Source organism: Schistocerca americana, chromosome X (assembly GCF_021461395.2).
Source record: "Schistocerca americana isolate TAMUIC-IGC-003095 chromosome X, iqSchAmer2.1, whole genome shotgun sequence".
In the NCBI taxonomy this organism is placed as follows: Eukaryota; Metazoa; Arthropoda; class Insecta; order Orthoptera; family Acrididae; genus Schistocerca; species Schistocerca americana.
In genome coordinates this window covers 941,799,216-941,871,304 of record NC_060130.1, presented here as the reverse complement: position 1 = coordinate 941,871,304, position 72,089 = coordinate 941,799,216, and the positions used below count along the sequence as shown (strand labels likewise).

General features: G+C 33.5%; 1 protein-coding gene across 1 annotated transcript; it reads right to left on the bottom strand.

Annotated features, from left to right (window-relative positions):
* Positions 1-52,189: 52,189 nt before the first annotated feature.
* LOC124556416 lies at positions 52,190-56,474 on the bottom strand. The gene is made up of 6 exons (XM_047130375.1): positions 56,469-56,474; positions 56,359-56,376; positions 55,959-56,211; positions 55,789-55,873; positions 54,222-55,534; positions 52,190-52,203 (listed from the first exon to the last, which is right to left on the bottom strand). Exons 1-6 carry the CDS (start codon positions 56,472-56,474, stop codon positions 52,190-52,192), a joined length of 1,689 nt encoding a protein of 562 aa, XP_046986331.1.
* Between the last annotated feature and the right edge of the window lie 15,615 nt (positions 56,475-72,089).

Below are 72,089 nucleotides of genomic sequence, written 5' to 3'. Positions count from 1 at the left end.
GCACAGGTAGTCCCAGTCTTCAAGAAGGGTCATCGAGCAGATGCGCAAAACTATAGACCTATATCTCTGACGTCGATGTGTTGTAGAATTTTAGAACATGTTTTTTGCTCGAGTATCATGTCGTTTTTGGAAACCCAGAATCTACTATGTAGGAATCAACATGGATTCCGGAAACAGCGATCGTGTGAGACCCAACTCGCTTTATTTGTTCATGAGACCCAGAAAATATTAGATACAGGCTCCCAGGTAGATGCTACTTTTCTTGACTTCCGGAAGGCGTTCGATACAGTTCCGCACTGTCGCCTGATAAACAAAGTAAGAGCCTACGGAATATCAGACCAGCTGTGTGGCTGGATTGAAGAGTTTTTAGCAAACAGAACACAGCATTTTGTTATCAATGGAGAGACGTCTACAGACATTAAAGTAACCTCTGGCGTTCCACAGGGGAGTGTTATGGGACCATTGCTTTTCACAATATGTATAAATGACGTAGTAGATAGTGTCGGAAGTTCCATGCGGCTTTTCGCGGATGATGCTGTAGTATACAGAGAAGTTGCAGCATTAGAAAATTGTAGCGAAATGCAGGAAGATCTGGAGCGGATAGGCACTTGGTGCAGGGAGTGGCAACTGTCCCTTAACATAGACAAATGTAATGTATTGCGAATACATAGAAAGAAGGATCCTTTATTGTATGATTATATGATAGCGGAACAAACACTGGTAGCAGTTACTTCTGTAAAATATCTGCGAGTATGTGTGCGGAACGATTTGATGTGGAATGATCATATAAAATTAATTGTTGGTAAGGCGGGTACCAGGTTGAGATTCATTGGGAGAGTGCTTAGAAAATGTAGTCCATCAACAAAGGAGGTGGCTTACAAAACACTCGTTCGACCTATACTTGAGTATTGCTCATCAGTGTGGGATCTGTACCAGATTGGTTTGATGGAGGAGATAGAGAAGATCCAAAGAAGAGCGGGGCGTTTCGTCACAGGGTTATTTGGTAACTGTGATAGCATTACGGAGATGTTTAATAAACTCAAGTGGCAGACTCTGCAAGAGAGGCGCTCTGCATCGCGGTGTAGATTGCTCACCAGGTTTCGAGAGGGTGCGTTTCTGGATGAGGTATCGAATATATTGGTTACCCCTACTTATACCTCCCGAGGAGATCACGAATGTAAAAAAGAGAGATTAGATCACGCACGGAGGCTTTCAGACAGTCGTTCTTCCCGCGAACCATACGCGACTGGAACAGGAAAGGGAGGTAATGACAGTGGCACGTAAAATGCCCTCCGCCACACACCGTTGGGTGGCTTGCGGAGTATAAATGTAAATGTAAATGTAAATGTACCAATATTCTTCAAAACTTCGACTGACTCTGCGGTGGGTTTGCTCTGTTGTGGCTCATTACCTGTCTGCATGTCAAGAGTCAGCACTGTCTCTTCGTTGGAAGGACAACACTACTTCTTCAAGACTGCATTTAAAATCCACTACTTCTGTGTGCATTTTCTTCTACTGCTCAGACTTTGAGAAAAACACTGCTATTTTACTCTGATGAATGATCAGGACTGTCTTTATGAACTGTGAGAAAATTTTAGCTTTTGACCAACATTGTATCTATAAGTGTGTGCATTTGATATCTTTGTTATTGTGATTATGAAAAATTTTATCAAATCATTATTGGCCACTGCCCAAAACAATTTGAAAATTTTTTTGTGGGGAGCATGGGGGCTATGTTTAGGTTTTCTTATTGGTAGCGCCACGTAGCGCTCTGTATGAAAAATCACTGGCTGTGCTTTGTGCAGTCTGTGGCTAGGTTGCATTGTTGTCTGCCATTGTAGTGTTGGGCAGCTGGATGTGAACAGCGCATAGCATTGCGCAGTGGGAGGTGAGCCGCCAGCAGTGGTGGATGTGGGGAGAGAGATGGCGGAGTTGTGAAATCTGTAAGACTGGATGTCATGAACTGCTATATACATTATAACTTTTGAACACTATTGAGGTAAATACATTGTTTGTTCTCTATCAAAATCTTTCATTTGCTAACTATGCCTCTCAGTAGTTAGTGCCTTCCGTAGTTTGAATGTTTTATTTAGCTGGCAGTAGTGGCGCTTGCTGTATTGCAGTAGTTCGAGTAACCAAGATTATTGTGAGGTAAGTGATTTGTGAAACGTATAGGTTAATGTAAGTCAGGGCCATTCTATTGTAGGAATTATTGAAAGTCATATTGCGTTGCACTCTAAAATATTGTGTGTCAGTTTAAGCACAGTCATGTATAATTTTTCAAAAGGGGACATTTCAACCGGACCACCCGGGTCACGAGAGACACTGCCAGGGAAGTCCACATGTGAAGGAATGGCAACTTTTCACCGCATGCAATTAGAGAGGAAAATCGAATTACTCAGACTAAGATAGAAATATGAGTGGGGGCTTCTGCCACCTCTCAGGACAACAATAAGAATATAAAAAATGAACAACATAACAAAGAAATTTGTATTGTTAATGTAAGTTAAATGTATAAGTTAACAAAAGTAAATTTTAGTAAAATATTATTGGACAACAATATGAACAAAATTTAATTAGTTAACAAAGGCAAATTATATTTTTCATGTAAATAAAATGTATTAGTTATAAAAGTAAATCTCATTAAAATATAAATGGACAACAAAAAGGACAATTAAGAAAATACAAATAAAATAGTTAACAAACATAAATTGTATTGTTCATGTAAGTAAAATGTATTAGTGAACAAAAGCTAATTTTTAATATAACTAAAATGAACAAATTTGAAAAAGCAATTTTTAAACAAATATAAACAGACAACAAAAAATGGACAAAACAATAAGAAAATAAAAAAGAATTAGTCAACAAAGGTAAATTGAATTGTTAATGTAAGTAAAATATATTTCTTAACAGAAGTAAATTTTAGTAAAATATGATTGGACAACAATAAGAAACAAAAATTAATTAGTTAACAAAGTTAAATTGTTTTGTTAATGTAAGTAATATGTATTTCTTATCAAAAGTCAAATTTAGTGAAATATAATTGGACAAAGAAAAGGACAACAATAAGAACATAAAAATTCTATTGTTAATGTAAGTAATATGTGTTAGTTAACAAAAGTGACTCTTAGTAAATTATAAATGGACAACAAAAAGGACAACAATATGAAAATAAAAAATGAATTAGTTGGCAAAGATAAATTGTAATGTTCATGTAAGTAAAATGTATTAGTGAACAAAAGGTAATTTTAGTAAAATTAAATGGGCAACAAAAAAGGAAAACAAAAAATGAATTAGTAAACAATGGTAAATTGTATTGTTCAAGTAAGTAAAATGTATAAGTTAGTAAAAGCAAATTTCAGGAGAATATAAATGGACAACAAAACATGGACAACAATAAGGAAAAAATTATTAGTTAACAAAGGTAAATAATATTGTTAATGTCAGAAAAATGTGTTAGTTAACAAAAGAAAATATTTGTGATATTTAAAAGGACAACAAAAAAAAACAAGAATAAGAAAATAAAAAATTAATTAGTTTACAAAGGTAAATCGTATTGTTAATATAAGTAAAAAGTATTAGTCAATGATATTAAATTTAAGTAAAATGCAAAATCCAAGAACAATAAGAAAACAACAACTAATTAGTTAAAAGGGTAAATTGTGTTGTTAAGGTAAGTAAAGTGTATTCATTAAAAAATGTAAATTAAAAAAATTTTTAAGGACAACAAAAAAATGGACCACAATAAGAAAAAATGAATTAGTTAACAAAAGTAAATTGAATTGTTAATGTAACTAAAATAATTTAGTTAGTAAGAGTAAATTTCGGTAAAATATAAATGGACAACGAAAAATGGACAACAATAGGAAAGTAAAAAATTAAATATTTTACAAAGGTAAATTGTATTGTTAATGTAAGTAAAATGTATTAGTTAGTCAAAGTAAGTCTTATTAAAATATAAATGGTCTACAAAAAGGACAACAATAAAAAATTAATTAGTTAACAAAGGTATTGATGTATTGATAATGTAAGAAAAATGTACTAGTTAACAAAAGTGAATTTTAGTAAAATATTAATGGATAGCAAAAAATGGACAACATTAAGAAAATAAAAAATGATTTAGTTAACAAAGGTAAATTGTATTGTTAATGTAACAAATATGTATTAGTTAATAAATTTAATAATTAGTGTAATATTAATGGACAACAAAAACGACAACAATAACAAAATAAGAAATTAATTAGTTAACAAAGGTAATTTGTAATGTTAATGTAAGGAAAATATAATCGTTAACAAGAGTAATTTTGGAAAAATATAAATGGTCAACGGTAAGAAAATATAAAATGAATCATTTAACAAAGGTCAATTGAATTTTTAACATAAGTAAAATGTCTTAGTTAACAAAAGTATATTTTAGTGATGTATAGATGGACAAAAAAAGGACACCAATACGAAAATAAAAAATGAAATAGTTAAGTAAGTTAAATTGTATTGTTCATGTATGTAAAATGTATTAGTGAACAAAAGTTAAGTTTGGTAAAACAGAAATGGACAACAATAAGAAAAAAAATGAAATTGTTAACAAAGGTAAATTCTATTGTTAATATAAGTAAAATGTGTTAGTTAACAAATGTAAATTTTGTTGTTGTAGTTGTCTTCACTCCTGAGACAGGTTTGATGCAGCTCTCCATGCTATTCTAACCTGTGCAAGCTTCTTCATCTCCCAGTACTTATTGCAACCTACATCCTTCTGAATCTGCTTAGTGTATTCATCTCTTGGTCTCCCTCTACGATTTTTACCCACCTCTCTGCCCTCCAATGCTAAATTTGTGATCCCTTGATGCCTCAGAACATGTCCTACCAACCGGTCCCTTCTTCTAGTCAAGTTGTGCCACAAACTCCTCTTCTCCCCGATTCTATTCAATACCTCCTCATTAGTTATGTGATCTACCCATCTAATCTTCAGCATTCTTCTGTAGCACCACATTTCAAAAGCTTCTCTTCTCTTCTTGTCTAAACTATTTATCGTCCATCTTTCAATTCCATACATGGCTACACTCCATACAAATACTTTCAGAAATGACTTCCTGACACTTAAATCTACACTCAATGTTAACAAATTTCTCTTCTTCAGAAACGCTTTCCTTGCCATTGCCAGTCTACATTTTATATCCTCTCTACTTCGACCATCATCAGTTATTTTGCTCCCCAAATACCAAAACTCCTTTACTACTTTAAGTGTCTCATTTCCTAATCTAATTCCTTCAGCATCACCCGATTTAATTTGCCTACATTCCATTATTCTCGTTTTGCTTTTGTTGATGTTCATCTTATATCCTCCTTTCAACACACTGTCCATTCCGTTCAACTGCTCTTCCAAGTCCTTTGCTGTCTCTGACAGAATTACGATGTCATCAGCGAACCTCAACATTTTTGTTTCTTCTCCATGGACTTTAATACCTACTCCGAATTTTTCTTTTGTTTCCTTTACTGCTTGCTCTATATATGGATTGAATAACATTGGGGAGTACCTACAACCCTGTCTCACTCCCTTCCCAACCACTGCTTCCCTTTCATGCCCCTCGACTCTTATAACTGCCATCTGGTTTCTGTACAAATTGTAAACAGCCTTTCTCTCCCCATACTTTACCCCTGCCACTTTTAGAATTAGAAAGAGAGTATTTCAGTGAACATTGTTAAAAACTTTCTCAAAGTCTACAAATGCTAGAAACGAAGGTTTGCCTTTCCTTAATCTATTTTCTAAGATAAGTCGTAGGGTCAGTATTGTCTCCCGTGTTCCAACATTTCTGCGGAATCCAAACTGATCTTCCCTGAGGTCGGCTTCTACCAGTTATGCCAATCGTCTGTAAAGAATTCACGTTAGTATTTTGCAGCAATGACTTATTAAACTGATAGTTCGGTATTTTTCACGTCTGTCAACACCTGCTTTCTTTGGGATTGGAATTATTATATTCTTCTTGAAGTCTGGGGGTATTTCACCTGTCTCATACATCTTGGTCACCAGATGGTAGAGTTTTGTCAGGACTGGCTCTCCCAAGGCCTTCAGTAGTTCCAATGGAATGTTGTCTACTGCCGGGGCCTTGTTTCGACTCAGGTCTATCAGTGCTCCATCAAACATTTCACACAGTATCGTATCTCCCATTTCATCTTCATACACATCCTCTTCAATTTCCATAATATTGTCCTCAAGTACATCGCCCTTGTGTAGACCTTCTATATACTCCTTCAACCTTTCTGCTTTCCCTTCTTTGATTAGAACTGGATTTCCATCTGAGCACTTGATATTCATACATGTGATTCTCTTTTCTCCAAAGGTCCCTTTAATTTTCCTGTAGGCAGTATCAATCTTACCCCTAGTGAGATAAGCCTCTACAGTGTAATATAAATGAATAACCAAAAAGGACAACAATAAGAGAGTAAAAAAGGCACCAACAGAAAAATATAAAATGAAATAGTTAACAGAGATAAATTGTATTGGTCATGTAAGTAAAATGTGCTAGTGAGCGAAAGTTAATTTTAGTGAAACATAAATGGACAACAACAGATGGGCAACAATATGAAAATAGAAAATGAATTATTTAACATAAGTAAATTGTATTGTAAACGTAACTATAATGTTTGGTCAATAAAAAAGAACAAAAATTAGACAGTAAAAAAGTAATTAGTTAACAAAGGTAAATTGTATTGTTATTGTAAGTAAAATGTATTAGTTAATGAAAGTATATCTCGGTAAAATATAAATGGACAACAAAATATGGACACCAATAAGAAAATAAGAAAATAAAAAATGAGATAGTTTACAAAGGTAAATTTTATTGTTAATTTTAGTAAAATGTATTAGTTAAAAAGGTAAATTTTAGTAAAATATGAATGGACAACAAAATATGGACAACAATAATTAATTAAAAATGAATCAGTTAACAAAGGTAAATTGTATTCTTAATGTAACTGAAATGTAAAAGTCAACAGAAGTAAATTAAAAAAAATATAAATGGACCACACAAAATGGAGAACAAGAAGGAAATAAAAAATGAATTAGTTAACAAAGGTAATTTCTATTGTTAATAGAAGAAAATGTGATTGTTAAGAAAAGAAAATTTTAGTAAAATATAAATGGACAACAATACAAATATAGAAAATGAATTATTTTACGAAGATCAATTGTATTGTTAATGTAAGAAAAAAGTATTAGTTAACAAAAGAAAATTTTACTGAAATATAAATGGAGAAAAAATGATACCAATAAGAAAATAAAAAATTAAATAGTTAACAAGGAAAAATTCTATTGTTCATTTAATTAAATTGTATTAGTGAACAAAAGTTAATTTTAGAAAATAAAAATGGACAACAAAGAAGGACAACAATAATAAAATAAAAAATGAACTATGTAACAAAGATAATTTGTATTGTTAATGTAAGTTAAATGTATTAGTTAACAAAGTAAATTTTAGTAAAATATAATTGGACAAACAATAAGAAAAAAATTTAATTAGTTAACAAAGGTAAATTATTTGCTCGTGTAAGAAAAATGTATTAGTGAACAAAAGTTAATTTTAGTAAAACATAAACGGACAGCAAAAAATGGACAAAAATCAAAATATAAGAAATGAATTACTTAACAAAGGTAACTTGTGTTGTTAATATAAGTAAAATGCATAAGTTAAAGTAGGTAAATTTCAGTATTACGTAAATGCACTACAAAACATAGAAAACTTTGTATTATTAATGTACATAAAATACATTTCTTAACAAAAGTAAATTTTAGTAAATAATCATAAATGGGCTACTAAAAGGGCACCAATAAGGTAATAAAAATGACATAGTTAAAAAACATAAGTTGTAATGTTCATGTAAGTAAAATGTATTAGTGCACCACCGTTAATTTTAGTAAAATATAAGTGGAGAACAAAAATTGGACAACAAAAAGAAAAAAAATTGAATTAGTTAACAAAGGTAAATTCCACTGTTAATGTAACTAAAATGTATTAGTTAATAAAAGTAAATTTCACTAAAATATAAATGGATAACGAAAAATGCACAAAATAAGAAAATAAAAAATGAAATGGTTTACAAAGGTAAATCGAATTGTTAAAGTAGGTAAAGTGTATTTCTTACCAAAAGAAAACTTTAGTAAAAGTTATTTTACAACAATAAGAAAATTAGCTAACAAATGTAAATTGGATTGTTAATGAAAGTAAAATGTACTAGTCAACAAAAGTAACTTTTAGTAAAATATAAATGGACAACAAAAACTGGACAACAATAATAAAAAATGAATTAGTTAACAATGATAAACTGTCTTGTTAAAGTAAGTAAAATGTATTAGTTGACAAAAGTCAATTTTAGTGAAATAGAAATGGACAACAAAGAATTGACAACAATAAGACCAAGAAATGAATTATTTAACATAGATAAACTGTATCATTAATGAAAGTAAAATGTATTAGTGAACAAAAGTTAATTTTAGTAAAATATAAATCGACAACAAAAATTGGAAAACAAAATATAATTAAAAATGAATTAGTTAACAAATATAAATTATATTGTTAAAGTAACTAAAATAAATTAATTAACACATCAAAATTTTTGTGTAATTTATATGGACAACAAAAAAGGACAATTGTAAGAAAATAAGAAATGACTTAGATACCAAAGGTAAATTGTATTGTTATTGCAAGTAAAATATATTTCTTCACAAAAGTAAATTTTAGTAAATAATCATTGGACAACAATAAGAACACTAAACATGAATTAGCTAACAAAGGTGAAGTGTTTTTGTTAACGTAGGTAATATGTATTTCTTATCAAAAGTCGATTTCAATAAAATATAATTGGAAAACAAAAAGAAAATAAAAAATGAATTAGTTAACAAAGGAAAATTGTTTTGTTAATGTAACTAAAATGTTTTAGTTAACAAATGTGAATTTTATTATAATATAGAAAGACAACAATAAGAAAGTAAAAAATTAATTATTTAACTAATGTGTTAGTTAACAAAATAAAATTTTAGTAAACTATTAATGGACAACATCAAGAAAATAAAAAATGAATTACTTAAAAAAGGAAAATTGTATTCTTCATGTTTTTAAAATTCAATAATTAACATAAGAAAATTTATGTAAAATGTATTAATATAAATGACCAACAAAAAAGGGCAAGTACAAGACATTCAAAAATTATCAAGGTAAATTATATTCTTAATATAAGAAAATGTATTAGTTTAGAAAATTAAATTGTAGTAAAATATGAACATACATAAAAATATAAACAACAATAAGAATATAAAAATGAATTTGTTAACAAACGTAAATTGTATTGTTAATGTAAGTAAAATGTGTTAGTTAACAAAAGAAAATTTTAGTAAAATATATATGGACAACAAAAAATGAACAACTATGAGAATTTAATACGAGTTAGTTAACAAACATAAATTGTATTGTTATTGTAAGTAAAATGTATTACTTAACAAAAGTAAATCTTAGTAAAATTTGAAAAGGACAACAATAGAGGTCAACAATAAGAAAATAAAAAATGACTTAGTTAAGAAAGGAAAATGTAATGCTCCTGTAACTAAAATGTATTAGTTATAAAAAGTGATTTTTTAGTTGAGTATAAATGGACATCAAAAATAGTGTATGGTATACTTAACAAAGGTAAGAAGTATTGTTAATGTATGTAAAATGCGTTAACGAAAGTAACCGAAAGTAAACCCAGAAATAATAATCGGTCTACTATAAAGTACAACAATAAGAAAATGAATAGTGAATTTGTTAGCAAAGGTAAAGCTATTGTTAATGAAAGTAAAATATATAATTTAACAAAGGACACTTTAGTAAAATATAATTGGACAACCAAAAATAGATAACATCAAGAAAATAAAAAATTTATTTAACAAAGGTAATTTGAGTTGTTAATTTAAGTAAAATGCATCGGTTAGCAAAACTAAGTATTAGAAAAACATAAATGGACAACAAAAAATGGAAAACAATAAGAAAGTAAAAAATGAAATAGATAACAAAGGCAAATTGTATTTTTAATGTGAGTAAAATGTATTACTTAGCAAAAGTAAATTTTAGTGAATTATGAATGGGCAATAAAAAATGATCAAAGATAGGAAAATAAAAAGTGACTAATTTAACAAAGGGAAATTGTATTGACAATGTAAGTAAAATGTATTATTTAACAAAAGTACATTTTAGTAAAATATAATTGTTCAAGGAAAAATTAATAACAAAAGAAAATAAAAAACGAATTAGTTACCAATGGTAAAATGTATTGTAAATATAAGTATTATTTATTAGTTAATGAAAGTAAATTTTAGTAAAATATAAATGTACAAAAAGTTGGCAAATATAAGAACATAAAAATTAAGTAGTCAAGAAAGGTAAATTCTATTGTTAATGTAATTATACTGTATTAGTTAACATTAGAAAATTTTAGTAAAATTAAATGGACAACAAAGAAGGACAACAAATAGAAAATAAAAAATGAGTTAGTTATCAATGGTTAATTGTTTTTTTAATGCAAGTAAAACATGTTAGCTATCAATAGTAAATTTAAGATAAAATCTAAAGGGAAAGCAAAAAATCTACAGCAATAAGAAAATATAAATTGAATTAAATAAAAAAGTAAATTATATTGTTAAAGTAAGTAAAATGTATTAGTAACAGAAGTAAATTTTAGCAAAATATTTATGGACAACAAAATATGACAACAATTAGCTTAGTTACTAAGCTAGATTCTATTGTTAATGTAAGTAAAACGTGCTAGATAACAAAAGCAAAGGTGAGTAAACCAGAAATGGAAAACATAAAGAAAATAAAAAGTGAACTAGTTGACAAAGGTGATTTGTGTTGTTAATGTAACTAAAATGTATTACTTAACAAGAGTAAATTAAAAAAATATAAAACGGACAACAAAAATGGACAAGAATAAGAAAGTAAAAAATGAATTAGTTAACCAATACTTTAATATCACAAACACTTATCATGTTAACTATTATTTTAATATTGACGACATGTGGATGCAAATTAATGAACACCTAGATATTTGTAAAATATGTATAGTACAGAAACACGAGAAGTTCAGCATTCTTTTTTGCTGCTTTCTAATGAAAAACGCTCTCAGTATACATTTCAAAGATGCAGTCATGTCTTTCATGAAAAATTTTTAAATGAAACCAACATCATCTTTACTCAGAATGAAAAAGTCCTGTTAGGAAAAGGACTAAAATACAATGTCAGGCCTAACCTGTCAGACAGAAATGTGAGAGAAAATAATTTGTTGATTTAAAACTCAGTCTCGATTATAACAAGAAAGACAATGCTTCTAAGGCATTGCATATGATGTAACCCGCATGCTAGAGAAAAATACAGCTACTTTGCCTAATGCTATGCATAAAAACAGGTTTTTAGTAAGTTCCATTAATAACAAACTTAAAATAGCAAATTCTTTAATAACTAAATCTGATAAAGTTTGTTGTCTAGACATTGCTTATATTTCTGAGTATATTTCTAAAAGTGGAAATTTCTTCAATGAACAACATATCGGAGCTGCATGATGATCCTACAGAAAGAATTGAGGTCAGCCATTAACAATGCAAAATTTCTTATAAAACCTTCCCAAAAGAAACTACTCATCAATATGAACCTTCAGCCACCTAAACTTGGGCCCCAATTCAAAATTCATAAACCCTGTCATCTGATACGTCCAATCTCCAATAGCATGAATAGAGCATATCACGATTTGGTCCAATTTCTTCACGAAACTTTGAAAAACTCTTTCGTTTTCGAAAATAATTATTCAATTCCTAACAGCACTGTTTTGGTCCAAAGTATTAAAAACCTAGTATGCAGTTCAGACACCAAGTTCTTCTCCATAAACATTAACAATCTTTATACCAATGTCCCAGTACATGAGAAGCTCGTCATTGTGGGAGAAAATTTACATCAATTTAAAAAAGATCTATCAGATGAACAGATTCCCGATTTTATGAATCTCATTAATGTTGTTGTCAAGTACAACTACTTTGAATTCAACAGACAACTGTACCAGCAGTCTTATGGGCTCGCTATGGGCAAGCCTTTAGCTGGCATTCTTGCTGACAAATTTATCAAATATATAGAAGAAAACCTGTTAAATCGTGTCTCAGCCACTTCACTAGGTATCCTTTCTTACACAAGATACGTTGATGATTTTCTAGTCATCTATAACGGACCCGCCAATACAATTGATCATATATTTAAACTTCTTAATGACCTCCATGAAAAAATTTCTTACACTATTGAACTCGAAAACGAATACCGTCAATTACAATATTTAGACTTGACGATTACAATAGAAAAAAATAACATCACTTCCGAGGTGCTGGGGCTAACAGTGTATTTAACACTAAATTCTAGAATCTACATATGTAAATAATGCTCTAAGCCCCCCCCCCCTAATCTAACTCCGACTTTTGCTGTTAGACAAGGATTAAAAAATATACGTGAACTGACTGAATCAACCCTGCAAGTGTTTGGCACCTGCAATAATTTAATTTGATAAATAAGATAAATAAACGAAGGTTTCATTAACGTAGTGAGAAATGGTGGGTTGCTCTACCGATTAACAGAATGAAAGTTCTGTCCAAAATAACAATATGATTTATTAAGACTAAACACAGAATAATAAACAAAAACACATGAAACATTCATAATACATCAAATTGGCTCAAATTGGATACTCAAACAAACGCTGTGAAGGTGAAGTTGTCCCTAAACTAGATTGCGAGGTTTATGACGAAGTGGTATGTGGAGCCAATTCCTTGCCACTCAAATCTTAAGAGAGACACACAGCTAACCCAACATTAATTGCTGCTACTCAAGACAGAACAAAGTTAGAAAAAGACGAACAGGCGCGCTCTGCTGAGCTCTGATTATCACCTAGGAAAATCCCTATCTGCCGGTGCTGCGGACATACATTACCAAACTGTCTTCTTAACTGCCAGAACACGATCTGGCGTACCGGAGGCGATGGCTGGTTGCTTCGACGTCCTCGACCGAAAAGGCGAGAGCTGACTACCTAGAGCACCCGTACAGGCCGTACACACAACATTCCCGCCCCCACGACAGTGGCCGTGGTTAAACGTTCCAATCAGCAAATCGAAAACCGGCGGAAAATTCCACTCCATTGCTGGAGCACTACCATTCCACCAATGGAGATTCTTGGCGCCAATTTCTGCGCTGATTTTGCTACGTCACGGAGCTATCCCCTGAGCAAGCCAATCACAGTTACTATTTTGCAGAAAGCGCGGGAATTTTCCCGCCACAACTGCCTGGGTACACAAGTCATTCCCACGCCTCGCTGGTAGCCCGCCAGAAAGCGTTTTCGCTAAGATTCTGCGAAGTAACGGAGCCTCTAGCCCAGCCGCTACTTCAGACCCCTCAGGGCGTGTCTTTTGACAATGTTGGCGTCTGCAAAGCATTCACTCGACTTCCTCACACCCGTCGGCTTAAACCTTTCCAGATCAGCAGAGCTCGCCTGTCACCAGACCACCCAGGTGACGAGAGACGCTGCGTGGGAAGTCCGCGTGTGAAGGAATAGCGACTTTTCACTGCATGCAATTAGAGAGGAAAATCGTAAGATAGAAATATGAGGGGGGGCTCATGCCACCTCTCATAGCCCCTACGCCATTTTAGATTGTAATTGGTGAGCGGTTGGCTCACTTAGGAGCAAGGTAGTGAGTCAATCGCCCAAGAACAATCTCGCAAACTGGCTGCACATGCTGCACTCTATAAAGAAAATCACTGCAACTGAAAAATGCAGCTCATAGAGGGAGGATTATTTATGATGTAGCCAACTTCACCTTCTTAATATGGAGCACTAACACTCACATCACACATCCAGGGAGCCCCTTCCAAACACCGATTCACACAGACATTCACTCTCTAAATATGGCCCGGGCATGTGAGCCAAATATGGAGCAACTTATTCTTTACAGTCAGAGTTGGAGTGCTCTGCAATTAAATGCCCAAGATGTTACAACAATTTTAATCATTAAACTGACCTGAACTCACTCACACATGATACTATTTAAGGAAACAATCTCTTTGTGAGCTTTCAGAATCTAATTACAACCTCCGATTCATTCTGTCTTCCTGCAGCAAGAATAACCTTTACAAAATGTTCCCTGAACTGATGGTCCATTCAAAATGACAGTGGTGGTATCTGCTTCAGTTTATGTGGACTTCAGGCACACTGTTTGCAAACACACAACAATAAATACAAAATACAAAAAAAACATGGTGTGGAGAACAATACAGTAATTTGTAATAAGAAATGCAGTGTAAAACACAAACACATACAAGGTACAACATACATTACAAAAACAACACAAGAGAAAGAAATTTAAGAAAAAAAACAACGTTCATGGGGCATCAAGTTGTGTGTGCACATTGCACAAAGTTCACGACTGTGCTGAGAATGAGGCACTAAATCACATTGTTAGAAATATTCGAAGCGCTTCACAAATTCCACAGTACTGACATCACATAGGGCTACACGTCGGGTGTTGTTGCTACGTTGTTGCAATGGCAATAGGGTGTGCTGGAGCATCTGCAGTACTCTGTTGAGATTGCACCAAGACCCACGCATATGATCACAGCAGTACGGTAGGAAGACACAGTGATAGGCTCTCCTCACGTCGATTAATTGTCTCTGAGGTCTACTTGTTGGGATACATCACTAGTCTAGGTCTCTTCTCTCGCTGGACAGTACTTTACATTTCCCAATATTGCAGTTCGACGAGGGATGATGGCACGTGGAGTGACTCCACAAGTGTGTGAGGTCATCCATACAGGATCGAACTAGGAGCAACGATTGCTAAAACTGCTCTCTAATAGAGAGGAGAAGTTAGAAATGAGACCATTCATTTGTTAGTGTGGCACGATACTGCTTTGTGTATGCAGATCGGCCAATGCTAGTGAGTTGTAAAAACCCAAACAGGTGAGTATATAGCGTCCCTTTCTGTCCTGAGGCACATAAGGCGCAGGTTCTGACACGATATGTGATCTTCTTCGTGTACTCATGACAACGTGGTCTGCCGCAGGGAATCCCTCCAAACGGCTGCCGCATCTGGATAGCTAGCAGGCTGTCGCGTGTGGGTCGCGTGTCAGTGTCAACGGCCAGCCTCACTTTCGCTTGTGGCCCGGCGAGGATCCCGCCTAATCCCGCAGGTATACGGCCCGGTGACTGTCAGCTTGCAGGACCGGACGCTCGCCTTCTTGCAGGTAGCCGAAGACCTCTTGTTTTTGCGCTGGCTGGCATCTGCATTGCCATGATACCCATCATCTGCACAATTCTGACAAAAATCTTATGCCTAACTTTTTCCCATGACCTTCTATGTAATAATAAATTTACATAATGACACATTGATGGTCTGTCATTTCAGACACTCTTATTTTACTTTTATAGTTATTAATCTATGGCTATCATTTTAACAAAATCTTGGTGTATCAAATATAGACACGGAAATAATTTATCTTGATATTTGTGTAGAGACCGGTCTCACTACTGTACATGGTGTGTGACGCTACACTGGATGAACAGCTAAATGTGCGGGCCCGCACTAATATTACTATTAATTATATAGATCGACAGTAGACATGCTCAAGAATTAACTACCATTTGCCAACGATCTACATTCTATGTCTTTTGAATAAATTATGTTATTATGCAGGTCGAAGTTTTACAGAGCTTATAAAGAACAAGCAACTATTCTACGTTCGCTCGCCGGTCGTCCCTCGATCTTGGGTCTGTGATTTGATGACCTGAAAAATAACATCCCAACAGGCGCGCGCCAAACACTTGTGGTAGAAAACCCCCACAATATTAATCTAGTTATTGTTAAATCCTACAGTTTAACTTATCCTAGTATATCGTACCTTTTTTTTGTTTTTTTGGTTTTTTTTGTTTGTTTACCTTATGCAAGACTCTTACATAATTCCTGTTACGTTGAGATGTCTCGCTGCTCGCCGCTATTGACGGCAGTGATGTGCGCGCCGTACGACATGACCTCCGAGTTTTCATTACGCCTCACTGAAACTCCAGAGACTGGGTTAGCCATGGCTATACACGACAATAAATTTATAGTTGCAACTTCCTTCTCTATGTGATGCGGTTTTCACGATCAAAGTACACTTTTCCTGAGGCAATGTAATATGACCAAGCCAGGACTGATTCCTGTTGAGGATTCAGTCGCCTAACACACGCCAGCTACACAGTATGTCGCGAATATCCAAGTATAAGTCCCTGGTTATTCATCTGTGACAGTCACGAGCAGCACGCTAAATCCCCAGCAAGCACATTGGCATGGTAGGCTTTATGCCCGCATTTCTCTCGTCTAGGGCACCATTGGAGTCAAATGCTCACAGGTTCACCCCGACTTGCAAGACAACGATGCTCTGCAAAAAAACTATACTGCCCATATTCATCCTCGAAATCACGCAATATACCACAATCTTGCAGTGCACTGATGCGTGCCTGCAAGCATTGGTATGAACGTCTCACGAACTGGTTGTGGCCGCTATGGAGCGTATCACGACTTCTCAGAACGCTTCTAAGAGCACGTTCTTGTATGCGCCCGTTTGTGCGACATCTCGTCACTCATCTTTATCCTTTAACATGGACACCAGATAGGAAAGGACAAAAACATTGCTCATGGAAAGGTAGTGCCTCTTATCGCAACGACAGAGGAGATCCCGAACATAGACAAAAAAGTTAACAGCAGTAAATTCTTATGCGAGAAAACGCAGCGTGTTAATACTTTAACAATCTTAATCTATTAATGCAACGATTATAGTTCCCCAAAGAAAGGTTCATATATTTGCCTATTCTACTATGTACACCACTTACACTACAACTATAGCAAGGTTCATGTATTTGCCCATTCTACTACGTACACCACTTACACTACTACTATTCCACGAACTCCTTTATGTGAGAGATGTGGTGGAGTCCTATGGACTTCTTTCCTTTCAGCGTCTCCAATTCATAAGCATTGTGGTGAGCTGCTCTCCTTATACGGTACGGGCCATTGTAAACAGAATAGAATTTTTGGCATTTCATTTTTTGTTTGTTCGAAAGTCGGAAAGACTTAACGAGCACCTTTTGTCCAATTTGGAAGTGTCGTAGACGAGCTCCCCTGTCAGCACGTCTCTTCCTGACCTCTGCTGCAGCCCGTATCCTCTTGAGAGCCAAATCCACTATGGCTTGGTGCTGCGTTCGCGCCCTTGGTGGGAAGTTTACGACCTCGGTTACCAAGTCCTTAGGAATCCGGTTTTTCAGTACTGTAATGGGTGCCAATTTTGTTATCCCATGGGGTGCCTCATTGATCACCTCCTGGAAGTCTTTAAGGAAAACGTCCCAAGTCGTGTGCTGTTTGTTACAGTACAAGCGGCACAAGTTTCCGATTTCTTTAATAACCCGTTCAGCAGCATTCGAGCTCGGATGGTGTGAAGATATAAAAATGGGATCAATTTTACATCGACGCAACGTCTCCTTCCATGTTTTTGACTTAAACTGTGGCCCGTTATCAGAAATAATTCTACTCACATGACCAACCTGTGGTAGGAAATCTCGGATTAGGGCTCGTGATACAGTTCGTCCTGTCGCCCTCTTCAGTGGCGTAAAGGTAACGTATTTGGACGTTAGTTCAACAAACACTAATACGTAAGTATATCCTCTTCTTGTTCTTGGCAAAGGTCCCATCAAATCTGTTGCTGCTAATTGTCTTAATTTGGTCGGTACGATTGGGTATAATGGTGCCTGCATGCTCACAGTGGTGTGCTTAGCCTTTTGGCAGTCTTTACACACCGACAGTACCCTCCGAATTCGACGCTCCATGTTTCGAAAGTAACACATGGTCCTTAGCTTGAGATTGCACTTGCGTGGTGTGAAGTGTCCATAGCTGAGATGAGTATGCCATATAACCTTGTTTATTAGGTGTTCAAGGATGCATACCCCCCATTCAGTGTCATTTGCATAATTTCAGTGGAAAATTATGCCTTTCCGCAAGAGGTAGAACTGCCTGATGGTGGCGTGTCTTCTGTCTATCCAATTCTGTTTCAATAACACTAGGGCAGTGTCCTTGTCTTGCTCCTTCTTGATGTCCTGCATACTACAGGTAATAAAATTTTCAAAGGCACTTTCTGCATATAGAAAAGGCAGTAGTGATTTTCCTCCAGATCTTCTTCAATGTTGTGCTCAAATCCGATCGGTGACCGTGATAAGGCGTCTGCAATAATGTTCTAACTGCCGGGGATATATTCTATCGAAAAGTTGTACTGCTGCAGATATGATGCCCACCTAATGAGCCGCCTGTGATTAAGCTTTGCAGTCATCAAGAACTCGAGTGCCTTGTGGTCTGTGTAGACCCTCGTCTTGCGACCAAACAGAAGGTATCTGAATTTTTCAAACGCCCATACAATAGCCAGCGCATCTAAGTCGGTTACTGAGTAATTCCTCTCACTCTTGGCTAGTACTCTGCTACCAAACGCAATTGTCTTCCACACCCTGTTTCGTTCATGTACATAGTCTTGGAACACCATGACACCCAGACCTGAGTATGAACTGTCCGTTACTATGCAAAGCTCTTCTGCTAAATTAGGGTGTGATAGGATGGGTGCTTGTAATAATGCGAATTTTAATGCTTTCCATTCGGATTCGGCTGCCTCATTCCATTCCCAAGGAATCTTCTTTCCTGTAAGTTGATGCAACCTAGGACTGCTCTGAGTTTTGACATGTATAAAGCGGTTGTAAAAATTTATGATCCCCAAGAACCCCCTTAACTGCTTCTTTGTCGTAGGAATGGGAAACTTTTCAATCGCTTCGATCTTTTCGGGATTTGGCGCAATGCCCACACCCGTAATGATATGTCCTAGAAATTTGACAGAGGACGTCCCAAAATTCGATTTTTCGATATTGATAGTTACTCTGTATTCCTCGAATGTCGCAAGGAGTTCACCGAGGACCGCATTGTGCTCTCCCCAAGATTTCTCCGCGATCAGCAAATCGTCCACATAGCTGGTGAAATGACGTTTCAAATTATCGCTTAGTATGCCGTCCAGCCCCCGAATGAATGCGGCAGATGAAACGTTCAAACCAAATGGTAGACGACGAAACCGGTAACATCTTCCAAATGCTAAAAATGCTGTGTACTGTCTGCAATTTGGATGGAGCTCGATCTGCCAGAAACTCGATTTTAGATCAACTGATGATAAGATTGATATTCCATGGAAGTTTTGTAAGAGTTCCTCTAATCGTTCCAGTCTGTCTGTTTCGGGTTCTATTATGGTATTAATTTGTCGCGAGTCCAAGACTAAACGAATACTACCATTTGTCTTCTCGACTACTCTTAACGGGTTATTATAGGCTGTAGGCTGAAACCGTAGGTTCTATTATTCCTTCACTCAGCATTTGCGTAATTTCAGCTGCTACTTTCTGTCGATATGCCAAGGGGATTGGATAGGGTGGCACACGAAACTGGTTGTGCGGACGTACACGAAATTCATATTGGAAGTTCTTTATTGATCCTGTCTTGGGAAGGAAGACCTCCGCATGTTCTACTGGTAATTTATGAAGTTCTTTGCGGTGGTCGCACCTTATATTCTTTATTGCTTCCACTTTTTCTCCTTTATTTCTCCCATTATTCCGACTTCATTCTCATCCGTGTCCTCTCCCCTACCCGCAACGTCGACCTGTTCTTCCTTTCTGTCTTTCAGACACGCATAGTTTATCCGTACACAGTTAGACGGTAGTTGAGCTGGGATCAGCTGGTCGTCGAACTTAATGTGGACGGGCTCCCTTTCCTCAAAACCACTTCACCTCGTCCTAGATCAACTATCGCTTCATGTTCATTTAGGAAGTCCGTTCCTATTATCATGTCGATCGCCAGATTTGGCACGATCCAGAAGTTAGACTCTATTTTGTGTCCTTGGCAGTAGAATTCCAGTCTTGTTTGTTGGGTGACCTCCGTACATTTACGCGCTAGTGCCCCTTTTATTTTGGTTTTCTTAACCGATAGGACAGGCCAGTCCATCTCCTGAGAGCACCTCTTGTATGCCGCCTCAGATATTGCTATTATGTAGCTTCCACTATCTATTATCGCATTCATACTCTTTTCAGCTATTGCTACTGTGATAAGAGGCTGCCGATCTTGTCGAGGAGTTGCTTTATGTTCCTCGAGCAGGATTTCTGATAAATCTTCGTAATGTATCATCCGTAGTTGGCCAGGTCCGAGATTACGTGCGAAATTCCGGCGGCCTGTGTTCGCACTGGTCTGGCGTCAATCCCTTGTTAAGCTCCCCCTCCTCTGAGGTGCATTAGGATTTACGGGTCTAGTTTCAATCTCCTGGTTCCACTGTTGTCCTTGGTTTCGCTCTCTCCAATTACGGTCGCTTTGCCGTTCGTTATTCCTCCTATCCCAGATTCCTTGTCTAGATTGACCCTGCTCCCTGACGTTCTGGTTTCCGTGTCTTTGGTTTCCATAACCTTGAATAGCGTAACCTTGACTTCCGTAACCCTGGTTTCCTAACTGACCAGTGCGATTATGCGATCTGTTGTCGTCTTCCCTTCCTGGCCCATGGTATTTGTTACTTTGCCCCTTCTTCCTGTCCTTTTGCGTCTTGTTTATCAAAGACTACTTCGAGTTCGCGCAATAGACTCTTGAATGCTTCTATGTCAGATCCACACATCCCGACAAGTGTCTGTTGGTACCTAACTGGCAATTTGGAAAAGCAAAATTTAATGATTTCTACGTTGCTATATGGACTATCTAAAAATTGATTCTTCTTGAATAAATCATCAAGAAATTTGGTTGCGCTCCTATGCCCGGACACTTCCAGTTCAGGACAAAATATTACTTCCTCTTTAATCCTGTCTTGCGTTTATTTTGACCAATAGGTCCGCAGGAATGCACCAACAAATTCCTGATAAGTCCGACACGTCACTGCCACACCTCGCATCTTTTCCGTGGCTTGGCCTTCGATGTGTCCACACATGAATTCTAATTTTGCCTGGGTTGGCCATGATGCCGGTAATGAATTTGTAAACTGCATCACCCAGCTCTTCGGATGCATTGACCCTCCATTTGCTTTGAACTTCTGGAATTTTAGTATCGACAGGAAGTGATTGTGATCAAAATCCTGTCTGATCCTCGCACTGGTGTTGTCACTCGTTTCCGATACTTGCACGTCTGCTGAGTGTCCTGTTCTATCTTGCTGATAACTGTGATGTGCTACCTCTGTATCACAGTGGAAGTGGCACTCAGAATTCACTCTCCTAAGTGGGCTATAATTATTGGAGCTATTACTCGCTGTTTCTGCGTGTGCGTTGTTAGTTCCACACTCGGTCATTGGGCTAGAGCACGGCGGGCTTTTCCTCGGAGACACAATTTTGTGTATTCCATCATTGGTATCCGAATGCGCAGTGCTCGTGTGCCCGTTTTGCTCTAGTTTTGCTATCCGACTCTCTACTTCTTCCATTCGTTTCGTGGTGTTCGCAACCGCGATATTACCTTGGGTTTTTAAGAATGATAGGGATTTTGAGTGGGATTGTGTTGTACGTTGCAAGCGCCCTGCGAGTTCAGAAGTTGCTTCCGCGACTTTCATTGCCCCTATTGCTGCCGTTTTGGCCAGGCCTGCTACTTTTTGTGCAGCCATTGACATTTGTTTTACTTCTCCACATTCTTTCTTTATTGTTAGTAATTCCCCACGAATTTCCTCTATATGCGAAATTATTGCCTCAGTGTCCTTCTTACGCTGTTCGTCCGCTTCTTCCTTCTCCTTCTTACGTTGTTTCTCCTCTTCTTCCTTCTCCCTCTTACGCTGTTCGTCAGCTTCTTCCTTCTCCTTCTTACGTTGTTTCTCATCTTCTTCCTTCTCCTTCTTACGTTGTTTCTCATCTTCTTCCTTCTCCTTCTTACGTTGTTCGTCAGCTTCTTCTTTCATTGATCGTAGGAAGCTCAGTATTGGGTTTACGTCATCTTTTTGATCCTCTTCAAATGTGGGAGATGTAACTCTGGACACCTGGGCGCTAGAGCTCTGACGTGGCCGAGCTAGCCCCTGTCTGCTCTCGTTCGTTTGATTATAAACTTCTGCTACCATCTCGACCTGTGTGCCTGTCTCTGTTTCACCCTCTACTTCTCTATCATAATCACGGCCGCAACGCTGCTCTGAGATCGCGTCCAAATCACCTTCCTCATCAATGACCCTGGCGTCCTGTCCTGCTAAAAATGTGCCCATCTCATCTGTGAACCTATTCCCGTCAGTAAACTGCCCCTTATCCATTATGCTATCCTCTTTTGTTTTAGCTTCACTCGATAACAGTTGTGCCTTACTTCTCGTTATCATTCATGAAAAACAAATTTATCTAAAATGCACAATAAAATTAATCTACTCCATATATTTTTACACATAGACATAAAACGCCTCTGCAACGCTGTAATTATACGCGCGATTTGTTGTGGTACAGAAACCGTACACAAACCCGATGAAGTGTGATGTGATACAGACACACCATCAAAGGAACACAAAAACAATGAACAAAAGAATATATACACTGAAAACAAAAACTGTAATCATGAGCTGCTACTTAAAACTAAACGCGGAACTACCAGAAAAAAACTTGGGTATTAATCAATATAAAATTAAGCAAAATAAATTCTGAGTGTCCCTACTACTAATAATACTCGCTTATCAGCGATTCACAGGAAAGATCCGAGGCTAAGGCTCACCATTTTATGCGAGGTGCCAGGGCTAACAGTGTATTTAACACTAAATTCTAGAATCTACATATGTAAATGATGTTCTAAGCCCCCCCTATTCTAACTCCGACTTTTGCTGTTGCACAAGGATTAAAAAATATACGCGAACTGACTGTAATCAACCCTGCAAGTGGAGTAGAAAAGAGTTTGGCACCTGCAATAATTTAATTTGATAAATAAGTTAAATAAAGGAAGGTTTCATTAACGTAGTGAGAAATGATGGGTTGCTCTACCGATGAACAGAATGAAAGCTCAGTCCAAAATAACAATATGATTCATTAAGACTAAACACAAAATAATAAACAAAAACACATGAAACATTCATAATACATCAAATTGGCTCAAATTGGATACTCAAACAAACGCTGTGAAGGTGAAGTTGTCCCTAAACTAGATTGCGAGGTTTATGACGAAGTGGTATGTGGAGCCAATTCCTTGCCACTCAAATCTTAAGAGAGACACACAGCTAACCCAACATTAATTGCTGCTACTCAAGACAGAACAAAGTTAGAAAAAGACGAACAGGCGCGTTCTGCTGAGCTCTGATTATCACCTAGGAAAATCCCTATCTGCTGGTGCTGCGGACATACATTACCAAACTGTCTTCTTAACTGCCAGAACACGATCTGGCGTACCGGAGGCGATGGCTGGTTGCTTCGACGTCCTCGACCGAAAAGGCGAGAGCTGACTACCTAGAGCACCCGTACAGGCCGAACACACAACATTCCCGCCCCCGCGACAGTGGCCGTGGTTAAACGTTCCAATCGGCAACTCGAAAACCGACGGAAAATTCCACTACATTGCTGGAGCACTACCATTCCACCAATGGAGATTCTTGGCGCCAATTTCTGCGCTGATTTTGCTACGTCACGGAGCTATGCCCTGAGCAAGCCAATCACAGTTACTATTTTGCAGAAAGCGCGGGAATTTTCCCGCCACAACTGCCTGGGTACACAAGTCATTCCCACGCCTCGCTGGTAGCCTGCCAGAAAGCGTTTTCGCTAAGATTCTGCGAAGTAACGGAGCCTCTAGCCCAGCCGCTACTTCAGACCCCTCCGGGCGTGTCTTTTGACAATGTCGGCGTCTGCAAAGCATTCACTCGACTTCCTCACACCCGTCGGCTTAAACCTTTCCAGATCAGCGGAGCCCGCTTGTCACCGGACCACCCAGGTGACGAGAGACGCTGCGTGGGAAGTCCGCGTGTGAAGGAATAGCGACTTTTCACTGCATGCAATTAGAGCGGAAAATCGTAAGATAGAAATATGCCACCTCTCACACTTTCACTATTTTTCGAATAGAAACGTATACTGACCAAATCATGCCTGCTTCCTCTTTTCATCCACAGTCTCAAAAAATGGCCTTTTTTCACTCTTCCGTCCACCCAGCAACCTCTGTACCACTTTCAACAGAAAAGTTGAATGAGGACATTAATTTACTTAAAACCATAGCAGTCAGTAATGAATATATGCCTAACATAGTGGTGATATCCAAAAAAAGAAAACTGCAAGTACTACCAGGCTCAACACCTCATGCCTTCTCTACTAATAATAATCTGAAGAGAAATTTCATTCATAACTTGAAATCCATTCGCTCCCCTTCAGAAAGTTCTGGCATTTATAACATCATCTGTGATACCTGCTCCTCCTATTACATAGGGCAAACTGGATGTGCTTTCACCATCAGATATAAAGAACATCTTTTGAGGAAGAATGGCACCAGCCCGTTAAATTCATCTTTTGCCTATTAATTACTGGACACATGCCTAAAGCCATAGGCGATAGCAATATTCTTCATACCAAAAAGAAGGGGCATAGGTTAGATGTTTTAGAGGAATTGGAGACTTTCAAATATCTCTGTCATCATGATGGCCTCATTCTCAACGAACAGCTGCAGCTGTGAAATAATAACTTTTTCGACTGTATAAAGTCATTGCTTGATCTATGATTCAGAATTCCTCGTGCAGTTTACCGAAATGTTGTTTTCCTGTTACATCTTTGCCGTTTTCTTGCATGTCATAACTAACATTTTTATACATTACAAAATGTATCTCTGTTTAAAGCAGATAAATATGGAACTTCATCCTATTACTATTAGTGCTTAAGTGATGCTTGAATCAGCTGCATCACAATTTCATGTGTCTCATTTTCAATGTACAGTAGTCTAGTTGATTCTGCAGCTACACGATGGCGCTCGAAACAACACCATGTTTACTTTCCCACACATTCTAAGATGGGCACCTCAGTCTTATGGCAACCCGTGGTCACTCAAGTATGAGCAGCCCTTAACAGCTCGCCATCTTATTTAACATATTCATGTCGTCTTTCTGGTAAAGACGTTTTAAAACGTGTCATGTAGGTACTAGTAAAATTTAGTAAAATATAAATGAACAACAAAAAATGGAGAACAATAAGAAAATAAAAAAATGAAATAGTTAACAAAGGTAAATTGTATTGTTACTGTAAGTAAAATGTATTACTTAACAAAAGTAAATTTAGTGAATTATAAATGGACAACAAAAAAGGACAACAATAAGATAACAAAAAATGAATTTGTTAACACAGATAAATTATATTCTTAATGTAAGTAAAATATTTTAGTTAACAATAGTAATTTTTTGTGAAATATATTTGGCCAAGAAAGAAGCACACAAATAAGAAAACAAAAAATGAATTAGTTAATAAAGATAAGTTGTATTGTTAACTTAAGTAGAATGTATTAGTTAAGAAAAGTAAATTTTAATAAAATATAAATTGACAGCAAAATATGGACAACAATAAAAAAATAAAAAATAATTAGTTAACAACAGTTGATTGCATTGTTAATTTAAGTAAAATCAATTAGTTAATAAAAGTTAATTTTAGTAAAATATAAATGGAAAAAAAGAATAAAAACAAAGTAAAAAAGGAATTATTTAACAAAGATAAATTATATTGCTTATAAAAGTTAAATGCATTAGTTAACAAAAGGAAATTTTTGTAAAATATAAATGGATAACAGAAAATGTACAACAATAAGAATATAAAGAATGAATCAGTTAAAAGTAGTAAATTATATTGTTCATTTAAGTAAAATGTATTAGTTAACAAAAGTTATTTTGGTAAAATATAAATGGACAACAAAAACTGAACAACAATAAGAAAGTAAGAAATTAATTAGTTCAGAAAGGTAAAATGTAATGTTATTGTGAGTAAAATATAGTAGTTCACAAAAATAATTTTAGTATAATATAAATGGACAACAAAAGACGACAAGATAAGAAAATAAAAATGAATAACTTAACAAAGTTAATTCTATTTTTAATGTAAGTGAAATGTATTAGTTAACAAAATAAAAATATTAGTAAATTGTAAATGGGCAAAGAAAAAGGGACAACAATAAGTTTAGCCAAACAAATTGTTTAGCTAAGGTAAATTGTATTGTTAATATAAGTCATTGTATTAGTTAACAACTGTTAACTAATACATTTTTCTTAAAGTAACAACATCATTTACCTTAGTTTACTAATACATCTTTAATTTAATTATTGTTGTCCTTTTTTGTTGGCAATTTATATTTTACTAAAACTTACTTTTGTTAACTAATACATTTTACTTGCATTAACAATACAATTTTACTTACATTAACAGTACAATTTGTCTTTGGTAACTAATTTTCTTTATTTTTTTATTGTTGTCCATTTACATTTTAGTAAAATTAAATTTTGTTAACTAATACATGTCACATACACAAAGAATGCATTTTCCCTTTTTTAATGGACAACATAAAGAAAATAAAAAATGAATTAGTTAATAAATTTAAATTGTATTGGTCATGTAAATTGAATGTGTTAGATCACAAAAGTTGATTTCAATAAACTGCAAATGGACAGCAATTAGTAAATAGAAAATGAGTTAATTAACAAAGGTAAATTATATTTTTAGTGTAAGTGAAAAGTATAAGTTAACAAAAGAAAAATTTAGTAAAATATAAATTGATGAGAAACATGTGCAACAATAAGAAAAAAAAACACTTAGTTAGTCAAGGTAAAATGTATTGTTAATGTAACTAAAATGTATTTGTTAACAAAAGTAAATTTTAGTAAAATATAATCGACAACAAAAAAATAACAAAAATAAGAAAATTTAAAAAATTTGTTAACAAAGGTAGATAGTGTTGTTAATGTAAGTAAAATGTATTAGTTATTAAAAGTAAATTTTAGTAGAATATAAATGGATAACAAGAAATTGACAACAATAAGACATTTGAAAAAGATCTACTTAACATTTTTAATTTTTTTTGATAATGTAAGTAAAATGTATTATTTTACAAAAGTGCATTTTAGTAAAATATAAATGGATAACCAAAAATTGGTAATGATAAGAAAATTAAAAAGTGATATAGTGAACAAAGGCAATTTCAATTGTTAATGGCAGTAAAATGTAATAGTTTACAAAATTAAATTTTACTAAATTGTAAATGGACAACAAAAAATTAACAACACTAAGAAAATATAAAGAATTAGTTAAGAAGGGAAAAAATAACAAAATAATTAGTTAACAAAGCTAAATGGTATTGTTTATGTAAGTAAAATGAATTAGTTAACAAAAGTAATTTTGAATAAAATATACGTGAACAACAAAAAATTGACAACAATGAGAACATAAAAAATTAACTAGTGAACGAAGGAAAATTGTAATGTTAATGTAAGTAAAATTTATTAGTTTACAATACGACATTTTAGTAAAATATATTTGGACAACAAAAAATAGATAACAAAAGAAAAAAAAAATGAATTTCTTACCCAAGGTAAATTGTATTGTAAATGTAAATATTATTTATTAGTTAATGAAAATATACTTTAGTAAAATATAAATGTACAACTAAATATGGGCAAATAGAAGGACATAAAAATGGATTATTTAACAAAGGTAAATTCTATTGTAAATGTAAGTAAACTGTATTAGTTAACATTAGTAAATTTTAGTAAAATATAGATGGATAACAAAAAATGGAGAACAATAAAACAATAATAAATGAATTACTCAACATAGGTAAACTGTACTGTTAATTTAACTAAAATGTATTAGTTAACAAATGTAAATATTAATATTTTATAGATCGACATGAAAAAAAGGACAACAATAAGAAAATAAAAAATGAATTAGTTAGCAATGGTAAAATGCAATATTAATGTAAGTAAAATGTATTATTTAGCAGGAGTAATTTTAGTACATTATAAATGGATAACAAGAAGTATATAGAAAATGAATTATTTAATGTAGGTCAATTATATTGTTAATGTAAGTAAAATATATTAGTTAAGAAAAGTATATTTTAGTAAAATAGAAATGGACAACAAAAAATTGACAACTAAAGAAAATAAATGAACTAGTAAAAAAAGGTAAATTGCATTGTTAATGTAAGTAAAATGTATTATTTGCAAAAAATTTAAAAATATATAAATGGACAACAATAAGTAAAATCAAAATTAATTTGTTAAGAAAGATAAATTGTATTGTTCATGTAAGTAAATGGTATAAGTGAACAAAAGTTATTTTTAATAAGATATTAATGGACCACAAAAACTCGACAACAATAATAAAATAAGAAATGAAATAGTTAACAAACATAAATTGTATTGGTTATGTAAGTTAAATGTACTAGTAAACGGAAGTTAATTTTAGTGAAACATAAATGGACACCACCACATGGGCAACAATAAGAAAATAGAAAATGAGTTAGTTATCAATGGTTATTTGTAATTTTCATGTAAGTAAAACATATTATATATCAATAGTAAATTGACAAAGAAATCAGAAGAGACAACAAAAAATCTACAACAATAACAAAATAAAAATTGAATTAAATAAAAATGTAAATTATATTGTTAAGGTAAGTAAATTGTAGTAGAATCAAAAGTAAATTTTAGGAAAAAATATATAAGAGGACAACAAAATATGACAACAATAAGAAAACAAAAATGAACTTGTTACAAAGCTGGATTCTACTGTTAATTTAAGTAAGATATGTTAGATAACAAAAGGAAAGTTGAGTAAACTAGAATTGGACAACATTAAGTAAATAAAAAATGAATTAGTTGACAAAGGTGAATTGTGTTGTTAATGTAACTAAAATGTATTAGTCAACAAGAGTAAACTGAAATATATATAAATGGACCAAATAAATTGAGAAAAATAATAAAGGACAAAATGTATTAGTTAACAAAGGTAAATTGCATTGATAATGTAAGTAAAAATGTACTAGTTAACTAAAATAAATTTAATGTGATATATAAGTGGACAACAAATCTGGGATAACAATAAAAAAATTAATTGGTTAACGAATGTAATATGTAATTTTAATGTAATAAAATGTGTTAGTTAATGAAAGATAATTTCAGTAAAATATAAACGGACAATGAAAAATGGAGAACAGTAAGGAAATATAAAATGAAATGGTTAACAAAGGTTAATTGTTTTTTATGTCATTAAAATGTATTAGTGAACAAAAGTTTATTTTTGTAAAATATACGTGAACAGCAAAAAATGAACAACAAAAGCAAATAAAAACGAATTAGTTAACAAAGGTATATCATATTGTTAATATAACTAAAATGTATTATCTAAAAAACATACACATACGTATAACATAAATGAACAATAAACTAGGACAACAATAAGAAATAAATGAATTACATAACAATGTTAAAATGTTTTGTTAATACAAGTAAAACGAATTAGTTAACAAAAGTAAAATTTATTAAAATATAAATGGACAAAAAAATAGGGATAACCAAAACAATTAAGTAGTTAACGAATGTAAATTGTATTGTTAATGTAATTAAAATGTGTTAGTTATTGAAAGTAAATTACAGTAAAATATAAATGGACAATGAAAGATGGACAACAATATGACATTAAAAAATTAATTAGTCAACATAGGTAAACTGTATTGTTAAAGTAACTAAAATGTGTTAGCTAACAAACGTAAATTTTAGTATTATATAAATCGATAAGATAAAAGGACAACAATAAGAGAAAAAGAAATGAATTAGTTGACAAAAGTGAGTTGTATTGTTAGTGTATGTAAAATGTGTTAGTTAAAAAAAGTAAATTTTACCAATATATAAGTGGACAGCAAAAAAGGACACCAATAAGAAAATAAAAAAAGAATTAGTTAAGCAAGATAAATTGTATTGTTCAGGTAAGTAAAGTATGTTTGTGAACAAAAGTAAATTGTAGTAAAATATAAAAGGACAACAAAAAATGGACAGCAATAAGGCAATGAATTAGTTAACATAGGTGAATTGTATTGTTAATGTTGGTAAAATCTAATAGTTTACAAAAGTAAATTTTAGTATTACTTAAATGTACAACAAAATAACATGACAATAAGAAAATAGTAAATGAATTACTTAACAAAGGTAAAAAGCAATGTTAATGTAAGTAAAATGTATTACTGAGCACGAGTTATTTTAGTGAACTATAAATGGATAACAAGAAGAAAATAGAAAATGAAATATTTAATCTAGGTCAATTGTATAGTTAATGTAACTAAAATATATTAGTTAACAAAAGTATATTTTAGTAAAATATAAATGGACAGCAAAAAATTGACAACCATGGAAAAAATGAACTAATATACAAAGGCAAACTGTATTGTAAATGTAAGTAAAATGTAGTAGTTACCAAAAGTAAATTATAGTAAGATGTAAATGGTCAACAAAAACGACTACAATAAGAAAATAAAAAGTGAATGAATCAACAAATGTAAGATGTATTGTAAACGTAAGTAAATGCGGTAGTTAACAAAAGAAAATTTTACTAAAATATGGACAAAAAACCAATACCAATAAGAAAATAAAAAATGAAATAGTTAACAAAGGCCTATTGTATTGTTCATTTAGTTAAATTGTATTATTGAACAAAAGTTAATTTTAGTAAAATAAAAATGGACAACAAAAAAGCGACATCAATAAGAAAATAAAAAATGAAGAAGTTAAGAAAGGTAAATTATATGATATTGTAAGTATAATGTGTTAGCTAGTGAAGGTAAATTGTTTTGTGAATGTAAGTAAAATGTATTAGTTAAAAAAATAAATTTTAGTGAAATATAAATGTACAACAAAAAGGAAACCAATATGAAAATAGAAAAAGAATTAGTTAACAAAGGTATATTGTATTTTTAACCTAAGTAAAATCTATCAGTTAACAATACTAAATTTTAGTAAAATATAAATTGACAACAAAAATGGACAACTGTAACAAAATAATAAAATGAAATTCTTACCAAAGGTATATTGTATTGTTAAAGTAAGAAAAATGCATTATTTAACATAAGTGGACCTTCGTAAAATATAAAAAATAAAAAAAAGAACAACAAGAAAATAAAAAGTGATATAGTTAACAAAGGTAAATTTTATTGTTACGTATGTAAAATGTACTAGTTGACAAATGTAAATCTTATTAACATATAAAAGAAAAACAAAAAAGTACAACAATGAGAAAATAAAAAATGAATTAGTAAACATAGGTAAATTGCATTGTTAATGTAAGTAAAATCTATTTGTTAACAAAAGAAAATTTTAGTATAATAAAAATGGACAACAAAAATTGACAACAATAAGAATGTAAAAAATTAGTCAGTTAACAAACGAAAATTGTAATGTTAATGTAAGTTAACATTAGTACATTTTAGTAAAATATAATTGGACAACAAAAGAAAATAAAAATGAATTAGTTAGCAAAGGTAAACTGTATTGTAAATGAATGAATTATTTATTACTTAATGAAATTAAATTTTAGTAAATTGTAAATGTACAACAAAAAATGGGCAAATATAAGAACATAAAAAATGAATTATATGACAAAGGTAAATTCTATTGATAACGTAAGTAAACTGTATTAGTTAACATTAGATAATTTTAGTAAAATATAATTGGGCAAAAAAAGGAAAACACTTAGAAAATTGAAAATAAGTTTGTTATCAATGGTAAAATGTACTTTTAATGTAAGTAAAACATTTAAGTTATCAATGGTAAGTTTTAAGTAAAATCTAAATGGACAACAAAAAATCTACTGAAATTAGAAAATCAAAATTGTATTAAATGAAAAAGTAAATTGTATTGTGAAGGTAAGTATAATGCTATAGTAATAGAAGTAAATTTTAGTAAATTCTAAAAGGACAACAAAATATGACAACAATAGGAAAATAAAAAATTGTATTTGTTACAAAGGTAGATTCTATTGTTAATGTATGTAAAATATTAACAAAAGTAAAGTTGAGTAAACCAGTAATAGACAACATTAAGAGAATAAAAAATTATTCAGTTAAGAAAGATCAATTGAATTATCAATGTAACTAAAATGTATTAGTTAACAAGAGTAAATAAAAAAAAATTTAAATGGTCTCATAGATGGGAACAATGGCAGGAGGGTGTCCACAATGTGGAAATCAGAGAAAAACTGGGAATGAACTTTATAGATGTAGCAGTCAGGGTGAACAGGCTTAGATGGTGGGGTCATCTTACACACATGGGAGAAGTAAGGTTACCCAAGAGACTCATGGGTTCAGCAGTACAGGGTAGGAGAAGACAGGGCAGACCAAGGAGAAGGTACCTGGATTTGGTTAAGAATGATTTTGAAGTAATAGGCTTAAAATCAGAAGAGGTACCAATGTTAGCACTGAAAAGGGGATCGTGGAGGAATTTTATAAGGGGGACTATGCTCCAGACTGACTGCTGGAAGGCATAACAGTCTTAAATGATGATGATGATGATGATGGTGATAAGTAATGGACAATACTAAGAAGAGACAAAATGAATTAGTTAACAAAGGTAAATTGTATAGCTAATGAAAGTAAAAGTTATTAGTTACAAAAATAAATTTTTTGTAATATATTAATTGACAACCAAACAGGGATAAGAAAAAAATTAAATAGTTAACAAATGTAAATTGAATTGATAATTTAGCAAAATGTGTAAATTAACAAATGTAAATTTTGGTAAAATACATATGACTGCAACGAGATAATAAATTTTAATTTATAAACAAACAATAATGAGAAATTAAAAAATGAATTAGCTAATAAAGGTAAATAAGTGGGCAACAAAAAAGGACAACAATAAGAAAATAATAAATGTGATAGTTAATAAAGGTAAATTGTATTGTTAACGGAAGTAAAATGTATTAGTTAAAAATAGTAAATTAAAGTAAAATATAAGTATGAAACAAAAAATCTACCACAAGAACAAAATTAATAAGAATAGCTTAGAAAATGAGATGTATTGTTAAGGTAAGTAAAAAGAATTAGTTAACAAAAGTGATATTTAGTAATATATAAATGGTCGATATAAAAGGAAAAAATTAGATAATAAAAAATGTATTAATTAACAAAGTTAACTTGTTTTGTTAATGTAAATCAAATGTATTAGTTAATGAAAGGAAATTGTAGTCTAATAGAAATGGAAAACAAAATAGGACACTAATAGGAAAATAATAAGTGAATCAGTTAACAAAAGTTAAATTGTATTGTTAATATAATTAAAATGTATTAGTTACCAAAATAAATTTGATTAAAACATTAATGTACAACAATAAGAAAATAAAAAATGAAATTAAGGTACATTATATTGTTAGTGTAAGTAAAATGTATTAGTTAACAAAAGGAAAATTTAGTAAAATATATATCGATAGCAAAAAATGGACAACAATAAAAAAATAAAAAGTGAATTTCTTAACAAAGGAATATTGTATTGCTAATGTAAATGAAATGATATAGTTAACTAATGTAAATCTTAGTAAAATATAAATGGACAAAACAAAGCGACACAATAAGAAAATAAAAATGAATTAGGTAATAAAGGTAAATAGTTTATTAGTGTTAATAAAATGAATTAGTAAACAAATGAAAATCTCAGTAAAATATAAATGAATAACAATAATAAAATAAAAAAATAACTATTTAACAAAGGTCAATTGTATCGTTAATGTAAGTAAAATGCAGTACTTAACAAAAGTATATTTTAATAAAATATAGCCGGTTAGCAAAAAATTGAGACCAATAAAAAAGCAAAAAATTAGTTAGTTAATAAAGGTAAAGTGTATGGTTGATTTAAGTAAAACATATTAGTTAACAAAAGTAAATTTTAGAATATATAAAAAGAGAACAAAAAATGGGCAACAATAAGGGGACAAAATAAAAATTTAAGTACAATATAAATGGACAAGAAGACATTGAAAACAATATGAAAAAACTGAATTAGTTTTCAAAGGTAAATTGTATTGTTAATGCGAGTTAAATTTTTAAGTAACAAAACTAAACTTTAGTAAAATATAAATGGACAACAGTTAAGGACAACAATAAGAAACTAAAAAAAGAATTAGGTGACAAAGGTATACTGAACTGTTAATGTAAGTGAAATGTATTAGTCAACAAGAGCAAATTTTAGTATAATCTAATGGGCAAAAAAATGGACATCAAGAACAATTTTGAAATTAATTAGTTATAAAGGTAAATTGTATTGTTGATTGGTGACTCCTTGGAGTGTCCTGTGCACAACGACCAGATAATGGATATACTTGGAAGGAGAGACAGCATTGGTCGTATTCTTTTGTTTTACTAACTGCAAAATCGATTTTCGGTCACTTAGTGACCATCCTCGGATAATTTGTGTTGTGAATGTAAGTAAAAAGCATTAGTTAACACAAGTAGATGTAAGAAAAATATTGAAGTACATCCAATCATGAACAACAATTAGAAAATAAAAAATGAATTAGCTAACATAATTAAATTGTATTGTTAATGTAACTAAAATATATTACTTAACAAAGGTAAATTTTAGTAAAATATAAATGGACAAAAATCGACAACAATTACATAATAAAAAATGAATTAATTAATAACAGTTAATCGTATTCTTAATGAAAGTATAATTTAGTAGTTCACAAAAGTACATTTTAGTAAAATATAAATAGACAAAAAGTGGACAACAATAAGAAATTAAAAATGAATTAGTAAACAAAAGCAATTTCCATTGTGCATGTATAAATTATACATTATGAAGGTAAATCATATTCTTAATCTAAGAAAATTTATCAGTTAACGAAATTAAATTTTAGTAAAATATAAATGTAAATCAAAAAATGAACAATAAGAATATAAATATGAACGAAAAATGATCAACAAGAAGAAAATAATAAATGACTAAGTAAACAAAGATAAATTGTATCGATAATGTAAGTGATATGTATTATTTAACAAAAGTACATTTTAGTAAAATATAGATCTACAACAAAAAATAGATAATAATATGAAAAATTTAGTAATATCTAAATAGACAACAAAAAATGAACAACACTAATAAAATAAAATAGGAATAGTTAAGGAAGGTACATTGCATTGTTAATGTGAGTAATATGTATTAGTCAACAAAAGTAAATTTCAGTAAAATATAAATGGACAAAAAAAGGAGAACATTAAGAAAATTAAAAAATGAAGTAGTTTACAAGGCTACATTTTATTGTTAATGTAAATAAAATGTATTTGTTCAGAAAAGTAATTTTTAGTAAAATATAAATAGACAACACTAAGAACATAAATAATTAATTACTTAAGAAAGTTGTTAATGTAAGTTAAATTGTATTAGTTAACAAATGTATATTTTAGTTAAATATAATTGGTCAAGGTAAAATGGATAACAAAGGAAAAGAAAATATGAATTAGTTACCTATGGTAAATTGTGTTGTAAATGTAAGTATCATTTATTAGTAAATGAAAGTAAAGTTTTGTAAAATATTAATGTACAAAAAAATGGGAAGATATAAGAACACAAAAAATGAATTAGTTAACAATGGTATATTATATTGTTAGTGTAAGTATACTGTATTCGTTAAGTTTAGAAAATTATAGTAAAATATAAATGGACAACAAAATACAACAACAATACGAAAACAAAATATGAATTAGTTACAAAGGTTGATTCTATTGTTAATGTAAGCAAAATGTTTTAGTACACAAAAGTGTACTTTAGTAAACCAGAAATGGACAACATGAAGAACATAAAAAATTAATCAGTTAACAAATGTGAATTGTATTGTTAATGTATGTAAAATGTAGTTAACAGCAGTAAATTTTAGTGAAATATAAATACACAACAAAAATCTACAACAATAACAAAATAAAAACGTATTTAAAAAGGGGAATGTATTCTTAAGGTAAGTGATTTGTATTAGTTGCTAAAAATGAAATATAGTAAAATATAAATGGCTGATAAAAAACGAAAAAAGCTAATAAAAAATGAATTTGTTAACAAAGTTACATTGTATTGTTAGTGTAACTAAAATGTTTTGATTAATGATAGCAAATTTTAGTGATATATAAATGGACAATGGAAAATAAGAAAATAAAGCATGAAACACTTAACAAAGATTAATTGTACTATTAATGTAAGTAAAATGTATTAGTTAACAGTAGTAAATCTTAGTAAAATATAAATGGGCAACAAAAAAGGACAAAAACAAAGAAATAAAAAAAGAATTATTTACCAAAGGCAAATTGTATTGCTAAGTTAAGAAATATATGTTAGTTAAAACAAATTATTTTTAGAAATATATAAATGACAAAAAAGGTACCAATAGAGAAATATAAAATGAAATAGTTAAGAAATGTAAATTGTATTGATCATGTAATGCCAATGTACTAGAGAAGAAAAGTTGATTTTAATGATACATAAATGGACAACACCACATGGGCAATAATAAGAAAATAAAAAATTAATTAGTTAACATAATTAAATTGTATTGTAGCGTAACTATAATGTTTTAGTATAATATAAATGGACAACAACAAGGTACAACAATAAGAACGTAAAAAATTATTTAGTTAATAAATGTAAATTGTTTTGTTAAAGAAAGTAATGTGTTTGGTAACAGAAGTAAATTTTAGTAAAATAGAAATGGACAGCAAAAAAGGACAATAATATGAAAATAAAAACAGAATTATTTAACAAATGTAAGTTGTATAGTTAACATAAGTAAATGTCTTAGTTAACAAAATAAAATTTTAGTAAAATATAAATGGACAATTAGAAAGGAGACCAGTATGAAAATAAAAAACGAAATAGTTATCAATGATAAATTGTATTGATCATGTAAGTAAAATGTATTAGTGAACAAAAGTTAATTTTTTTATAGATAAATGAGCAACGAAAAAAGGACAACCTTTAGAAAATAAAAAAAGAACTAATTAACAAATGTAAATTGTATTGATAACATAAGTAAATGTGTTAGTTAACAAAAGGAAATTTTAGTGTAATACAAATGACTAACAAAGAAACATAACAATAAGGAAAAAAACGAATTAATTATCCAAAGGTAAATTGTATTGTTAATGTAATAAAAAAGAATTAGTTAACAAAAGTAAATTTTATTAAAAAATAAATAGACAATAAGAAATTAAAAAATGTAATTGTCAACAAAGGTAAATTTCATTGTTAATGTAAATAAAATGTATTTGTTAACAAATGTAAATTTTAGTGTAATATAAATGGACAACAAAAAAGGACAACAGTAACAAAATAAAAAGATAAGTTAACAAAGTTAAATTGTATTATTCATGTAAGTAAAATGTATTAGTTAACAAATGTAAATTTTAGTTAAATATAAATGGACAGTAATAAAATATTTAAAAAAATTAACTAGTTAATAAGGGTAAATTGTTTCTTTTAATGTATGTAAAATGTATTAGTTATCAAAAGTAAATTTTAGTAATATATAAATGGTCAACAAAAATGACAACAATAAGAAAGTAAAAAATTTATTGGTTAACCAATACTTTAATATCACAAACACTTATTGTGTTAACTATTATTTTAATATTGACATGTGAACGCAAATTAACAAACACCTAGATATTTGTAAAATATGTATAATACAGATACACGAGAAGCTCGGCATTCTTTTTTGCTGCCTTCTAATGAAAAACGCTCTCAGAATACATTTCAAAGATGCAGTCATGTCTTTCAAGAAAGAATTTTGAATGAAACCAACATCGTCTTTACTCAGAATGAAAAAGCTCAGTTAGGAAAAGGACTAATATACAATGTCAGGCCTAACCTGTCAGACAGAAATGTGAGAGAAAATATATTTGTTGATTTAAAAATCGGCCTCTATTATAACCAGAAAGACAATGCTTCTCAAGCCAGAATTGCATATGATGTAACCCGCATGCTAGAGAAAAATACAGCTACTTTACCTAATGCTACACATAACAACAGGTTTTTAGTAAGTTCCATTAATAACAAACTTAAAATAACAAATGCTTTAAAAACTAAATCTGATAAAGTTTGTTGTCTAGTCGTTGCTTATATTTCTGAGTATATTTCTAAAAGTGGAAATTTCTTCAGTGAACAACATATCGAAGCTGCATGATGATCCTACTCGTAAATTACAGAAAGAAGTGAGGTCAGCCATTAACAATGAAAAATTTCTTATAAAACCTCATCAATATGAACCTTCAGCCACCTGAACTTGGGCCCCAGTTCAAAATTCATATACCCTGTCATCTGATACGTCCAATCTCCAATAGCATGAATAGAGCATATCACGATTTGGTCCAATTTCTTCATGTAACTTTGAAAAACTCTTTCGTTTTCGAAAATAATTATTCAATTCCTAACAGCACTGTTTTGGTCCAAAGTATTAAAAACCTAGTATGCAGTTCAGACACCAAGTTCTTCTCCATAAACACTAAAAATCTTTATACCAATGTCCCAGTACATGAGAAGCTCGTCATTGTGGGAGAAAATTTACATCAATTTAAAAAAGATCTCCGATTTTATGAATCTCATTAATGTCGTTGTCAAGTACAGCTACTTTGAATTCAACAGACAACTGTACCAGCAGTCTGATATGCCGCTATGGGCAACCTTTTGGCTGGCATTCTTGCCGACATCTTCATCAATTCTTTACAAGAAAAGCTGTTTAATGGTGTCTCAGCCACTTCACTAGGTATCCTTTCTTACACAAGATACGTTGACGATTTTCTAGTCTTCTATAACGGACCTGCCGATAGAATTGATCATATATTTAAACTTCTTAATGACCTCCATGAAAAAATTTCTTTCATTATTGAACTCGAAAACGGATACCGCCAATTACATTATTTAGACTTGACGATTACAATAGAGGACAATAACATCGCTTTCAATATTTTTCGAATAGAAACGTATACTGACCAAATCGTGCCTGCTTCCTCTTTTCATCCCCAGTCTCAAAAAAATGGCCCTTTTTCACTCTTCTGTCCACCAAGCCACCTATATACCACTTTCAACAGAAATGTTGAATGAGGACATTAATTTACTTAAAACCATAGCAGTCAGTAACGAATATATGCCTATCATAGTGGATGATATCCAAAAAAAGAAAACTGCAAGAACTACCACACCAACACCTCATGCACTGAAATTAGCCCAAAAGAACGTTTTTCTATTCCTTTCATATGACCCATTTCCTATCAGATTCAGCACATGCTTATCAACAAATATGGCTGCGATGTTGCCCTCTCTACTAATAATAATCTGAAGAGAATCTTCATTCATAATTTGAAATCCATTCGCTCCCCTACAGAAAGTTCTGGCATTTATAACATCATCTGTGAAACATTGTCCTCCTATAACATAGGGCAAACTGGATGTGCTTTCACCATTAGATATAAAGAGCATCTTTTGAGGAAGAATGGCACCAGTCCATTAAATTCATCCTTTGCTGATCGCCTCTTAATTACTGGACACGTGCCTAAAGCCATAGGCGATAGCAATATTATGCATACCAAAAAGAAGGGGAATAGGTTAGATGTTTTAGAAGATTTGGAGACTTTCAAATATCTCTCTCATCATGATGGCCTCATTCTCAACGAACAGCGGCAGCTGCCAAATAATAACTTTTTCGACTGTATAAAGTCATTGTTTGATCTTTGATTCAGATTTCCTCATGCAGTTTACCGAAATGTTGTTTTCCTGTTACATCTTTGACGTTCTCTTGCATGTCATAACTAACGTTATTTTAGTTACAGTATGTAAATTTAGTGACTTATAAATGGACAACAAAAAAGGACAACAATAACAAAAAAATTAATTTGTTAACAGGTGTAAATTGTATTCTCAATGTAAGTGAAATGTATTAGTCAACAAAAGTAAATTTGTATGAAGTATAATTGGGCAACAAAGAAGCACAAGAATAAGAAAAAAAATGATTTAGTTACCAAAGGTAAATTGTATTGTTAATGTAACTAGAATTTATTAGGTAACAAAAGTAAATTTTAGTCCAATATAAATGGACAACGACAAAGGACAACAGTAAGATAATAAGAATGAATCAGGTAACAAAGATAAATTCTATTCTTAATGTACGTGAAATGTATTAGTTAACAAAATTAAATCTTAGTTAATTATAAATAGACAACAAAAAATGGACAACAGTAAGTTTATCCACATGAATTTGTTAACAAAGGTTAATTGGATTGTTAATATAAGTAATATGTATTAGTCAACAAAAGTAGATTATAGTAAAGTATAATTGACTACAAAAAATTTAGAACAATAAGGATATAAAAATTATTTTGTTAACTAAAATAATTTTATTGTTAATGTAAACAAAATGTATTAGTAAACAAAAGTAAAATTTAGTAATATACAAACGGAAAACAAAAATGAACAATAAGAAAATCAAAATGAATTTGTTAACAAGGGAAAATTGTATTCTTAAAGTAAGTAAAATACATTAGTTAACAAAAGTAAATTTTTGTGAAATATAATTGGACAACAAAGAAGCACAAGAATAAGAAAATAAAAAATGAATTAGTTACCAAAGGTAAATTGTATTGTTAATGTAAGTAGAATGTATTAATTAACAAAAGTAAATTTAGTAACATATAAATGGACAGCAAAATATAGATAACAATAAGAAAATAAAAAATTAATTAGTTAACAATAGTAAATTGTATTGTTAATTTAAGTAAAATGTATTAGTTAACAGAAGTTAATTGTAGTAAAATATCAATGGACAAAGAAAAGAACAAAAAAAATAAAAAAAATTATTTAACAAAGATAAGTTATATTGCTAATAAATGTTAAATGTATTAGTTGACAAAAGTAAATTTTAAAAATATAAATGGATAACAAAAAATGGAGAATAAGAATATAAAAAAGGAATTAGTTAACAGTAGTAAATTATATTGTACATTTAAGTAAAATGTATTACTTAACAAAAGTTAATTTTGGTAGAATTTCAATGGACAAGAAAAAACAAGCAACAATAAGAAAGTAAGAAATGAATTAGTTAACAAACGTAAAATGTAATGTTAATGTGAGTAAAATATATTAGTTAACAAAAGTAAATTTTAGTGTAATATTAATGGACAACAAAAAAGGACAAGAATAAGAAAATAATAATGAATAAGTTAACAAAGATAAATTATATTCTTAATGTAAGTGAAATGTATTAGTTAACAAAATAAAAATTTTAGCAAATTATTAATGGGCAACGAAAAGGGGCAACAATAACTTTATGCAAATGAATTTGTTACAAAAGGTAAATTGTATTGTTAATATAAGTCATTGTATTAGTTAACAATAGTAAATTTTAGTAAAATATAAATGGACAACTACAATTTAAACAATAAGAAAATAAAAATGGGTTAGTTAACAAAGGTAAATAGTATTCTTAACGTAAGTAACATGTATTAGTTAACAAAACCAAATTTTAGTAAAATACAAATGGATAACAAAAAATGGAGAACAATAAGAAAACAAAAAATGAATTATTTAACAGTAGTAAATTGTATTGTTAATTTAACTAAAATGTATTAGTTAACAAAAGTTAATTTTGGTAAAATATAAATGTACACCAAAAAACAAACAACAATAAGAAAGTAAGAAATGAATTAGTTAACAAAGGTAAATTGTATTGTTAATGTGAGTAAAATGTATTAGTTTACAAAAGTAAATTTTAGTTAAATACAAATGGACAGAAATCAGAAAATAAAAAAATGAATTAGTTAACAAGGGTAAATCGTTTTGTTAATGTATGTAAAATGTGTTAGTTATCAAAAGTAAATTTTAGTAATATATAAATGGACAACAAAAATGACAACAATAAGAAAGTAAAAAATGAATTGGTTAACCAATACTTTAATATCACAAACACTTATCGTGTTAACTATTATTTTAATATTGACGACTTGTGAATGCAAAATTAATGAACACCTAGATATTTGTAAGATATGTATAATACAGAAACATGAGAAGCTCGGAATTCTTTTTTGCTGCCTTCTAATGAAAAACACTCTCGGAATACATTTCAAAGGTGCAGTCACGTCTTTCAAGAAAGAATTTTAAATGAAACCAACATCGTCTTTACTCAGAATGAAAAAGCCCTGTCAGGAAAAGGACTAAAATACAATGTCAGGCCTAACCCGTCAGACAGAAAAGTGAGAGGAAATATATTTGTTGATTTAAAAATCGGTCTCTATTATAACAAGAGAGACAATACTTCTCAAGCCAGAATTGCATATGATGTAACCCGCATGCTACAGATAAATACAGCTACTTTGCCTAATGCTACGCATAACAACAGGTTTTTAGTAAGTTCCATTAATAACAAACTTAAAATAGCAAATCCTTTAATAACTAAATCTGATAAAGTTTGTTGTCTAGTCATTGCTTATATTTCTGAGTATATTTCTAAAAGTGGAAATTTCTTCAGTGATCAACATATCGGAGCTGCATGATGATCCTACTCGTAAATTACAGAAGGAAGAGAGGTCAGCCATTAACAATGAAAAATTTCTCATAAAACTTTTCCAAAAGGAACTACTCATCAATATGAACCTTCAGCCACCTGAACTTGGGCCGCAGTTCAAAATTCATAAACCCTGTCATCTGATACGTCCAATCTCCAATAGCATGAATAGACTATATCACGATTTGGTCCTATTTCTTCACGAAACTTTGAAAAACTCTTTCGTTTTCGAAAATAATTGTTCGATTCCTGACAGCCATGTTTTGGTTCAAAATATTAGAAACTTAGTATGCAGTTCAGACACCAAGCTCTTCTCTTTAAACATTAACAATCTTTATACCTATGTCCCAGTACATGAGAGGCTCATCATTGTGGTAGAAAATTTACATCAATTTAAAAAAGATCTATCAGATGAACAGATTCCCGATTTTATGAATCCCCATAATGTCGTTGTCTAGTAGAACTACTTTGAATTCAATGGACAACTGTACCAGCAGTCTGATGGGGTTGCTACGGGCAACCCTTTAGCTGGCATTCTTGCCGACATCTTCATTAAATCCTTAGAAGAAAAGCTGTTAAATCGTGTCTCAGCCACTTCACTAGGTATCCTTTCTTACACAAGATACTTATTGATTCTCTAGTCATCCATAACGGACCGGCCGATAGAATTGATCATATATTTAAACTTCTTAATGACCTCCATGAAGAAATTTCTTTCACTATTGAACTCGAAAACGAATACCGCCAATTACATTATTTAGACTTGACGATTACAATAGAAGACAATAACATCACTTTCAATATTTTTCGAATAGAAACGTATACTGACCAAATCGTGCCTGCTTCCTCTTTTCATCCACAGTCTCAAAAACATGGCCTTTTTTCACTCTTCCATCCACCAAGCCACCTCTATACCACTTTCAACAGAAAAGTTGAATGACATTTAATTTACTTAAAACCATAGCAGTCAGTAATGAATATATGCCTAACATAATGGATGAAATCCAAAAAAATAAAACTGCAAAAACTACCACACTCAACACCTCATGCACTGAAATTAGCCCAAAAGAACGTTTTTCTATTCCTTTCTTAGGATCCATTTCCTATCAGATTCTGCACACGCTTCACAACAAATACAGCTGCAATGTTGCCCTCTCTACTAATAATAATCTGAAGAGAAACTTCATTCATAAGTTGAAATGCTTTCGCTCGCCTACAGAAAGTTCTGGCATTTATAACATCATCTGTGATACCTGCTCCTCCTATTACATAGGGCAAACTGGATGTGCTTTCACCATCAGATATAAAGAACATCTTTTGAGGAAGAATGGCACCAGTCCGTTAAATTCATCCTTTCCCGATCGCCTCTTAATTACTGGACATATGCCTGAAGCCATAGGCGATAGCAATATTCTGCATACCAAAAAGAAGGGGCATAGGTCAGATGTTTTAGAGGAATTGGAGACTTTCAAATATCTCTCTATCATGATGGCCTCATTCTCAACGAACAGCTGCAGCTGCCAAATAATAACTTTTTCGACTGTATAAAGTCATTGCTTGATCTTTGATTCAGATTTCCACATGCAGTTTACCGAAATGTTTTTTTCCAGTTACATCTTTGGCGTTCTCTTGCGTGTCATAACTAACGTTAGTTTGTTACAAAATGTAAATTTAGTGAATTATAAATGGACAACAAAAAAGGACAACAATAAGAAAGCAAATTGAATTTGTTAACAACGGTAAATTGTATTCTTAATGTAAGGAAAACATATTAGTTAACAAAAGTAAATTTTTGTGAAATATAATTGGCCAACAAAGAAGCACAAGAATAAGAAAATAAAAAATGAATTAGTTACCAAAGGTAAATTGTATTGTTAATGTAAGTAGAATGTATTAGTAGATTTTAGTGTAATACAAATGGACAACAATAAAGGACAACAGTAAGGTAATAAGAATGAATTAGGTAACAAAGATAAATTATATTCTTAATGTACATGAAATGTATTAGTTAACAAAATTAAATCCTAGTTAATTATAAATGGACAACAAAAAATGGACAATAGTAAGTTTATCCACATGAATTGGTTAACAAAGGTTAATTGGATTGTTAATATAAGTAATATGTATTAGTAAACAAAAGTAGATTTTAGTAAAATATAATGGACGACAAAAAATTTAGAACAATAAGAATATAAAAAATTATTTTGTTAACAAAAATAAATTTTATTGTTAATGTATACAAAATGTATTAGTAAACAAAAGTAAATTTTAGTAATATATAAACGGACAAGATAAATTAATAATAAGAAAATAAAAATGAATTAGTCTGCAATGGTAAATTGTATTGTTAATGTAAGTACACTGTAGTAGTTAACAAAAATTAATTTTAGTAAAATAGAAATGGACAAATAATTGCCAAGAATAAGAAAATAAAGAATTACTAGTTTAACAAAAGTAAATTGTGTTGTTTATGTAAGTAAAATATATTAGTTAAGTAATGTAAATTTTAGTAAATTATAAATGGACAAGAAAAAAGGACAACAATAAGAAATAAAGAATGAATAAGTTAACAACGGTAAATTGTATTGTTAATGTGAGTATGGTGTCTTACACAACAAAAGAAATTTTCAGTAAAATATAAATGGACATCAAAGTATGCACAACATTAAGAAAGTAAAAATTGAATTTGTTAAGAAACGTAAATTGTAATGTCAATGTAAGCAAAATGTATTAGTAATATACAAATGGACACTAAACATGAGAAACTATAAGAAAATAACAATGAATTAGTTAAGAAAGTTTGATTGTATTGTTAATGTAAGTACACTGTATTAGTTAACAAAAATAAATTTTAGTAAAATGTAAATGGACAGCAAAAATTGACAACAATAAGAAAATAAAAAATGATTTCGTTAACAAATGTATATTGTATTGTTTATGTAAGTAAAATGTATTTGATAACAAAAGTAAATTTTAGTAAAATATAAATGGACTACAAAATATGGACAACAATACGAAAATAAAAAATGAATTGTTTATCAAAGGTTAATTTTATTGTTAATGTAAGTACATTGTATTAGTTAACAAAGTAATTTTCGTAAAATATAAATGGATAACAAAAAATGGACAACAATAAGGAAATAAAAATAAATTAGCTAACCTTAGTAAATTGCATTGTAAATTTATGTAAATTGTATTAATTATCAAAATTAAATTTTGGTAAAAAATAAACAGACAACAAAAAACAAACAAAAATATGAAAATAATACATGAATTGGTTAACAAAGGTAAATTGTATTGTTAATGTAAGTAAAGTGTGTTAGATTACAAAAGTAAATATCAGTAAAATATAAATAGTCAACAAAATATGAACAACAATAAGAAAGTAAAAATGAATTAGTTAAAAAAGGCAAATTTTATTGTTAATGTAATCAAAATGTATTAGTAGACAAAAGTAAATTTTAGTAATTTAAAAATGGACACTAAAAGTGAAGAACAATAAGAAAATGAAAACGAATTTGTTAACAAAGGTAAATTGTATTGTCAATGTAAGTACAATGTATTAGATAACAAAAGTAAATTTTAGTAAATTATAAATGGACAACAAAAAATTGACAACAATAAGAAAATAAAACATGATTTAGTTAACAAATGGATATTGTATTGTTTATGTATGTAAAATGTTATAGTTAACAAAAACGAAATTTTAGTAAAATATAAATGAAAAAACAATGAACAACAATATCAAGTTAAAAATTTTTTTTAACAAAGGTAATTTGCATTGCTGATGAATGTAAAATATATTAGTGTGCGAGGTGCCGGGGCTAGCAGTGTATTTAACACTAAATTCTTCAAGAATCTACATATGGAAAAGATGCTCTAAGCCCCCCCTATTCTAACTCCGACTTTTGCTGTTGCACAAGGATTAAAAAAATACGCGAACTGACTCTAATCAACCCTGCCAGTGGAGTACAAGAGAGTTTGGCACCTGCAATAATTTAATTTGATAAATAAGTAATATAAACGAAGGTTTCATTAACATAGTGAGGAATGATAGGGTTGCTCTACCGATTAACAGAATGAAAGTTCTGTCCAAAATAACAATATGATTTATTAAGACTATACACAAAATAATAAACAAAACCACATGAAACATTTGTAATACATCAAATTGGCTCAAATTGGATACTCAAACAAACGCTGTGAAGGTGAAGTTGTCCCTAAACTAGATTGTGAGGTTTAAGACGAAGTGGTATGTGGAGCCAATTCCTTGCCACTCAAATCTTAAGAGGGACACACAGCTAACCCAACATTAGTTGCTGCTACTCAAGACAGAACAAAGTTAGAAAAAGACGAACAGGCGCGCTCTGCTGAGCTCTGATTATCACCTAGGAAAATCCCTATCTGCCTGTGCTGTGGACATACATTACCAAACTGTCTCCTTAACTGCCAGAACACGATCTGGCGTACCGGAGGCGATGGCTGGTTACTTCGACGTCCTCGACCGACAGGCGAGAGCCGACTCCCTAGAGCACCCGTACAGGCCAAACACACAACATTCCCGCCCCCACGACAGTGGCCGTGGTTAAACGTTCCAATCAGCAGCTCGAAAACCAGCGGAAAATTCCACTCCATTGCCGGAGCACTACCATTCCACCAATGGAGATTCTTGGCGCCAATTTCTGCGCTGATTTTGCTACGTCACGGAGCTATGCCCTGAGCAAGCCAATCACAGTTACTATTTTGCAGAAAGCGCGGGAATTTTCCCGCCACAACTGCCTGCGTACACAAGTCATTCCCACGCCTCGCTGGTAGCCCGCCAGAAAGCGTTTTCGCTAAGATTCTGCGAAGTAACGGAGCCTCTAGCCCAGCCGCTACTTCAGACCCCTCCGGGCGTGTCTTTTGACAATGTCGGCGTCTGCAAAGCATTCACTCGACTTCCTCACACTCGTCGGCTTAACCCTTTCCAGATCAGCAGAGCCCGCCTGTTACCGGACCATCCGGGTGACGAGAGACGCTGCGTGGGAGGTCCGCATGTGAAGGAATAGCGACTTTTCACTGCATGCAATTAGAGAGGAAAATCGTAAGATAGAAATATGAGAGGGGGCTCATGCCACCTCTCAAGTGAACAAAAGAAAATTATTAGTAAAATATAAATGAATAATTATAAATGCCTCCCCCCCATGAACCATGGACCTTGCCATTGGTGGAGAGGCTTGCGTACCTCAATGATACAGATAGCTGTACCGTAGGTGCAACCACAACGGAGGAGTATCTGTTGAGAGGCCAGACAAATGTATGGTTCCTGGAGAAGGGCAGCAGCCTTTTCAGTAGTTGCAGGGGCAACAGTCTGGATGATTGACTGATCTGGCCTTGTAACACAAACCAAAACGGCCTTGCTGTGCTTGTACTGCAAACGGCTGAAAGCAAGAGGAAACTACAGCCGTAATTTTTCCCGAGGGCATGCAGCTTTACTGTATGGTTAAATGATGATGGCGTCCTCTTGGTTAAAATATTCCAGAGGTAAAATAGTCCCCCATTCGGATCTCTGGGAGGGGACTACTCAAGAGGACGTCGTTATCAGGAGAAAGAAAACTCCCGTTCTATGGATCGGAGCGTGGAATGTCAGATCCCTTAATTGGGCAGGTAGGTTAGAAAATTTAAAACGGGAATTGGATAGGTTAAAATTAGATATAGTGGGAATTAGTGAAGTTCGGTGGCAGGAGGAACAAGACTTCTGGTCAGGTGAATACAGGGTTATAAATACAAAATCAAATAGGGGTAATGCAGGAGTAGGTTTAATAATGAATAAAGAAAATAGGAGTGTGGGTAAGCTGCTACAAACAGCATAGTGTATGTATTATTGTGGCCAAGATAGACACGAAGCCCATGCCGACTACAGTAGTACAAGTTTATGTGCCAACTAGCTCTGCAGGTGACGAAGAAATTGAAGAAATGTATGATGAGATGAAAGAAATTATTCAGGTAGTGAAGGGAGACGAAAATTTAATAGTCATGGGTGACTGGAATTCGAGCGTAGGAAAAGGGAGTGAAGGAAACATAGTAGGTGAATATGGATTAGGGGTAAGAAATGAAAGAGGAAGTCATCTGGTAGAATTTTGCACAGAGCATAACTTAATCATAGCTAACACTCGGTTCAAGAATCATAAAAGAAGGTTGTATACATGGAAGAATCCTGGAGATACTAAATGGTGAGATTTAGGGGCAGATGTGGACTTTGAGCACAATCTATTAGTTATGAACTGTAGATTAAAACTGAAGAAACTGTAAAAAGGTAGGAATTTAAGGAGATGGGACATGGATAAACTGACTAAACCAGAGGTTGTACAGAGTTTCAGGGAGAGCATAGAGGAACAATTGACAGGATTGGGGCAAAGAAATACAGTAGAAGAAGAATGGGTAGCTATGAGGGATGAAGTAGTGAAGGCAGCAGAGGATCAAGTAGGTAAAAAGACGAGGGCTAGTAGAAATCCTTGGGTAACAGAAGAAATATTGAATTTAATTGATGAAAGGAGAAAATATAAAAACACAGTAAATGAAGCAGGCAAAAAGGAATATAAACATCAGAAAAATGAGATCGACAGGAAGTGCAAAATGTCTAAGCAGTCATGGCTAGAGGACAAATGTAAGGATGTAGAGGCTTATCTCACTACGGGTAAGATAGATACTGCCTACAGGAAAATTAAAGAGACCTTTGGAGAAAAGAGAGCCACTTGTATGAATATCAAGAGCTCAGATGCAAACCCAGTTCTAAGCAATGAAGGGAAAGCAGAAAGGTGGAGGGAGTATGTAGAGGGTCTATGCAAGGGCGATGTACTTGACGACAATATTATGGAAATGGAAGAGGATGTAGATGAAGATGAAATGGGAGATATGAAACTGTGTGAAGAGTATGACAGAGCACTGGAAGACCTGAGTTGAAACAAGGCCCCGGGAGTAGACAACAGTCCATTAGAACTACTGACAGCCTTGGGAGATCCAGCCCTGACAAAACTCTACCATCTGGTGAGCAAGATGTATGAGACAGGCGAAATACCCTCATACTTCAAGACGAATATAATAATTCCAATCCCAAAGAAAGCAGGTGTTGACAGATGTAAAAATTACCGAACTATCACTTTAATAAGTCACAGCTGCGAAATACTAACGCGAATTCTTTACAGACGAATGGAAAAACCTGTAGAAACTGACCTCGGTTAAGATCAGTTTGGATTCCGAAGGAATGTTGGAACACGTGAGGCAATACTGACCCTACGACCTATCTTAGAAGAAAGATTAAGGAAAGGCAAACCTACGTTTCTAGCTTTTGTAGACTTAGAGAAAGCTTTTGCCAGTGTTGACTGGAATACTCTCTTCAGATTTTGAAGGTGGCGGAGGTAAAATACAGGGAGCAAAAGGCTATTTACAATTTGTACAGAAACCAGATGACAGTTATAAGAGTCAAGGGGCATGAAAGGGAAGCAGTGGTTGGGAAGGGAGTGAGACAGGGTTTTAGCCTCTCCCGGATGTTATTCAATCTGTATATTGAGCAAGCAGTAAAGAAAACAAAAGAAAAATTTGGAGTAGGTATTAAAAGCCAGGGAGAAGAAATACAAACTATGAGGTTCGCCGATGACATTGTAATTCTGTCAGAGACAGCAAAGGACTTGGAAGAGCAGTTGAACAGAACGGACAGTGTCTTGAAAGGAGTATATAAGATGAACATCAACAAAAGCAAAACGAGATTAAGTGTTTCTGAAGAAGAGAAATTTGTTAACTTCGAATATAGACTTAAATGTCAGGAAGTCGTTTCTGAAAGTATTAGTATGGAGTGTAGCCATGTATGGATGGAAACATGGACGATAAATAGTCTGCACAAGAAGAGAGTAGAAGCTTTCGAAATGTGGTGCTACAGAAGAATGTTGAAGATTAGGTGGGTAGATCATGTAACTAATGAGGAGGTATTGAATAGGATTGGGAAGAACAGAAGTTTGTGGCACAACTTGACAAGAGGAAGGGACCAGTTGGTAGGACATGTTCTGAGGCATCAAGGTATCACAAATTTAGCATCGGACGGCAGCGTGGAGGGTAAAAATCGTAGAGGGAGACCAAGAGATGGATACACTAAGCAGATTCAGAAGGATGTAGGTTGCAGTAGGTACTGGGAGAAGAAGGAGCTTGCACAGGATAAAGTGGTGTGGAGAGCTGCATGAAACTTGTCTCAGGACTGAAGACCACAACAACAACAAAAAAATGGATAACAATAAGAAATAAAAAAATGCATTAGTTAACAGTAGTAACTTGTATTGTTAATTTCAGTAAAATGAATTAGTTAACAAAAGTAAATTTTGGTAAAATATTAATGTACAACAAAAAACAAACAACAATGAAAAAGTAAGAAATGAATTAGATAACAAAGGTAAATTGTTTTGATAATGTGAGATAATGTATTAGTTAACAAAAGTAAATTTTTTTACAATATAAATGGACAAGAAAAAATTAAGAACAATAAGAACAAAGAAATGAATTAGTTAACAAAATTAAATTGTATTGTTAATGTAAATAAAACGTATTAGTTAACAAAAGTAAATTTTAGTAAAATATAAACGGACAACCAAGTATGGACCACAAGAAGAAAATAAAAAATGAATTTTTTGCAAAGGTAAATTGTATTGTTAATGTAAGTAAAATGTATTATATAACAAATGTAAATTTTAGTTAAATACAATTAGACAGTTAAAAATGAACAAGACTAAGGACATAAAAATTATTTTGTTAACAGAGATAAATTGCATTGTTAATGTAAGTAAAGTGTATTAGTTAACATAAGTTAATTTTAGTAAGATATAAATGGACAACAATTATGAACAAAATTAAGAAAATAAAAACGAATTAATTAAGAAAGGCAAATTATATTGAACAACAAAATATGGACAACGATAAAAAAATAAAAAAATAATTATTTAGCAAAGGTAAATTGTATTGTTAATGAAAGTAAAATGTATTAGTTAAGAAAAGTAAATTCTAGTAATATATAATTAGACAATAAAAAATGAACAACAATAAGAACTTAAAAATGAATTTGTTGGCAAAGTTAAATTGTATTGTTAATGAAAGTAATTGTAGTAGTTAACAAAAGTTAATTTTGGTTAGATATAAATGGACAACATAAAAGGACAACAATAAGAATAAAAAAATAAATTAGTTAACAAAGGTGAACTGTATTGCTGTTGTAAGTAAAATGTATTAGTTAACGAAAGTAAATTTCAGTAAAATATAAATGAACAACAAAACACGCACAACAATAAGAAGGTAAAAAATGAATTTGTTAACAAAGGTAAATTTATTGTTAATACAAGTAAAATGTATTTGTAATCAAAAGCAAACTTTAGTAATATATAAATGGACAACAAAAAATTGACAACAATAAGAAAATAAAAAATGAATTAGTTAACAGTAGTAACTCGTATTGTTAATTTAAGTAAAATGTATTATATAATGAAAGTAAATTTTGGTAAAATATAAATGGACAACAATAATAATTTTTTACAAAGGTAAATTATATTGTTAATGTAAAAGTTATATTGTTATGTTAAAGTAAGTAAACTGTTTTAGTTAACAAAAGAAAATTTTAGTAAAATATAATTAGATGATAAAAAATGAACAACAATAAGAATATAAAAATGAATTTTTTAACAAAGTTAAATTGTATTGCCGTCGTCGTCGGCTGATACTCGTATCCGAGTTTTCATTTCTCTCCTGAGATTTCCTTTGTCACGGTTCAGGCGTGGAAGTGTCGTTGATGGCTTAGCAATCCAATCCTAGCGTGGAACAGGCGGCCACAGACATTACAGCTGATGGAAGGTGGAGGACGTGGCTGAGCCTGGAGGAGTTTACGTCTCTGGCGTTTGTCATTCTCCATTCTTCGACGTTCCAGCTCAAAGTTTTGAAGAGCATTTGAGGTAACTGAGCGCCAGCGACTTCGGTCTTCTGCTATTGTGGACCAGTTACTCGGATCGATGTTCAAGTTTTTCAGATTTTTCTTGTACTGATCCTTATAACGTTTGAGAGGGGCACCTCGTGGCCTTTTACCTGTGCTCACTTCGCCGTACAGCATTTGGCGTGGAAGTCTGTCATTTTTCATCCGCTGGACATGTCCGACCCATCTGAGTTGATGCGCAATGATAAGAGCTTCCATGCTATGCATTTTTGCTCTCTCTAGAACAGCCGTGTTGGATATGAAGTCATCCCATTTTAGGTTCATGATATATCTCTTAGCTTCTGTTGGTTGAAGCGTTCTAGTTTCTTCAGATCGCAGCGATACAACGTCCAGGTTTCGCAACCATATAGCAGGGTGGAAATGACTACAGCTTTGTACACCATCAGTTTGGTGTACAGTGTTAGGTCTTTATTCAGGAAGACACGCTTTGTAAGACGACCAAATGCTACATGTGCAGCACGTATTCTATTCTCCACTTCTTTTCCAGATGAGCAGTTGGATGACAGTATGCTTCCCAGGTAGAGGAAATGGTCCACTTGTTCCAGGAGTGTATCATAGATGGATATGCTGAAGTCAGGAACGGAGGAGCCAGGAGTTGGCTGCGCCATCACCTTTGTCTTTGAAATATTGCTGGAGAGACCAAATCGTTCGTACGCCCTGCTGAAGGAATCAACTGACAGCTGCAACTCTGCAGGTGAATGAGCTGGAGAGGCATTGTCATCAGCATACTGCAGCTCTGTCACACGAGTGGTACTGGTGAACCTTTTTGAATGGAGTCTGGACTGGTTGAATAATCCTCCATCAAACCTGTACTTTAGTTCTATTCCTGCATTGTTTACGGTTGTCTCGTAAAGCATAGCTGCCAGATACAATGCAAATAATGTAGGTGCAAGAACGCATCCTTGTTTAAGCCCACTTGTTATTGGGAATTCACCAGTCAATTCATTCTGGCAGAGGACCTGTCCAGTCATATCAACGTGGAGAGCTTCAATCAGGTCAACAAAATGTTCAGGGCAGCCGAAGCGTTTTAAGACCATCCACATGGCTTCTCTGGGAACTGTATCAAAGGCCTTTTCTAGATCGTAGAAAACAAGTAGTAAAGGCTTTTGCTGTTCTCTGCACTTCTCCTGTAGTTGTCGTGCACAGAAGATCATGTCAATTGTCCCTCTTGAAGGTCGAAACCCGTATTGAGACTCAGGTAGTATAGTCTCTGAAAGTGTCTGGAGGCGATTTAAAAGGATTCTTGCAAAAATTTTTCCAGTGACAGAGAGTAGAGATATTCCCCGGTAGTTACCACAGACGCTTTTGTCGCCCTTTTTGAAGATGGTGACAATTGTGGAGTTCTTCAAGTCAGCTGGTACCTTGCGGGTTTCCCACATTAATATAATAAGTGAGAAGAGTCTAGTTTTTAGAGGCAAGCCGCCACCCTCAATAAGCTCCATCGGGATGCTGTCAGGTCCAGGAGCCTTCCCAGGTTTCACACTCTTGAGTGCCTTGCAAAATTCTTGAAAAGTTGGAGGATCAGCCAGACAGGGTTTTGGAGGGTGCTGTGGGACATTTTTGAGAAAATCTCCAGCGGCAGTAGAAGGGCTGTTTAACAGTGAGCTGAAGTGCTCTTTCCAACGATTTAAGATGTCCTGACTTTCAGTAAGAATGGTGGAGTTGTCAGCAGCTTTAAGTGCTCCTGATGATGAGCGGATAGGTCCATACAGCTCTTTAATACCAGCATAAAAGCCACGCAGGTTCCTTGCATCAGAAAGATTTTGGAGTTCTGTGGCTTTCTGTTGCCACCATTTGTTCTTGATTACTCGTATTTCACTTTGACATTTCTGCTTGAGTTCTAGAAAGTGTGCTTTCTTTTCTGCGCAGGATGGATCTTGAGCAAGGGATAGGTAAGCATCCCGCTTTGCATTGATGATGGCTTGGATTTCTCCGTGGTTGTCATCAAACCAGTCACTTCTTTTCCGTGCACTACAACCAACAACATTCTCAGCAGTTTCTTTGATGATGTTCTTTAATGTGGTCCATTCTTGTTCGACGTCATCTGTGGTTGCTGGAGCTTTGTTAAGTTGTTCGGACAGTATGTCTTGGAAGTGTGAGCGAACATTTTTGTTGTTCAGGTTGCTTATGTTGAATTTTCTGCGTGGTGGGTTTGAAAAGTGGGATCGTGGCTTGCGATACTTTGGTACTCTCAAACGGCTGACTAAAAGTCTATGGTCCGTCCAGCACTCATCGATGTTTAGTGCTGCTTTTGTGATGAGAATGTCTTTCTTGTCATGCTGTCGCGTAATAACGTAGTCTATAAGATGCCAATGTTTGGAGCGTGGGTGCATCCATGTGGTCTTATAGCGGTTACGCAAACGGAATTGGGTATTGGAGATGAAAAGCTCGTGCTCAGCACACAGACCAAGAAGTAGCAACCCATTTGCATTGCAGTTTCCCACCCCTTGTTTACCCATGACATCTCTCCAAAAACGGTTGTCCCTTCCCACTCTGGCATTGAAATCACCAAGTAAAATTAATTTATCTTGAATGGGTATTTTAGAGAGAGTACTGTTCAGTTGGTGGTAGAACTGATTCTTTGTGTCTTCATCACTGTCTAAAGTAGGAGCATATGCAGAGACGAAGGTGATGAATCTGTCTGAACCAATGGGTACTCTAAGAGTCATCAGTCTTTCATTAATTGAGACAGGTGTAAGTCGAAGATCTTTCACTATTTTCGTTTTTACGGCAAATCCTGCACCATGGATGCGTGGTTCTCCTGCATCCTTTCCCTTCCAGAAGATGGTGTACCCTGAACGTACCTCACTAATGTGTCCCTCACTTGAGAGTCTTGTCTCACTCAAGGCAGCTATGTCTATATCTAGACGGGCTAGTTCTTGGGTGATAAGAGCAGTTCTTCTCTCTGGTCTGTAATTGTTCACGTCCAGGAGGGTCCTGACATTTCATGTCCCTATTGTCATAATCATTTCATTCTTCTTTTGTTTACGTCCGCAGTATAAGGAGTGACCTACTGGGTGCGGATTCCCAGCCCGGTTCAAGTGTGACTTCCGATGTTTAGCCCACATTTTCTAGGGCCTTCCCCATTCAGGGTGGGCAGCGGTCATCCTAAATAGGCCTGCCCAGTCGCAGGTGCAGGACCGGATTCCCGAGTAGTCACACGGGTTCTCAGGAAGGCGACCATCACACACCTGCCGCCAGTGTGCAGGTCCAGACTAGTAGCTTCCAGCCTCACTCGGAGCCTGCTACCATCGTCCTTATCCCATCGCCATTGGTCTTTAGAGAAAATGACAGGAGAAATTGCCATTTGCGTGAATTTGTTTAAGGTGGATTACAGCTTGCGAGGAAGTGACCCACACACTATGATTCTGGAACAATTCATCACGGCACATATGTATGTGACATGTGACTTCCGGTACCAGAACTGCAACGAACTGCCGCGAGCTCAATGATGGCTGAGCGGCGCCTTTACAGCCAGTTCGTCTGGCATGACCTCTTCCGCCTCCACGATCTTTGAGAACCTGGGATATAAGATTCTTCTTCCGCTCGCTTCGCCGTTGGGTCGGAGGGTAGATAACAGATACTAGAGAGGAAAGTGAAAGACACCCTTGGGCCTCGGAAACCCAATACCGTTGGGGTCGAAGAAACCAAGAGTTGGCCGAGGGGGGCCGGATAGGAAAGGAAACAGGAGAAGCCTGACACAAGTAAGTGGAAGTAATGCCAGGCTTAGCTAAGGGCCCGTGTGGTTGCCACCCACATACTCCCAAGATGGGAGCCCCCTGCGGACAAATTGTATTGTAAATGTAAGTAAAATGTATTAGTTGACAAAAGTTAATTTCAGTAAAATTTAAATGAACAACAAAATATGCACAACCATAAGAGTGTAAATGCTGAATTTCTTAACAAAGGTAAATTTATAGTTAATGTAAGTAAAATGTATTAGTAAACAAAAACAAATTTTAGTAATATATAAATGGACAACAAAAATGAACAACAATAAGAAAATAAATATTAATTAGTCAGCAAAGGTAAATTGTATTGTTACTGTAAGTAAAATGAAGTAGTTAACAAAAGTTAATTTTGGTGAGATATAAATGGACAACAAAAACGACAACAATATGAATATAAAAATGAATTAGTGAACAAAAGTAAATTTTAGAGATATTTAAATGGACAACAAAACTGAACAACAGTAAGAAACTTAATATTAATTAGTCAGCAAATGTAACTTGTATTGTTAATGTAAGTAAAATGTATTAGTTAACAATAGTTAATTTTAGCAAAATATAATTAGACAACAAAAAATGAACAAGAATAAGAAGATAAAAAAGAATTTGTTAACAAAAATAAATTGTATTATTAATTTAAGTAAAATGTATTAGGTAACAAAAGTTATTTTTAGTAAAATATAAATGGACAGCAAAAAAGGAGTACAATAAGAAAATAAAAGTGATTTAATTAACAAAGATAAATTGTATTGTTAATGTAAGTAAAATGAATTAGTTAACGAAAGAAAATTTTTGTAAAATATAAATGGACACACAAAAAACTAAGAACAATGATAATATAAAAAATTAATTAGTTAACAAAGGTAAATATATTGTTAATGTAAGTAAAATGTATTAGTCAACATAAGTAACTTTTAGTAAGATACAATTGGACAATACAAAATGAACAACAATAACAACAAAGAAATTTGTTAGTCAACAAAGGTAAATTGTATTGTTAATGTAAGTAAAATGTATTAGTTAACAAAAGTTAATTTTGCTAAAATGTAAATGGGCAACCAAAAAGGATAACAATAAGAAAATATAAATGAATTAGGTAACAAAGTAAAATTGTATTTTTAATGTAGGTAAAATATATTAGTTAACAAAAGTTAATTTTAGCAAAATATAAATGGACAGCAAAATTTACACAACAATAAGGAAAAAAATGAATTATTTAACAAAGCTAAAATGTATTCTTAATATAAGTAAAATGTATTAGTTAACAAAAGTTAATTTTAGTAAAACAAAATTAGAAAATAAAACATGCTCAACAATAAGAACATGAAAATGAATTTGTTAACAAAGTTGAATTGTATTGTTAATGTAAGACAAATATATTAGCAAACAAACGTTTATTTTAATAAGATATAAATGGACAGTAAAAAAGGACAACAATAAGAAAATAGAATTGAATTAGTTAACAAAAGTGAATTGTATTGGTAATGTAAGTAATATGTAATATTTGACAAAAGTTGATTGTAGTAAAATATAAATGTACAAAAAAAATGTAGTACAATACGAACATAAAAAATGAAGTAGTTAACAGAGGTAAATTGTATTGTTAATGTAAGTAAAATGTGTTAGTTAACAAATGTAAATTTTATTAAAATATAAATTGACATGAAAAAAGGACAACATTAAGAAAATAAAAAATGAATTAGTTAACAAAGGTAAATAGAATAGTTAATGTAAGTAAGATGTGTTAGATAACAAAAGCCAACTTCTGGAAAATATAAATGGACAACAAAATATGCACAACAATAAGAAAGTAAAAAACGAATTATTTAACAAGGGTAAATTTTATTGTTAATGTAAGCAAAATGTATTAGTGAACAAAAGTAAATTTTAGTAATATATAAATGGACAAAAAAATGAACAGGGATAAGAAAATAAAAATGAATTTGTCAACAAAGGTAAATTGTGTTGTTAATGTAAGTAAAATGTGTTAGTTAACAAAAGTAAATTTTAGTAAAATATAAATGGACAGCAAGATATGGACAACAATAACAAAATAAAAAATTAAATATTTAACAAAGGCAAATTGTATTGTTAATGTAAGTAAAATCTATTAGTTAAGAAAACGAAAGTTTAGTAAAATATAAATGGAGAACAAAAAATAAAGAATAAGAAAATAAGAAATGATTTAGTTGACAAAAGTAAATTGTATTTTTAATCTAAGTAAAATGTATTAGTTAATAAAAGTTAATTTTAGTAAAATATAAATGGACAACAGAAAGAACAGCAATAAGAAAATAAAAAATGAATTACTTGACAAAGGTAAATTGTGTTGTTAATGTAAGTAAAATATATTTGTTAAATAAAGTCAATTTTAGTTAATGTAAATGTACAAAAAAATGGGCAACAATAAGAAAATAAAAAATGGAATAGTTATTGAAGGTAAATTGTTGTGTTAATGTACGTAAAATGTATTAGTTAACAAAAGGAAACTTCAGTATAATATAATTGGACAACAAAATATGGACAACAATATGAAAGAAAAAATGTAGTAGTTAACAAAGGTAAATTGCATAATTAATGTAAGTAAAATGTATTAATTGAGAAGAGTAAATATTAGTAAAACAATAAATTGAATTAGTTAACAAAGGTAAATTATATTAAAAAGTTTACATTGTTAATGTAAGAAGATTAATAAAAATTTATTAGTTACAAAGGTAGATTAAATTTATAATTTAATTTTCAACTTTAGGAAAATAAAATCAATTAGTTAACAAAAGTTCTTTCCTTTGAAAATCGCATTGTAAACATAAGTAAATTATATTAAAATGTATTACTTAACAAAAGTAAATTTAATTAAAATTTTAATGGACAGCAAAAAATGGACAACACTAATTTTATATGTATTAAATGGATAACAAAGAGAAAAAGAAATGTGCTACATGCCGCATTGTTAAAGACGTTACAAAATATGGAACTAAGTTAGACAAACCAAGATAAATTTGTAAAAAGTGTATAAATAATAATCAATGTAATAGATATTATTCAAACAAAAAAATTAATAATACTAAAATATTGAACAGTACAAAAGATGTAATAAAGTATACTAAATGTGACACAGTAAAAAGTGTGACGGAATACAGAAAGAAATTAGGTAAACCTAGATCAATTTGTAAAAAATGTTTAAATAATGATCGTATTAGCAGATATTCTATTGAAATGGCTAATATGCAGAACAGTGTGGAAGAAATGCAGGACAGAAAGCAACAAAATGCACAAAATGGTATGGACAATAAAGAACAAAATGAGCAAAATTGTATGGACATCGAAAAACAAAATGAACAAAATTTTATAGGCAACAAAGAACAATATGAACAAAATTGTATCGACATGAAAGAACAAAATGAACAAAAGTGTATGGGCAACAAAAAACAAAATGAGCAAAATTGTATGGACAACACTTTAAATATGCATTTTATGTAATATTAAAAAGAATTTAGATTGTTTTGCAAGAAATCATGGAAAGATACTAACAATTTGTAGAGATTGTCGAAAATTGAGACAGTTAGAAAATAATAAACCAAAATATATTAGCCAAATCTAGGATTTTTGTTGTGCTATAATTCCCAGTTGTGTAACAGAAAACGAACAAATCCAATGTAAAGCTATTAAAATGAAAATTTTAAGAGATTTATTTTTGAGATTTTTTGAATATAATCAAATACATAAAACTTTTTATCATATTGATGAAGATGATATGAAATTATTAGAAAATTTAACCTGGCCAATTTAAACGTATTAAAAGGACAATAAAAAACCACTATTTGTTAATTAATGCATCTGTTTCCTTACTTATGTAAACGAATACATCTGTTTCTTTAGTTATGTAAATAAATAATTAATTTACTTAGTTATATGAACAAATACATCTGTTTCCTTAGTTATGTAAACAAATACATCTGTTTACTTAGTTATGTAAGAAAATACATCTTTAGGAATAATTAATTTAGTTAGTTATATAAACAAATACATCTGTTTCCTTAGTTATGTAAATGCCAAAGATAATTGTATACAGCAACAATAAATTAAACACAGAAAATATACCAGATTGTTATTGGTTGGAAGAAGAAATAAAAAATAAAAAGATAGATCTAAATGACAAGATTAAAGTTAAAATAGATAAAATTAAAACAACACCAAGTAAGAATAAAGAAAGACTTACGTTTGTTGTTTAATCTATATTTATCTAAACCCAGTAGATTGCCAGGTCTAACTTATCATGAAAAAAGAACCATACTCGTAAACAATTACATCTGTTTCCTTAGTTATGTAAACATATGAAATGAGAAAGAATGTAGATACAGATGATAAAATATTATTATAAAATTTAAACCAACCAATTTGGATGTATTAAAAGGCAATGAAAAAACACTATATTTATAAATGAATCTAGTTTATACTCTTTTTCATTTAGAATCAATCTTTCTCCAACTTATTTAAAATCTATAATAGTAAATGGAAGAAGACAGAACGCTAAAATTATATTTCAATTTTTTAAGAATAAAATGCATTAACAAAATGCAAGAGAAAAATTAAATAGTTTGTTAGACGAAGAATACCAAACAGAATGTTTAGATTTAGTTTTACTTAAAAATAGTCGTGTAAAAATTACAGTTTACAACAAACAAAAAGATGCTTTGTAGAATCAAAAAATTTTAATAAACGAAGTAGAAACAAATATATAAACAGGATTCTTAAAACAATTAACAAATGTTATTTGGAAGAAATCGATTTGGAGTCTAACGAAGAAAGCAAAGAAGAAATAGCGATAAATATTATAAAGACGATTTTCCATATAAAGAAGTTGGAAAAGAACACAATGGTGGATAAATTTACAGAAGGTTGTAAATGTTTATATATTTTACAATATTTATATGTAGCACAGTTTTATTGCTACCAAAATTTTACTTATTTTACAATAGTTTAGGTAGTCCTACAACAAAGACAAGTAAATTAATCTTAGAACAAAGAGCAATTAAATTTCAAATGACAGTGAAACAAACAAACTTTAAACTAGTTTTTGAAGTTGGGTTTTGCGAGACCAAAATATTAGCAAAATTTGCTTGATCTTCCGAATAAATTAATTAAACTTGGAACAAATATAAATTGATTAAACTTTAAACTAATAAAAATTAATTAAACTTGGAACAAAGATCAATTAAATTCGAAATGGTAGTAAAACACCCAAATGTTAAACAAATGTTGAACAAACTTTAAACTTATTTTGGATGTTAAGCTAAACGATAACATTAACATAAAAATAAAGATTAAAACATATGTTAACATAAACATAAAATAAATATAAAAAACGTATGTTAATATAAAAAACGTTACATTATATTATTATTAGGTAAAAGGGAAAGTAGAATCATTTTGTAGGTTCTGGGTAACTAGGTCAATTTTGTGAAAAATAAAAAATACGAGTGTTAATGAGTAATTTTTTATTTTTTATAATATTAGTCTAGTAGTCCAGAACCTACAAAATGAGTCATACTAGTACATGTCAAACTGTTCAGTTGAGATATTTACAGTTTTCAAGGTTCAGAGAACGAATCTTAGACCCTACCTCTTAAAGTACAGCAGTGGTAATGAAATTACAGGATGCTTTTATTCAGAAGAGTTACAGAAGAGCTTGGAGCCATATGTGTAACTCGTAGAGATGGTCATTAGGTGTCGAGGGAATAGAGTGTTAGTCAAATGACTTGGTTTCCCAAATCACAAAGCAGCTGGATCGACGCTGACGATTTGCTATATAGTAGAGTGTGCAGACCACAACCACGTTATTAGCATAACACGCGTGATAGGAGACGTATCAGAGGACGAGACGGTATTCTCGACAAACTACAAGTCGAATTACACACTACTGGATATAATTACTGTGGACCTTGAACAGAACTTCAAAAACGATTGGCACACAATAATAAGGGGATAAATCTGCTCGATGAAGTGTGTATGGAACACATCTCATACGAAGCAAATAAAGATCGTTACACCGCTGATAAAGCTAAGGGAATACTTGTGAGAAGGGATATTGGCATAGGTCAACACGTTGCAGTATTTGCAGTTGAAAAAACTACGCGCGGTAAAGTTAAGTTGGGCTTGGGTGTGAAGATGTTGAGCCAAGTTCTGAGTGCTGCATGTAGGAAGCTAAGAAAGGAGCTGACAACCAAAGAGTGCGTGAAAAACTGCATCCTGACAGTGATGTATGCAGCTAAAAGTGCCCTGAAGCAGCAAGGAGGGAGATAAAGGAAAATGATTAAACCAATAGCCAAGACGTCAGGTGGAATTACTCCCGTCTCATTCCTGCCCTAACTGGTCTCTCGGCAATGGATTCACTGGCTGGGGCTGCTTTAACTATTCCATGCAACAGTTTCATATATTTTGATGGATCATTTAAGAAAAAGTATGGAAGTCATATGGTGGGATCATGTAATGCTTCAGCATCCCTGTTCCAGGAAATACGATATGAACTTAATGGGATGGAGACTGATCGTACACGTGGTGTTTGCATAGCATCAACCCTTAAAACATATGTCTCATCACCGTCATCGGATTTGAATGGTCTAGAAAATGCAGGATAGTTCATAGACGAGCTTGTGGGGAGAACACCAGAAGAGTACCGCTGATTTACTGCATGCATACCTCTAAAACTTCTCATAGGGTACTTTGAGGATATGCAGCAAATTGTTATGAATGCTAAATAGGAACTTATTCTGGTATGGAGTACAACAGATAGCAACTCATACATTGAAGAAGCTCAAGAGGAGAATCAGATCGTCACCAATAAAACTCTATGGAAAGTGCCACACATCAAGGTGGCAGACGAGGAGCCTTTAAAGCTTTTAAAAGTTCTGAATACTGGTACATATCTGCCATTAACCTTAAGGCCATGGGAGGTTTTTGAGTGTCTGGTGCTACCGACAGCGAGCAGACAAACATGGGCCATTAAAACCTCTGTGCAGCTGGAAAGACCGAGATTCATCTTACCTGCATTTCAGACAAATAGAAGGGTGAATTCAGTAAATAATTCCAGTACATTTGACAACAGTGACGTAACTAATGCTAGAGTCCACTTAATTTCAGAATTCTATCCACATGACAATTTACTGCTGCAGTGGTACCAGAATGTATACTGTCTGGCATTTGACAAGAATGCAAGGTTCCGTGTTTCTTACTATGAAAGTGTTGAAGGGGAAGGATACCTACTCAGTCCACAGACATTCAAGGAGCTGGCACCAATCACCGTAATGGTCTGTTCTAAGCAGAATAAGATAGTTAACTCACGACCAATAGATGTACAAATCGAATTTGTATCCTCATTAAATTTCCCAGGACACACTGCAGGGTATGCTCCAGTTCTACATGACACTGTGATTAACTATTGCTCACTTACTGATGTAGTGCAGTGTGCTGTATAAGCGACCAAGTGCTGTGTCGAGCCCAGAGCATTTCACAATAACAACTTGGAGTGTGAACGTTGTTGCTGATATTCAAGGTTGCTATGATGATGAGTGTAGGCAATTTATATTCAAATATGTTGCATTCATAGCACATGCAGAAGATACTGGTATAATAAAGACAATCTCAGCAATAATTGCATCACTGAGGCCTTTCAAGAATGTGAACTGTGCTAAAACACGGAGGAGTGCAAAGTGGTGTTTCTTCCATGGACTCCACTGGGACGATACTGGTGCGCCTTATCATTATGAGCACGTGACTTCGAATATTCGACCATTCTGAGATTATAATCTACATCAAAAGTGAAGAGGAGATCACATGGATGCAGCGAATCTTGAAGTTTGCATTATTCAAGACCTGGAATGCTACAGGTGCCCTGCTGTCTGTCAGCTGGAGAAGAAGAAGATGTGTGAAAATAGCGTTGTGTCTGCTGATGAAAATGTAATTTTACTTTTAAGTTGAGTTAATGGAAAAAATGAATTTCTTACCTCACATTCTGTGTTTCTTCTTCGTTTCTGCCTAGCTCCTACTTACATAGTATGTAACTTTGCTCAGATCCTACATCTGTGGATTTGTTCAAGCACAGGAAATATAATTTAAGACATGTTCGCTATATGGTTTTGGAAGCGGACATGATCACACGCCGCCTGTTCCCAAATACTTATACATGCAGCACTATAGGCGAAATCCCATGCAATCATAACATTTATTTGGTTTTCCAACATCTCAAACGTCACCTCCCTCATGCTTCAAACTAATACCTCACACACCTTGTACAGCCTTTATATTCATTCATAAGGGTAGGGATTTGTTAAGTAACAACAAAGACGTACGTTAACGAATAACAGTTTTTTATTGAGGTGCAAATATTCACAGTAGTAATATAACTTTACATCCACAGATCTTGTGGTTCTTACAATACACGAAGTAATACTGCTTTTAAATTCACAGTTCTTGTTACTGTCTGGTTTTTTAAATTTACAATTCTTGGTTTTACAAATAATAGTACTGGTTGGAAAAATTTTTTACATTACATTGCAGTACTGGTTACAGCTATTGCAGAGGTGCAGTTTCGCTTCCACTAATGCTATTCCTATTACTAGTGAAATTCCATCCAAACAGAAGACTTAATTTTTTACATTGAACTGGGTGGCTCTAAACATTTTTCACTTCAAGCAGCAGAAATAATTTAATACTGTACCACAATGAAGTGGATGGCCCTAAAATGTTCATCCAAAACAACTACACTAAAATGAATTGGGTGGAACTCTCACTTAAAACTAGCATGACTTGGACAGCTATCGGTAGGTGAAACTTAAAAACTATTCTATTTACACATGCACTCACACAAGCACATGAAGTGCAAAATAGAGAAACACGATAAACTACTTTTTTCCCTTCATTCGCAATTTTTGCTCAATTTTTGATATTTTATATACAATGTATAAATAATTGAAAGTGTTCCCAGACTTTATGTACACCCTGTATATTTGGATATTTTGTCTTGGCGTGTCTATGGACACACTGGCAAAGTCCTCCACGGATCCTGTGCTCAAAGAAAAGAAGCATATCAGTCAACAGTTTGATGTTGCACCTCGCTTTCTGAAGCATTGCATCCCAGGACAACCCAGGTGCCGTGTAATAAAAGGCATGGTCCAGAGAGTACATGGCCATGCATAAACTCCAGAACTTTTCAAAAACATCCGAAAGCAAGGGCACGTCGATATCCATGTACAGTATTGCATATTCATCCAGACTGGGCCTGTTGAGTTCCCGCCAGACATACACGGCATGCTCATATTCTGCACAAGTTTTGGCATCACCTGTGAGGGTGTTGGTAAATGCAAATATGTCAGGTAGCCTGTTTTCGTCGAGATTCACCTTACTATCTGGACACTCATAAGGGAAAAGTCTATTCCTAGTCACAAGCTGAAACATTTCTTCATTGGGTTATGAATACCAGGTGATATGCATATCCTCCTGAGGTAGAGTTCCAACGAGTGGTGCCTGCATAAAACGTAGTGTGTCAAGGAATCGGAGCTTAATTTTTGGTGTCATTCTTTTGGAGAATGAAACATATTTCTCTACGCTCTCAGGCAGGACACTGACCTAATTTTTCTCCCAGCCGAAGTTAACCATTTGCTCAGCTAGAAAATGAGCGTCATACCCACTTAAATTATGGAAGAAAACGGGTATGTTCGTGGTAACTGATACTTCAAATTGCATTCGCTGTGAGCTGCACTGCAGAACTTCCACGTAAGATGAGAATGATCTCTATGGGCAGTTTCCGCTTTTCTATCTAACAGCAGCCAGCAAATATGAAGTTAACCGCATCAATGTATAATCTTTTATCCTCCTCCTCCGATTCGGTAAAGGGGATGCTGGTGCTGTAAAGCCTATCAACATCGCATGAGAGTTTTTCAAGTTCAGTGAGCAACCAAACCGCAAGATTATCCCCGAAATAAGATTCATAGCTGTCAAGACTTGAATCGTATGAGCATGCAATTTGGTACACTGCCGCATACGGCATGCGTTATTGCGTGAAGTTGGTATGTGAGGCTAAGGTGTTCCCTTCACAATGGGTGACAGAGACAAGGAGACATTCGACGTCTGCTTTTACAACAAACGAACATTGTTCCTGGTAGTGAGCATTCTTGAACAGAATAGACATGTTTTGTTCTCATAACACGTATTGGTTCCTTGGTTTCACAGTCTGTCAGATATGTTTTAAAATACTTTTCTTCTGACAAGGTATTTAGAGATCTGGAGCAAATGTGATGTTTACACTTGTGTTTCTTGAGTTTGATCCAAACACAATGGTGATTATCAGCTTCAGAGAAGAGCAGCATGTTTACACGAAGATCACGCTCACCTGTATGTTCCGAAAAATTTAGTGGTCCAACTACAGTATGCTTGTCTTGCTCATCTGACTTGCTTTTCGGCCTCTTCAGACCACAAACGTGAACCGATATTCCGGGATTTTGTGCCTAAAATTTTGGTGTGTCCTGAATATTTAGGGGAACTCGATACCATCAAATTTATACCCCCCAGGGATTTCAATTTTGAGCACATGGTATTGAACCGTACGCTTTGGATGCACATCATAATTTCTTTCGCAAGCGAGGACTGACAAGGCAAAACAAACATTTTCCTTTTCTTTTTGGACATTAATACATGCCTTCTTATCAGCTATATCCTTAGGGAGTTTGATATAGCTGTACTGTCCATTTAACAGATCATAGATATGAATGTGGACGTCGAGGTGGGTATTTGGTTGAGTGCATTAGTTAACCCTCCACCTTGGGGAACCAGGCCAGTATAGCACCCAAGGTGGATTCACGATACCACTCGGCGATTGATGTACTCCAAGATATAATGCCATTATCACCCCAGATGAAGTGCAGGCTTTTCTCCTCAGCAGCACCCTGCTGTTTGGGGGGTGGGGGGGGGGATGAGTCAACTTGCAGCAAAGTACTGTGTTACATTTAATGGTATTATATTTAGAATCATCTATGGCTTTGAGGAGCTCTGCCCCCAGCACTGGGAAGCACGCTTCTAAAAACCTGACTAGGCCGTGATACCTCCGGCCGGATTATCAATCCTAGTGAACGAGATACGCCCCTCAAATCCCCTAGGAAGCGCTGAGCACTCTAGACGGTTCATGACGCCCCGAAAGTGATGTCCTTCATTGTCAGGGTGGGATAGAGCACTGCCGCTAGCCACAGGTTCAGTATCATTAACTAGGAGACGACTGTGTCCATCTGATGGATGACAGTATTGGAGAGGAGGTACCTTCTGGGGTGAGGGGTACGTGCTGAGGTACACATACCTTTTGCTGTCAGCAAGTTCGAAAAGTCCTTGCTGGAGTAGGAGGAGGTTGTGGTGGGGAGCTCCTGTGGGAGCAGCCAGAGTGTGGAGGGCGCTCATTGATGCTGCTGCATGTTGGAGTGTTCACCATCGCCGGCCTGGGTTGGTGTGCGACAGTTGCTATGACTGAATCACCCACAGACCCCAGAGGGTATTTGATGGTGCAGGGGCCGGCACTGCTACAACCACAGCTGCTTCCTCTGCCTCTTGCACAGCAACGAGTGGTGCTTTACACAGTGGTACACATCTCTTGGGTGCATGTTTGATACTTGCCCCCACAACCACCACCGTAGGTGCACGTGCCACAGCAAGCTGTTATGGTGGCAGTGGTGGTGGCATCTCTGTAACATACAAATAAAGGAGAAAAATTAAGTACAATGCTCAAGATTTTTGAAATATATGCTGTAAATAAATAACAACAAGTAAATATATCAGCATTCCAGAATAATAATTATATGCTGTAACGACGACAGTTGCCTTATAATCACTTGTACACTCTGGGTCCCAGGATTGAGCAGTTAAGTCGATGTTTATTTCCTGCCTTTCGGTAGCCACCATCTCATGCACCCTCTCCAGTATTTCACCCTCTCCAGAACTGTTGTTGTGGAGCCACCGATCCATCTCACAGCAATCGCCTACAACAAGATATTGGTTGTAAGAAACAACAACAACAACAAATTTGAATTGAATTTGCCTACAGCGAGATATTGATTATACACATAAGGAGCGTTCAAAAAGAAACGAGCTGGAATCTGGACTGCGCAAACCAGTGACAGGATGGTAATATCGTGGCGTGTGTAACGACGTGTGGTTCCGATCAGAGCGTGGAATTTCACAGACCGTTGCTAGAGGGCATACGTGCACGTCACATGACTATACAGAACTAGCAGCAGCAAGCATCAATCGTCTAACACTGCCAGTCGCAATGCAAACAGTGACATGGAGGCGTCAAACGAAGAGCAAAGAGGTGTTGTTCGTTTTCTGACAACAGAAGGAGTAGGGGGAACGGACATTCATCGACGAATGTCGTAATTGTACTGCGAACACTGCATGTCCATTGCAAGGGTCAAGGCATGGCACAAGCACTTCAGGGAAGGACAGGTGTCGTTAGCCGATGATGCACGGTCTTGAGCACCACACTGTATTCGCTATGACATCGTCCAGCTGGTGGATACACTCATTACCCAGGACTGCCGAGTGACAGTGAAAGCCATAGCCGCCGTAGTCGGATTGAGTGTCGGAAATGTTCACACCATCATGAAGGAACGACTGCACATGCGCAAAGTGCGTGCCCAATGGGTGCCCCACAGTATTCAACCACACCAGGAGGCATGTCCAATGGCCCACTGTCTTGCTCATGTGCAGCGCTGTGCTCGGGAACGGAATGCGTTCCTGGCACGAGTGGTGGCTGGAGATGAGTCATGGTGTCACCGCTTCGAACCAGAATCAAAACGACAGAGTCTCCAGTGGAAGCATCCTGGGTCGCCACCACCAAAAAAGGCCAAGGCCCCCAACGAGTACAGGAAAGGTTATGCTGACGTTATTCTTTGACCAAGATGGCCCCCTTCTGATTCACTACCTGCAGCACAGGAAACAGTGAATGCCCAACGTTACTCTCAAACCTTGACCACCCTTTGCCAAGTAATCAAATCAAAACGACTAGGCAGTCTCACTCGTAGGGTCATTCCGCTCTATGTCAATGCAAAGCCTCATACGGCCAACATAGTCGTGGCACTCCTGCATAAATTCAAATGGGAGGTTTTCAGCCACCGTCCATACAGTCCGGACCTCTTTCCCTGTGATTACGCCATTTTTGGTCCCCTTAAAATGGCTCCGAGGGGGCAACGATTCACCTCAGACGACGACGTCCAGTTGTACGTGCGGAACTGGTTAACAAACCAGCCTCGGGAATTTTGTGACAGCCATTCACTGCCTTGTGTCACAGTGGAACAAGTGTCTCAACAGCCAGCGTCAAAACTTCTAACATACAGGTAATGGTTTCTGTAATTATGCCTCTGGCTCGCTTCTTATTGAGCGCCCCTTATAACTATGGAAAAAATAATAAAAAGTTCATACCAGATGGAAGTGATGACTCCTGGTCATCATTCTCGACGTATACACCTGCTAGATTCTCATCCTCCTCTTGCTCCATAGCAACATCTACAACAAAGAAGACTATATGCCTCACACAACTGTACATGGCGAAAAAAAAGTTTAACAGCAGTATATTACAAATGTACTTCCGTTTTTGCTGCATTTCGGCCTCCAGCAGCTGCTCAATGTCGGTCAGCTGCCGATCTAATACTGCGAGATCAAATATTTTATACACACTTCTTACGATTTGAATACATCAGGCACTATTTTTCTGAACATTTAAACTATCACACAGAATTTGGAGATGTACTTACATGATGGTAGCAAAACCTCCTTGGCTTGTTGGCGACTTTCAACTTCAAACTGCTGCTGCTCTAATGCTAGAACAACAGTAGAAACGTTATTATCACTTGTTACGATTTGAGTACTTTAACAGATGTTCTCTGAACGTGTAAACTATCACACACCCAATTTTGAGGTGTACTTAAATGATGGTAGCAGAACCTCTTCAGTTTGCTGACGACTTTCAGTTTCCAGCTGACGTTCTACTTCAGCCAATATTTCGGAAATGAATGCTGCAATAGCAAGAAAAAGAACTTTTATAACCACTTGTTACCAAAATGCATCACAATCTCAAAAGATTTGAATACTTTGCTACGAAATTTTATACACGTCGCAATTTGAACTCATTATTTTTTTTAGAAACACTTACATGGCAATTGACCCAAGTATGGCTGTTTCCCACCACCACTGCCGCTGGCATTGTTACTGGCTGGCCGTTTCATGTTGTGAGATTCACATGGACACAGCTGGGCACTGTCAAAGGCTGACAATGACTGTGGTGGGGATTGGGCTTTATATACCTTTAGACTCCAAACTCTATTTTGTAGAGCACCAATAGGAATTCACAATGCTATACCAGCAGGTTATCACTTGCCCTATTTTTCTTCAAATAGGCTGAAGCAGGCATGGTGCAGGTGTATGAGAAACAGAATGCTGGTGTGAAGGAGAAAAAATATCTGAGACAAACAGACAGAGAGACCTTCCAAAAACATCCTTCGTTTCCCAGCAAGTGTCTGCATGTGACTGGAAAATGGAATACAGCTGCTAGCCTTATAAAAACACTCTTTGTTCATTCTGGGACAAACAGACAGCCTGACACTTCTGACATCAGCTGCATTCCTCAAACTACTTGTTGTTGTTTGTTAGGATACAGTTGTGGGAGGAGGACGCTAATCTTGTCTTCTTTTTCTTCAAGCAGGCTGAAGCAGCCTTGGTGCAGGTGGCTGCTGTGAAGCACTCCGTCTTCAGGCCACAAGTGGCCTATCGGGGCCATCCGATCACCGTGTTATTCTCAGCTGAGGATGCCGATAGGAGGGGCATGTGGTCAGCACACCGCTCTTCCCCTCGTTATGATGGTTTTCTTTGACCGGAGCCGCTACTATTCAGTCGAGTAGCTCATCAATTGTCATCACGAGGCTGAGTGCACCCCGAAAAAGTGCAACAGCGCACGGCGGTCTGGATGGTCACCCATCCAAGTACCTGCACGCCTGACAGCGCTTAACTTCGGTGACCTGATGGGAACCGGTGTGTCCACTGCAGCAAGGCCGTTGCCCGGTTACTGTGAGGGAGAAAAAAATCTGACAAGGGGAGGCCGCCAATTGTGAAATCCAGATTCGATTCATACTGCACGTAATAAAAGCTCATGGCCAGAGGTGTAATGTGGCAAGGCACCAAGATGCACTTCTCAGCCGTTGTCGAGAAAATCGACAGTTAAAAGAAACCTTTGCGGTGAAATACTCTCTACGATTTATAATTTCCTACAGCGTCGTGGCGCAGCGGTAAGCGCTCAGGTTCGTAATCCGAAGGTCGCCAGATCGAATCTCGCGCCATGCCACTTTTTTTTTAGTATTTGCTTTTTGTAATTCAAATATATATATATATATATATATATATATATATATATATATATATATATATATATATATATAATTCCCGGCAATCGGTTGCAACAATTATGCATATAATAAGTTGTTGAAAGTCGTTTGTCGTAGAAAAACTGGCGACTTCGAACGTGATTATGTTTTCCGCAAACAAAGTTGTATTTCACAAATGTTATTAATTATCTTCATAATGTTTACACATGTAGTTAACGGAAGACGTAGAAACGATATTCCGAAACGAATATGTATAGTTTAAGTCAAACGTTCGAAATAGAGACCCCACGATATACATATATATATAATTACAAAAAACAAGTATTAAAAAAATAAAGGTAGCACGGCGCG

Bases quoted from the DNA above. Each gene is read 5' to 3' on its own strand.
- LOC124556416 (XM_047130375.1), bottom strand. The intron at 55,874-55,958 runs GTGTGTGGGTCA...TTTTCTCTAAAG, and splicing joins TGAATTGTTCCAGAATCATA to ACCAATGGCGATGGGATAAG. The intron at 55,535-55,788 runs GTGTGTGATGGT...ATGAAATGTCAG, and splicing joins GACCTGCACACTGGCGGCAG to GACCCTCCTGGACGTGAACA.